This window comes from Heteronotia binoei, chromosome 1, assembly GCF_032191835.1.
Source record: "Heteronotia binoei isolate CCM8104 ecotype False Entrance Well chromosome 1, APGP_CSIRO_Hbin_v1, whole genome shotgun sequence".
Taxonomy (NCBI): Eukaryota; Metazoa; Chordata; class Lepidosauria; order Squamata; family Gekkonidae; genus Heteronotia; species Heteronotia binoei.
Window position 1 is genome coordinate 246,452,478 of NC_083223.1, and position 72,089 is coordinate 246,524,566.

Here is a 72,089-nt window from a genome sequence, read left to right on the forward strand (position 1 = left end):
GTTTCTCCAAGCTAAAGAGTCCCAAGCGTTTCAACCTTTCTTCATAGGGAAAGTGCTCCAGCCCTTTAATCATTCTAGTTGCCCTTCTCTGGACTTTCTCCAATGCTATAATATCCTTTTTGAGGTGCGGCAACCAGAACTGCACACAGTACTCCAAATGAGACCGCACCATCGATTTATACAGGGGCATTATGATACTGGCTGATTTGTTTTCAATTCCCTTCCTAATAATTCCCAGCATGGCGTTGGCCTTTTTTATTGCAAACGCACACTGTCTTGACATTTTCAGTGAGTTATCTACCACGACCCCAAGATCTCTCTCTTGGTCAGTCTCTGCCAGTTCACACCCCATCAACTTGTATTTGTAGCTGGGATTCTTGGCCCCAATGTGCATTACTTTGCACTTGGCCACATTGAACCTCATGTGCCACGTTGACGCCCACTCACCCAGCCTCAACAGATCCCTTTGGAGTTCCTCACAATCCTCTCTGGTTCTCACCACCCTGAACAATTTAGTGTCATCTGCAAACTTGGCCACTTCACTGCTCACTCCCAACTCTAAATCATTTATGAACAAGTTAAAGAGCATGGGACCCAGTACCGAGCCCTGCGGCACCCCACTGCTTACCGTCCTCCACTGCGAAGACTGCCCATTTATACTCACTCTCTGCTTCCTATTACTCAGCCAGTTTTTGATCCACAAGAGGACCTGTCCTTTTACTCCATGACTCTCAAGCTTTCTAAGGAGCCTTTGATGAGGAACTTTATCAAAAGCTTTCTGGAAGTCAAGGTAAACAACATCTATTGGGTCTCCTTTGTCCACATGTTTGTTCACCCCCTCAAAGAAATGTAACAGGTTAGTGAGGCAAGATCTTCCCTTGCAGAACCCATGCAGAGTCTTCCTCAATAACCCGTGTTCATCAATGTGCCTACTCATTCTGTCCTTGATAATGGTTTCTACCAACTTTCCCGGTATTGAAGTCAGACTCGCTGGCCTGTAATTTCCCGGGTCTTCTCTGGAACCTTTTTTAAAGATGGGGGTGACATTTGCTACCTTCCAGTCCTCAGGAACAGAGGCAGATTTCAATGAAAGATTACAGATTTTTGTTAGAAGATCCACAAGTTCAACTTTGAGTTCTTTCAGAACTCTCGGATGTATGCCATCCGGACCCGGTGACATTAGTTTTTAATTTGTCTATCAGTTGTAGGACCTCCTCTTTTTTTCACCTCAATCTGACTCAGGTCTTTCAATACCCCTTCCAAAATTAGTGGTTCTGGGGCGGGCAAAAAGTTCTCATCTTCCACAGTGAAGACGGAGGCAAAAAATTCATTTAGCGTCTCAGCCATTTCCCTATCTTCCTTCAGTAATCCTTTTACCCCATGGTCATCCAGGGGCCCCACTGCCTCCCTGGCTGGTTTCCTACTTCTAATATATTTGAAGAAAGTTTTATTGTTGGTCTTTATGTTTTTTGCAATATGCTTCTCATAGTCCCTTTTTGCCTGCCTGATCACAGTCTTGCATTTGATTCGCCACAGCCTGTGTTCCCTTTTACTAATCTCACTTGGACTGGTTTTCCACCGCTTAAAGGAGTCCTTCTTACCTTTTACAGCTTCCATTACTTTGTTTGTTAACCACGCAGGCCTTTTCTTATGCCTGTTTGTGCCTGTCCTAACTTGTGGTATGTATTTTATCTGAGCTTCTAGGATTATAGTTTTAAATAGCATCCAAGCTTCCCCAAGGGTTTTGACCGTATGTACCTTTCCTTTCAGTTTCCTCCTCAAATGCCTCCTCATCTCAGTGTATTTACCCCTTTTAAAGTTAAACGTGGTTGTGGCGGTCTTTTTGGACAACTCCCTATTTATACAAACGGTGAAATCAATAACATTATGGTCACTGCTCCCAAGTGGCGCAATCACTTTTACATCTCTCACCAAATCTTGGGCATTACTTAGGACCAAATCCAGGATCGCCCCACCCCTGGTAGGTTCTGAGACCATCTTCTCCATAGCACAGTCATTGAGAGCATCAAGAAACTCAATCTCTTTCTCTCGACCAGAACACAAATTGACCCAATCAATCTGCGGGTAGTTAAAATCACCTATTACGACACAGTTTTTACGTTTAGCTGCTATCTTTAAGCCTTCCATCATATTATAATCGTCCTCTCTCTTTTGATTTGGTGGGCGATAACAAACTCGCATAGTTAAATTTCCTTTTGGGCCCTCTATTTCAACCCAAAGCATTTCTAAAAGTGAATCTAATTCTCTGATCTCAGTCTTACTGGACTGTATATCCTCTCTGACATACAGAGCCACCCCACCTCCAAGCCTTCCCTCCCTATCCTTCCGATATAGCTTATATCCAGGAATCACCGTGTCCCACTGATTCTCTCATTCCACCAAGTTTCTGAAATTCCCACAATGTCTATGTTTTCTCCCAACACTAAACATTCCAATTCACCAATTTTACTTCGAACACTTCTAGCATTTGCATACAAACATCTATAATTTCCCAGGCGAGCTAGGCCCACCACCTTCCTCCTGCCGCCTCGAGACTCTGGCAGACAGTCCATATTGTTATCTTCACAGTGGACAACTCTGGTCCGTTACCCGGTAGAAGAATAGCAGCTAACCCTTCATCTCTTTGAGACAAGTCCTCCCGAACCAGAGACATTTCATCTCCTGTCAGCTTTCCCCCAAGATTTAGTTTAAAAACTGCTCTGCCACCTTTTTGATTTTAAGCGCCAGCAGCCTGGTTCCATCCGGGGACAAGTGGAGACCGTCTCTTTTGTACACCTTCCGCTTGTTCCAGAAAGCATCCCAGTGCCTAACAAACTTAAACCCTTCCTCCTTACACCATCGTCTCATCCACACATTGAGACTTCTAATTTGTGCCTGTCTCTCCTGCCCTGCACGTGGAAGAGGTAGCACTTCTGAGAAGGCTACCTTGGAGGTCCTGGCCTTAAGTCTCCCGCCTAGCAGCCTAAATTTTTCCCCCAGGACCTCACGACTGCATTTCCCCACATCGTTGGTGCCAACATGCACCACAACCACCGGCTGCTCCCCAGCACTGTCTATCAGTCTATCTACTACACGCGTAATGACAGCTACCTTCGCACAAGGCAGGCAAGTCACCATACGGTCAGTACGCGGTTTCGCCACCCAGCTGTCTACTTGCCTAAGGATAGAATCACCAACTACCAAAACCAAAACCCCCCCTCTCCCCCTGCTCAGGGATGGTTCCTTGGCGCGAAAGGATACCCGCTCACCAACCGAAGAAAAGGTCCCTTCTAAGAGCGCATTCCCCTTGTGCTCAGCCTGGTGCCCTGTTCCCTCTCGACCCTCACGCTCTCTGGCAGCAACGGGGCTGCTACGTTCAGAGCGGGGCTCATCTAATACGCCCCCGAGAGTCTTCCCCAAGTGCCTAACTGACCGTCTCTGCTTCTCCAGGGCAGTCACCTCGGCCTCAAGGGTAATCAGCCAAAGATTATTTACAGAATGATAAACCCACAAATTTCTGCCTAGGATGGCACTGTCATTTTAAAACAAAAAGAGCTGAAGCCTCTTGTTTCCTCAGCCAAAGAGCTGAACTAGATATGACATTGGGCACAAGTTGGGTTCAGGGATCCCACACCCTCACTTGTATGAAGTCACAGCTAAAAGTTACTGCTTTTAAAGAAAGACTGAAAGTGTGCCGGGGACCAATTCAAATTGGGGCTATGGCCCTGCAGAAAAAAAGGGGCTGTTACCTCATTAGCTGTAACTCTATATGAGTTGATTCAGAAGACATCCAGACCCAACCAACCTAATCTATATGTTATTATTGATCTGATATAGGCCTGACTATGATAGACAAAACAATTTTACATGGCAGCGGCATAACTATGTGATCTCAGGAGCTTAGATATGTGCCAAGGCCACATGAAGATGATAATTCAACTGTTTGCCTTGCTTATGCTTATTTGTGGTGATGAAGATGTGATGAACAATAATGAAGTTCCTTGATTACAACATGATGGATAAGAGAGTTTTAGTAGAAGAAACACATCAGGTGGATCACCCAACATAAAATATTTGAGTAATAAATTATAATTGGATAGCCAAGAAAAATGTGTAACTTTGCTTAAGAACAGGAGAAGCTACTATTGATCAATGGAAAAAAGTATGAAAAACTAGAGTAGAACACATCTTCCAGTTGTCAAATTTAATCCCATCTTCAACACACTCTTTCCTTTGTTTCTTGCATTATTTTGCTTCTTTCTGGTTGTTGCATATTCCTTTTCTCAGTATGGGGTATTTTTGTAGTATTCCATCTGGGAACTAAGAAATGGTAGAATAGAAGAAAAGTAAGTTTTTATATCCCACTTTTCTCTACCTTAAGGAATCTCAAAGTGGCTTTCGATTGCCTTCCCTTCCTCTCCTCACAAAGGCACCTTGTGAGCTAGGTGGGGCTGAGAGAGTTCTGAAAAAACCATGACTTGGCCCAGGGTCATCCAGCAGGCTTCAGGTGGTGGAGAAGAGGAGAATCAAACCTGGTTCTCCAGATTAATTCGCTGTTCTTAACTGCTATACCACAGTGGCTATGCAAACTGCTTTGTAGAAACACGAGGAGGGAGAGGGGTGAGTCGAGCGAGTGGGGTAGCCGTGGAGGGTGACGGAGCTGAGAGGGTGTGAGCGAGCGGAGGAGTGGACTGCCCCCCGGGACGTAGGTCTCGGTGGACACCCCGGTGGACACCCCGGTCTCTGTCTTCGCCCCCCCTTTCTTCCTCTTGCTCTTCCTCCCTGCGCCCCTCTTGCCCCTCCCCGCTCCCGTATTCTTCTGCCCCCACCCCCCTCACCCGAGGCAGGGCCATCAGCCAAGAAGCTCTCCCACCCATGCTTCAAAAGATCATACTAAGAACAGCACCCAAAAACTGTCTCTATACCAGAAAACAGCACCTGCACTTTAAAGCCGCTACGAAGCGCCGAAGACGCCTAAAACCTGGACATTCGTTTTTAAAAGATTTCACACCAACTAACAGCACTTTAAGAACTACACCCTACCTCACCTCCTTAATTTATCTTTGCTGTCTAATGAACTACTGATCACTTATTAGAATTATTAGCAATGAACTAATTTAATTTGATTAGAAATTGGATTAGAAATTTTAAATTGATTAGAAATTGGATTATTACTGTGTATTTTATGTATTTAAATGCATATTGGATTAATTAATTTAACTGATTATTTATTCATGTTAGCACTTTAAATTTTAGGAATTAGGTTTTAGTACTGTGCTAAGTAAGAATTATTTATTTACTAATCAATTAGGAAAGATTTTAGTGATCTGGATAATTAGGAACCAAGGACGGGGGTGGGCTGGGGATCTGTGCTGTTTATGTAAATTAGTCAGTTGAACTTAACAATAACCATCAAAGAATAGGCTTGGGATGACCGGTCAGGGGATTTCAGTGCTCCTGGGGAGGGGAAGATATGACGGTGGGAATGGACGGAAATATGAGAGAAGGAGACAGAGACAAAATAGTGCTCGGCCCCCTTCTAGTCTACTTCCCATCCCAACGGTGACAAGTAGGGGGACCAAGAGAATTTGCCCGCGTCTGACACTGGTGCTATGCAACGCCAGGTCTATAAATAATAAGACCGAGACCATCAAGGACTTCCTGCTTCGGCAGGATGCAGACCTGGCTTGCGTGACCGAGACCTGGGTTCAAGAGGGAGAGACAACGGCACTCTCCCAGATGACTCCCCCGGGTTACTCGGTCTTCCACCAGTCGCGGATTAGCGGGCGGGGGGGCGGTATTCATGCAGGAGGCTTACTCCTTCCGGGCCCTCCCAGCCCCAAAGATCGATGGTGTTGAATGTGTCGGCCTTGTGTTGGATGTCGGGGAGAGGTTGGCGATCTGGCTGGTGTACCGTCCGCCTAACGCACCGGCCAGCGCCTTACCATCCCTGATGGAGGCGGTGTCCGGCTGGGCGTTGGAGTACCCAGGGCTTCTGGTCCTGGGTGACTTCAATGTCCACGCCGATGACGCGGCGTCCACTCAGGCGATGGACCTAGTGTCTTCCATGGCGACACTGGGACTCTCCCAATTTGTTACGACTCCCACACATCAGGCTGGGCACACATTAGATCTGATCTTTGCGGCCGGGATTAAAGTGAACGAAATCGCGACGGAGGCGATACCATGGTCGGATCACTTAGCCCTCAAGGCTCGTATGGAGACGCTACCACAACCCTGTAAGGGCGGAGAGCCTATTTTGGCTCGCCCGCGGAGCCTGATGGACCCGGAACGGTTCCAAACAGCTCTTCGGGATCCTTGGCCCCCTTGCGATTCCCTTGATGCCCTGGTTGATGCCTGGCAAGACCGGCTATCTGGGGCAATCAACGAGATCGCACCCTGACGTCCTCTGCGCCCTCGTTCAAGGCTGGCTCCCTGGTATACCCTGGAGCTACGCCAGTTGAAACAAGGACTCCGACGACTAGAGATGCAGTGGCGGCGCATTCGTGGCGAAGCGGCGAGAACATCCTACAGAACGTTTATGAGGTCGTATGAGATGGCAGTCAAGACCGCGAAGAAGAAGTACTTCGCGGCCAAGATTGCGTCTGCAAATTCGCGCCCGGCACAATTGTTTAAAATAATTGGACATTTAACTACACTGCCCCAGGGCAGACCAAACGTCAGAGAATTAGAAATAGGCTGTGAGGCTTTTGCGACATTTTTTGCAGACAAAATCACGTCGCTCCGCCAGGACCTGCCCATCACCTTAGATACAGCACATGAGCCCGAGGCCCCTTGCCTGTCTTCTGATTTAACTCTGGATCATTTCGACCCGCTCAGCCTGGAGGAAGTTGACGGAATTCTCTCCTCTGCGCGCCCCACAACTTGTGATTTGGACCCATGCCCCTCCTGGCTAATTAAATCCTGCCTGAGGGAGCTTGAATGTCCTCTACGGGACATCATAAATAGATCCCTCTCGGAGGGGCGCTTTCCATCATCCCTGAAAGAGGCTTTGGTCCGACCCCTCTTGAAAAAAAGTACAGCAGACCCGGCCGAATTGGCAAACTACCGACCGGTCTCTAATTTACCGTTTTTAGGTAAAATGATAGAGAGGGCAGTGGCGTCGCAGTTGCAGAGTTTTCTGGATGACGCTTCCATCCTAGACCCTTGCCAGTCCGGCTTTCGCCCGGGTCATGGGACGGAGACAGTACTGGTCGCCCTGGTAGATGATCTCCAACGGCATCTGGATCGGGGCGGTGTGGCGGTGCTGATGCTGTTGGATCTGTCGGCCGTGTTCGACACGGTCGACCATCGGCTACTGACCCGCCGCCTCGCCGATATAGGGGTGAGGGGGTCTGCCTTACAATGGCTCTCCTCCTTCCTCGAGGATCGGGGACAAAGGGTGGCAATTGGTGGCGAGCGGTCCCGGAGGCGCACACTGGATTGTGGAGTGCCTCAAGGGGCAGTTCTCTCACCAATATTATTCAATATCTATATGCGCCCTCTTGCCCAGATTGCCAGGAGATATGGACTTGGGTGCCACCAATATGCAGATGACACCCAACTCTATCTGCTGATGGACGGCCGGCCTGGCTGCGTCCCTGAAAATTTAGACCGGGCCTTGCAGGATATGGCAATGTGGTTGAGGGGGAGCGGGCTGAAATTGAATCCAGCGAAGACAGAAGTCCTTTGTCTGGGTCGGGGCGCCCGGGAAGGGGAAATACCTCTCCCGGTCTTCGACGGGGCGCCGCTGAAAGCGACGCACCGGGTTAGGAGTCTGGGAGTTTTACTGGAGCCTTCTTTATCAATGGAGGCCCAGATTGCAGCCACTTCCAAGTCAGCCTTTTTTCACCTGAGGCGGGCAAGGCAGTTGGCTCCCTTCCTAGAGCGCCAAGACCTGGCAACGGTACTTCACGCAACGGTCACCTCGAGACTGGATTACTGTAATGCCCTCTACATGGGGCTGCCTCTGTACCGAACCCGGAAGCTGCAGCTGGTGCAGAACGCAGCGGCCAGACTGTTGTTGGGGCTCCCTAAATGGGAGCACATACAGCCTGGGCTGCGCGAGCTGCACTGGCTGCCAGTTACATACCGGATTCGTTACAAAGTGCTGGTCATTACCTTTAAAGCCCTATATGGTCGAGGACCTGTCTACCTTAGGGACCGTCTCTCCCCATACGAACCCCAGAGAGCACTGAGGTCAGCTGGAAAAAACTTGTTGACCACCCCCGGACCGAAAGAGGTGAAGCTGCAATGCACCCGTAACCGGGCCTTCTCCTCTGCAGCGCCGAACCTATGGAACCAACTTCCAGAGGAAATGCGGGCCCTGCGGGACCTTGAACAATTCCGCAGGGCCTGCAAGACCTTCCTCTTCCGACTGGCTTTCGCTGACGAAGAAAGAAATTGCTAATGATTACCGCCATTATAAAAGCACAATTAGCATTAGCACTTTTATCAATTTAATTAAGTGATTTTAAACTTATCAGAATTTTTTAATGTTTAATGTTAATGTAACCTTGTCTTTTGTATAAGGGAAATTGAATGATGTTGTTAGCCGCCCTGAGCCTGCTCCGGCGGGGAGGGCGGGATATAAATAAAATAAATAAAAAAAAAATACAATGGCTTAGAAGGCTGAGCTTAGCTTTTAACTAAATGGGCTGGAGATGATTGGGAGATTACTCTTGTATATCTTATTATTATGTAATTGTTTATTTCATTTTATTAACTGATCTGTATCTTTTAGAAGTTTTTCCTGAAATGCCTTATAAATTCATTTTTAAACAGCCATGTTTAGGCAGGTTTTTCAGTATCCTGTATTATCTTTGATTGAAGAGTTTATAGCTTTTGTGTTATTTGTTGGTTTGAACATTGTGATTAATAAACCAAGGTGTTGGTCGTTAGTTTTAAGGCCCGTTACGGCCAGGGGCCTGCATATCTTTGGGACCACCTCTCCCCATTTGCACCCCCTAGGGTTCTGAGGTTTGCTACTCAACATCTTCTCATAGTCCCTGATCCTAAGGATGCTCAGCTGGCTTCAACGAGGGCCAGGGGCTTTTTGATCTGGGCCCCTACCTGGTGGAATGAGCTCCCACTGGAGATCCAGGCCTTATTGAGGTTTCGCAGGGCCTGTAAGACAGAGCTCTTCCACCAGGCTTTTAATTAATCCAGCGGGCGTCCGTTGAAAGTCATCACTTCCTCCAGCATTTCACCATTATGGTGTTTATGTCTGACTTTTAGTTATCAACCACATGCTGTTGGGTAGTTTTGCCACCTATGTCTGTAAGATTGTTTATTGTGCTGCTCCTGATTTTGAACTGCTTGTTTTTATGTTATTTTGTTTGATTTTACTGTTGTAAGCCACCCTGAGCCTGCTTGCGGGATATAAATCCAAAAATTAAATTGAATTAAACCATTATTTTAATCCAACTACTGAGGCTGTGTGCATTCCTCAGTGGTCAGTGTTCTCTTACTATTAGTGGGAAATTGGTACCCAGATTTTCACATGGCGGTAGAGGAAAGTGCTGTCACATCACAGCTGACTTATGGCAACCTTGTAGGGTTCTCAAAGCAAAAGATGTTCAGAAGTGGAGTGTTCAGAAGGAAAGGAATGGTTTACCATTGTCTTCCTCCATGTCACAGCCTTGGTATTGCTTGGGATCAGAGGGCATCTCGTTACCTAGAATTTCATTTATCACCCTGAAGATATCTGCCCAGAATTTCTCTACTTGTAGGCATGACTACCAAATGTGTTATATAGTAATATATAATGTCCAGAGGAGGGCAACGAAGATGGTGAGGTGTCTGAAAACCAGGTTCTATGAGGAGAGGTTGAAGAAGCTAAGTATTTTTAGCCTGGAGAGGTAATGACTGAGGTGATATGATCACATAAGAGAAGCCATATTGGATCAGGCCAATGACCCTTCCAGTCCAACACTCTGTGTCACGCAGTGGCCAAAAAAAAACCCAAACAGGTGCCATCAGGAGGTCCATCAGTGGGGCCACGACACTAGAAATCTTCCCACTGTTGCCTCTCCCAAGCACCAAGAATACAGAGCATCACTGTCCCAGACAGAGAGTTCCAAAAATATGCTGTGGCTAATAGCCACTGATGGACCTCTGCTCCATATGTTTATCCAATCCCCTCTTGAAGCTGTCTATGCTTGCAGCCACCACCACCTCCTGTGGCATTGAATTCCACGTGTTAATCACCCTTTGGGTGAAGAAGTACTTCCTTTTATCTGATCTAACCCGACCTCAGAAATTTCATTGAGTGCCCACAAGTTCTTGTATTGTGAGAAAGGGAGAAAAAGACTTCTTTCTCTACTTTCTCCATCCCATGCATAATCTTGTAAACCTCTATCATGTCACCCCTGAGTCAACGTTTCTCCAAGGTAAAGAGTCCCAAGTGTTTCAACCTTTCTTCAGAGGGAAAGTATTCCCAGGGCCAGTGCTAGGCTTTCTGGCGCCCTAAGCAAATCGCCCACTAGTGCCCCCTCCCATTATTAAAAAAGATAGGGAAATTGAAGAGTGCCAAGAAACTTTTCACATTTTTAATTTACTGATGTTTAATTTTATTTTATTTTTCAAAAAAAATATGTTATAAAAAAAATTGTGAGAATAAGTGCTTGCCGGCCATGTCAGGAAAGAGGGTGGCAGGATAGGATGTGGTGGGAAGCCAAGTCACACATCGGGGAGAGGAGGGTAGCTTGGCTTTGTTGAGGGCTGCTTGTTGATGGAGAGGACAAGGTGACAGCGGTCAGGAGCCAGAGTCATGTGTCAGGAAGGGGGCGCCCAGTGGTGCCCCCTAGGCCAGGGGGCGCCCTAGGTGACTGCCTACTTTGCCTTCTCCCACGCACCCTTTAATCATTTTAGTTGCCCTTTTCTGGACTTTTCCCAATCCTATAATATCTTTTTTGAGGTGCAGTGACCAGAATTGTACACAGTTCTCCAAATGAGGCTGCACCATCGATTTATACAGGGACATTATACTGGCTGATATGTTTTCAATTCCCTTTCTAATAATTCCAAGCATAGCATTGGCCTTTTTTATTGAAGTTGCATACAGTCTCAACATTTTCAATTAGTTATCTACCCGACCCCAAGATCTCTCTCTTGGTCAGTCTCCTCAACTTCACCATCAACTTGTATTTATAGTTAGGATTTTTGGCCCCAATGTGCATTACCTTACACTTGGCCATGTTGAACCTCATTTGGATTGCCTCACAATCCTCTCTGGTTCTCACCACCCTGAACAATTTTGTGTAATCCACAAATTTAGCCACTGCTTACTCCCAACTCCAAATCCTTAATGAACAAGCTAAAAAGCATCAGACCCAGTACTGAGCCCTACGGCACCCCACTGCTTACCACCCTCCACTGAGAAAATTGCCCATTCATACTCACTCTGTTTCCTTTTAATTAGCCAGTTTTTGATCCAGAAGAGGGCTAGTCCTTTTATTCCATGACTCTTGAGCTTACTTAGGAGCCTTTGATGAGGATTAGACTAACCTAATCGCTTTTTTTGAGAAAGTGACTACCTTGCTGGATCAGGGGAATACTGTAGACATCGTTTATCTTTATTTCAATAAGGCTTTTGATAAGGTTCCACATACTATCCTTGTAGACAAGTGGGTAAAATGTGGTTTGGATCCTGTTACCATTAGGTGGATCTGTAACTGGTTGACAGGTCACACCCAAAGAGTGCTTGTGAATGGTTCCTTATCCTCTCAGAGAGAAGTAACAAGTGGAATGCCTCAAGGATCTGTCCTGGGGCCTGTTTTGTTCATCATCTTTATAAATTATTTGGATGAAGGAATAGAGGGAATGCTTATTAAATTTGCCGATGATACCAAATTGGGAGGGGTTGCAAACTCAGAAGAAGACAGAAACAGGATACAGGATGACCTTGACAGGCTGGAAAACTGGCCTAAAACAAATAAAATGAATTTTAACAGGGATAAACGTAAAGTTAGGCATTTAGGTAGGAAAAATTCAATGCATGGTTATAGGATGGGGGAGACTTGTCTTAGCAGTAGTATGTGCGAAAAGGATCTAGAGGTCTTAGTGGATCATACGCTGAACATGAGTCAACAGTGTGATGCAGTGGCTAAAAAGGCAAATGCAATTTTGAGTTGTATCAACAGAAGTATAGTGTCCAGATCATGTGGTGATAGTATCGCTTTACTCTGCTCTGGTAAGACCTTATCTGGAGTATTGTGTTCAGTTTTGGGCACCACATTTTAAGAAGGATATAGACAAGCTGGAACGAGTCCAGAGGAGAGCGACGAAGATGGTGAGGGGTCTGGAGACCAAGTCCTATGAAGAAACGTTGAAGGAGCTGGGGATGTTTAGCCTGGAGAGGAGGCGGCTGAGAGGTGATATGATCACCATCTTCAAGTACTTGAAGGGCTGTCATATAGAGCAGGCATGTCCAACTTCGAACAGGTCATGATCTATTTTTTCCGGACAAAAGTGCTGGTGATCTACCACCATGAAAATTATGTTTCAAATTAGTTTCGAATTAGATTTTAACCCACCAAAGTTGGGTTTCACTGGCCCCCGCATTTACAATTCACCTTCTGTCATTTACTGGTAAGCAAAATAAGCAAAAACAAAACAGAGAGACGAAGATCTAGAAAGAACTGCAAACAGTTTTTCTTACATTTTTATTGTTACAACTTTCTTTAACTGTCTTAATAACTTTCTTTAACTTTTATTGAGTAATTTGTGTTAAATGTAGGTCAAGTATTGATGCAGGCTAATCTTGTGGAATCTTTAAACTTCGCTCTTGCTAATTAGTGAGATGTCTGAGCCTGCATTTCATCCACCAGCTTTTTGAAGTTGGGTGAATATTGCATGAGGGCCAGTCTCAGGGAATCCTGGAGATGTTCATCTGTCATGTTGGAACGCTGTGTACTCTTTGTCATTTTCAGATGGGAAAACACAGATTCACACCAATAAGTTGAACCGAAACAGGCGTGTGCAGCTTCACTGCATCTTCTCAAGTTGGGAAATTTGTCTCTAGGCACTAGCTTCCAAAATGATTCTTGCTCAGCATGGGTCCTGAGAAAAATGTCATTTTTAAGGGTTACTATTTTGTTTTCAAGAGATGCCTTGTTCAATGAGTAATTTTTACTGATAGCAGCTGCAGTTTCCTTAATGTCCATATCTGCTTTGAATGGGTATGACAAGTACTCAACTTTTTCAATTCTTTGGAAGTCACAGAATCTTTTTTCGAATTCCTGGATAACAGAGCAGATTTCTGTCACATACTTCTCATTCTGAAAAACAAAATTTGGATATTGTCCCAGATGGTCCTGTGTATTAGGAAAATTATCAAAATTGTTGTTTGCAAGGTCAGTCATCATGAGCTCAAATTTGCTCTTGTAGGATGAAACTGTACTCATCATCTCACCAGTGCATTTGTTTTTACCTTGTAGTTCAATGTTCATATCACTTAGTTCGCCTGTAAAGTCAGCGAGAAATGCCAGATCACATAACCACTCCTCATCTTCCAACTCTGCTTTGTCATCTCCCCTCTCCTCCAAAAACCTTTTTATTTCATTCAGCAAAGCACAAAATCTTTGCAGAAATTTGTGCAAAATGATTTCCGCTGCCCCTTCATCAAGAGTAAGATTGAAAAGCCGTCTTTGAAGTGATCTTCCACGAACTGAATTTACAATTTTGAAAGTGATATCCATGACAGTCTTTGTATTGAGTCTCTTGCTTGCCAAAAATTGCTGGTGAGTGATGCAGTGGTAAGAAAGGAAATCTGGAAAGTCGTCATGCTGTCTACAGAGGCCTATGAAACCGATAACCTCACCTGTCATTGCTCTTGCTCCATCAGTAGTGATGGAAACAAGTTTATGCAATGGAAGATTACACTTTGTCACAAAAGAATGGAAAGAGCTGAATATTTCCTGACCGGTAGTTCTCCCTTTTAAAGAAATCATTCCAAGTAGTTCTTCTTTAACAATGAAGTCTTCAAAAACCATCCGGATAAAGACTAGTAACTGGGCTATGTCTCTTATGTCTGTAGATTCATCCAGTTGGAGTGAGAAAGCAACACAAACTGAAACATCCTCCAACAATTGTTCAGTTGTGTCTCCACACATCTTTTCTATTCGCCGCACAACGGTGTTTTTTGACAATTGTACATTTTGAACAGCAGCTATGGTCTCTTTCTTATTCTTAAATCCCTCAAAAAGATTGTTCACTGCTTCAAGAAAAAAATATTTTACAAATTCTCCTTCATTGAAAGGTTTGCATTTCTTTGCGATCAGGTTGCTGACTTTGAAGGATGCCATGTTTGCATTGACCGAATGTGACCTTTGCTTCACCAATTGTGCAGCCAATTTAGATTTAAATTCTTTGAGCTTCAGTTTACAAATTTCACTTTTGGGTGGAAAATCAGCATCAAACTTATTGCTATGCAGAGCCTTATAATGACGCTCCAAATTACCCTTTTTGGGCAAGGATACAGCGGCGTTACAAAGTAGACAACACTTGTCTTTCACCATGATGAAGAAGTAGTCCATTTCCCACTCATCATGAAAGTGGTAGGTTTTGCTCTTCTTTGGAACACTCATCTTTATTATACTGGGGTTGCTGGGGTACTAAGTTAACACTTACCCAAAGTATTAAAGATCAACAGGAACTGAAGACCTCTGGATGATGCCAAAACCACACATGCAGTTCTAAAAGTAAAAATAAGAATTCATCATATTGTTAAGCAAATTGCCTTAAAAATAGGATTTTGGGGGATTTTTAGAGTGGAGGGCAATCTGCCTTTTAGCGAGATCAAAAACCTATGTATATAGAAGGTGTCTGCTTTGGAAGTTACCCAATAATGAGACAATACAATATAACAATAAAAGGTTTATTATGAAATAAAGGCAAACATACAAGGATATAAAATCACACAACACACATATAGTCCTAATAAAAATAAGATAGAAATAGACAGGGGTAAACACAAGGATTGACAAACAGGGTAATAATTACCTATCGTAGTCTTCGAGGAAGGCTCCAATAATGACGAAAAAGGAGATGGGGATGGACCCTCAACTGATCAGGTATTGGGGGCGTATCTAACAGTGGGGTATGTGGTTCTGTTAGATGCACCTGTGTGGGGAGTTGGGTCAGAGGTTATAAGGACTACCTTGAACCCTTAGGGGGTAGGAGGTGCAGGGGCGGATGACAGGTGGTCAGCTGGTACATGACCTCAGAAAAAGGGGAGGCTCCGAAGTGACCATAATGACTTGACTTGTGTGGTGTGCAGTGGCCAGTCTATTCAGGGCAGCTGATTGGATGCCCAAATCCGGCCAATGAGCGGACCTGGCTCGGGATATCTGATTGGGTTTCCAGGTAACAATGGGCAAGGGGGAGGCTCCAGGGTCACAATTAGGGCAAGGCATGGGTGGAGGTATTGGGGTGGAAGTGATTAACAAGCTATCCAAACTTATCTAAAGGTGACAATAGAGGGCCAAATCGTTACCTAAGGTGACACACAATCTATATAAAGAACTCTGACTCTAGGTGAAGATGTTCTTCCTCTTCTACTTCTTTACTGGCACCATCTTTTGTCTTGGGTTCCATTGGACAAAAGCTTAGGCAGTCTGGCAGGACCCACGCTTAAGATAAGCTTAATAGACTTATGCAAAAGTAACAGCTATTGAGTACGTGGGCCTCTTGCTTCGCTATCATGGAGTCTGGCACTGCAGGAAGATGGTCCCTGATGGTGTTAGCTTACCAACATGGCTTTCATGGTCGAGGCTGAAAACCGCTTCCCCAGACAGTTCCTGGCGACACAACTTCTTCCACTGCAACGGTCGAGATGGTGCACGTGCGGAGCGGCTGGAAACCCATCTGTACTTCTGGCCAGCACTCTTCTGGAGATATAGAGTGCTGTTGTAATGCTGAGACTGTTAGTACTCACATAAGTCTCTCATAAACTGGTAGATAAAACCCACATTTCACAGCAGACATTGAAGACAAGAAGACATTGGATTTATATTCCGCCCTCCACTCAAGAGTCTCAGAGCGGCTCACAATCTCCTTTATCTCCCTCCCCCACAACAGACACCCTGTGAGGTGGGTGGGGCTGAGAGGACTCTCACAGCAGCTGCCCTTTCAAGGACAACCTCTGCCAGAGCTATGGCTGACCCAAGGCCATGCCAGCAGGTGCAAGTGAAGAAGTGGGGAATCAAACCTGGTTCTCCCAGATAAGAGTCTGCACACTTAACCACTACACCAAACTGGCTCTCCAGATGTGTGTAAGTTAAATCTCCAGGCACCCTGGCAACCAAACAGGTGATTACAATGTCTGTATATAACTGAAATTAGGGGTCTCTCGCTCACAATACTGGCACCAATAATCAAATACCACCACACCAAACAATCATCAAAAAAACCCAAACACCTGTCCAGCAAACCATGAGACCAAGTGGGGCTGGTGAACTACCTCTGACCCCTCCGCGATCTACTGGTAGATCACGATCTACCAGTTGGACATACCTGATATAGAGGATGGTGTGGAATTGTTTTCTATGGCCCCAGAAGGTAGGACCAGAACCAATGGGTTGAAATTAAATCAAAAGAGTTTCTGGCTCAACATTAGGAAGAACTTCCTGACAGAGCGATTCCTCAGTGGAACAGGCTTCCTCAGGAGGTGGTGAACTCTCCTTCCTTGGAGGTTTTTAAACAGAGGCTAGATGGCCATCTGATAGTGATGAAGATCCTGTGAATTTAGGGGGAGGTATTTGTGACTTTCCTGCATTGTGCAGGGGGTTGGACTAGATGGCCCTGGAGGTCCCTTCCAACTCTATGATTCTATGACTGTTTGAGGAACTTTATCAAAAGCTTTCTGGAAGTCAAGCTTCTCGGTAGCTTTGAGGGTTTTAAACTTTGGTTTGCTAGTTACTCCCCATTACCACTGAATGCTGGCTGGGTTCCTGTCTAAACAACATTCTCAGAGACTCCAGCTGGAACAGAACAATGCAGCTCAGTTATTACTGGGAGCTAGGCAGAATGTGGCATTCTGCAGTCATTCCATTTGCTGCCTGTCAGCCGTCAGATGCGATTCAAAGTAGTGACTGTTATTATTGTGGACCCTGAAACGATGGCAACTGTTTATTTCCACAAGAGAAAGAGATTCCAGAAAAACAAGAATTTGGTTTCAGCTGTAAAAACCCATCCAGCCTACATGTCAAACAGATTAATGATGTCAAAAAAACCTGATTACGGTTAGGGAGATGAGAGCTACATGACAGATTACCTGATTGGGAGATAGGGTTGCCAGCTCTGGATTGGGAAATACCTGGTAATTTTGGGGGTGGAGTCTAAGGAGGGTTGAGCTTGGGGAGAGGAAGGATGTAAATGGGGTATAAATGCCATAGAGTCCAACTTCCAATGTGGCCATTTTCTCTTGCGGAGTTAGCCATATTAGTCTGTTGCTGTAAAGTAGTAAAGTTTCATGAAACACAGGTCTGTGTGCATCTGATGAAGAGAGCTGTGTTTCTTGAAAGCTTATGCTACAATAAAATTTGTTAGTCTTCAAGGTGTTACTGGACTCTACATTTTTTGCAGGTGATCTCTGGATTGCAGGGACAGTGCATATTGCTCAGGCTGACTCCATCTTTGCTAATGCTGCTAGTGCTTAGTTGCCCTGAATCCTGAGAGAGGACAGCATGCTAATTAGCAGATACTTATCTTCAAGGCCTGGGTTGGTGAAGCTCTGCTGCGTGTGTCACTATTTGCTCAGTAACAGACTAACCAGGGTTTCTCAAGGCACTGGTTACATGACTGGCTGGGGTGGTGGCACAGAAAAGGAACACACTTTTACATGCTGGCAAATACACAACATGTACATGAGAAAACATACACCCAGAGTGGGACTGTGACAGTGACTATGTCATACGAAGCCCTGCATAGCCTTGGTCCTTCATATCTACATGACTGCTTCTCCTCCTATGTTCTCCCACGACAGTTTTCAGGGTTTTCTGCAGGTCCCACTCTGCAAACAGACTAGATCAATAATCATCCATGTGTGTTTTTTTTTCTGTTGTGGACCCGTCTCTGTAACATGCCTGCTAGAGGAGGTCAGGAGGGCACCCATGTTTCTGCCATTCTGCAAACTGTAAAATGAAGTCCTTTGGGAGGGTTTTTCTATTAGATAATAGGACTCAAAGAGGTCTCTGGAGTCCTAGCTCTACTCCATTGTGCATTAGATGTTTCTTCATATTGACTGTATCATCATCAACGCTGTTAATCCACTTTTGAGTCTCAGTGAGAAAGACCATCTACACATGTTGTAAATAATAACAAATGTTCCCCTCTTGTAGTATAATTAGAAGCACATTTTTTCAGAAGTAAACCACTGAATTCAGTCCCTGGTGTGTTTAGGATGCATCTTCTGTTTAACATTTATTCCCCCCTCCACCAACTTCCCACCTGTGGGGCTTTTTTGCTCTACTTCCTTCTTGTCTTCTGCTGATATCTGGATTGCTGCTGTTCTGAAAAAAACTTCATCTAAGATCTCCACAACTCAGATTTTCGAGCACCACTAAGGCCTGATTTATAAAAGATGCTGGCAAAGCAAAAGCTGGCACCCGTGCCACTTTGTACTCACATAGCCTTACAATGAAACTGACTTACTGCCCTTTGAGAAGCAAGTACAAACACACAGGTACAAGCAAGTACAAACTACTCAGCTGTGGACCTCTGATGAGCTAACTAAACAATATTGTCTACCATGGTTCTCAAGCTGCCACCTGCTGGCTGTTCCCCCATGTAAAGTAGCTTGCCTGAGTCAGTCTTGTTACTCTTTCTGTTATAGCTCCTGCTCTGCAGAGTGGGCAGCCTGAGGAAGTGAGGTGGATGGCATCTCTAAAAAACTTCACATGGCATTGCGAAATAATAATAGTAATAATAATAATTAGTTTTTCAAACTGCACATATTTTATAGGAGGCAAGGAGGTTATTTGAGGGTTTATTTTGTATGCTTTAAATTGTAATCTGTAAACCACATGGCATAGCAGGATACAAATACTGTAATAAAACATTTTGCATAGGCAGAGCAAGATCTGAGTCCAGTATCACCTTAGAGATCCACAACATTTCCAGAGTAGAAGCTTTTGAGGCCAATGCTCTCTTTGTCAAGCATGCTGACTCTCAAAAGTGTATACCCTGGAAACCTTGTGAGTCTTTAAGGTGATACTAGACTCAGATCTTTTTCTACTGCAGACCAACACAGCCACCCACCTGAAACTTTGTACAGGTAGCAGTTATGTTTAAACAGGAAATGATGCTATGTAAATGTAGACAAGTGTTTTGCCTATGATACCTCATGTTCTAATCAGGCCTACAGCATACTGCTATGATTACCAACAAATCTGGAAAAGAGTCTTAGACCCCTTTAATAGAGGCTTAATGTGATGCTATGCATGCAACTGTCCCAGTTCCTTATTCAATGCTATTTATCCCTATGCTATCAACAGCTTCAGCTGCCCATTTCCACACATTAAACTTCTTTGCAATACAGGGGTTTGGGTGGCACTCCAAATAGAAGCATGTGGTGCCAGAACCAGTGTTTGAACTGGGCACCTCTCTGTGTCTTCCTCCAGGAGACAGTGTCTAGAGCAGAGGCATCAAACTCATTTGTTATGAGGGCTGGATCTGACATAAATGTCACTTTGTCAGGCCGGACCATGCATGCCATAAAATGTAGAACGGGGTACCAGAAATGTAAACTTTATAAAAATTATTTCGGATGCTAAATGGCAATAGCAGGTGAATGACAACAGCAAGTTTGATTGTATTAGGTGTGATATGCAGAGGGGTAGTAGGTGTGGAAATACCAGCACTGGTGATGAGACAGGAAACCGAGGTCTCAATGCCGTCCAGGATGATGCAAAGAATAAATGGATATAAGTCTGACATTAAAAACTACAACATTCAGTTGCTGACCCAAGAGTAGCAGTGCTCTTACAAAAGAATTTCAAAGTGAGATTAGAAAGAGAGACTGCTGAATTGCAATTAATAATGAAGCTCAAGACAATGTGTTTTCTAGGACTGTAGTGTAACCTCGTTTTCCTGTCCCATTACCAATGTGTGCTATTATCATTTGACATCTGAAATCACTCCACCCTTCAAGTTACAAGGACCAATCCAAGGGTTCTAATTCTTAATGGGGTCTTTTTGAAAGAAATCTAAATCCAGATAGGAACAGAGAAATCAAATCTTTTTTTTTTTTATAAAAAACCCCCTTTTTAAAAAAACTTGGATATAAGTCTGACATTAAAAACCACAGACAAACTGCAGTTGCACTGTAGCTTGCTTTTCCTCCAGCTCCCTCAGTGGCTCTTTGCTTCCTGTTTCCTGCTTCTAGCTTCCCTTTTCCCTCACCCCACAGAGCACTCTGTGGCTCCTTCCTGCCTTGTGTAGGAGAGCTCTCTCTCTGGGGCAGACAAATCCCCAACATTTCCTACCTGGGATACCAGGTATCAACCCTGTGCCTTGTACAGGCAACGCCTGCATTCTGTTATGCCATAGTAGGCCAACTAATATTGCTGGTTCTTGAAGAAATTTTAAAAAACTTTTTTAAAAAGCCAAAATAATTTCATTAATGTAAACTGTGTAAACATCAATGTAAAGAATCCATCCTCCCTCCCTCCCTCTGTAGAAGTGTGCTTGCCCCAAAAGCTTACACCTGGAATAAAACGTTGGTCTTAAAGTGGCAATGGTGAAAGGGGAAGCACTGTTGTTTAACTCTAGTTCTGTAAATACATGGGGTTACTATGGAAACTAAGAAAATGTAACTGTAACAATGCCTGGAAGGAGAAGAGGGGAGGGGGGAAGATCAGGAGTGTTATACTTTTAAAAATCTGCGCACGTTGGTGCTAGGCAAAGATTGTGAGGGAATCCACCAATCGGTGGGTTCCACAGGGGTTTGGCTTAGGTATATAAGGGCTGTGCTGTGACACAGAAGGCGGAGTCGACGGGTGGAAGCTAATCTATCCGGGCTCCCCGTGCTTTGCAAACCACGTTCTATTAAACAATCCTTGTTGGACCCTCCCGTGTATGAGTCATTGTTTAACATACAACATCTAGACAGGCTCTACACGTGACAATGGGACTCCAACTTATTTTCTTCCTCTCTTTTTCCTCCCCCTTCCTCCCTGTTGTGTCCTAGGCTCAAATGGGAGAACTGTTACTTTTGGAGGGAACTGTTACTTTTGGAGGGAAGCCGAACAAGCCAGAGCTTGAACTCCACACCAGGGTTCCATAGAAGGCCTAAGCATGCCCAATGAGGGGAAGGATTGAAACATAAGCAGCCAATCAACATCCAGGCTCATACTGTACCCTGATAGGCCCTTAGGCCCTGTAAATAGCCAATCTGTGTAGATAGTTAAGGACCAATCAGAAGGGGGCAAGAATTGTATAAAGGAGCGGGAAGTTTGAACAGAGATCAGTGTGTGTGTGTGTGTTCCTGAAGTAAAGCTTGCTGAAATCACTCTCTGACTCTGGTCTCTTACTGCGCTGACCCCAGTACTTTACACTCCCCAAAAGAGGAGTAGTAGCCCCAGAGAGAGAGAGCTCTTCTACACAAGGCAGGAAGGAGCCCCAGAGTGCTCTGTGGGGTGAGGGAAATTAGAAGCAGGAAACAGGAAGCAAAGAGCCACGGAGGGAGTTGGGGGAAAAGCAAGCTACAGTGCAACTGCAGTAGCAGCCCTGGAAAAGTAAGCAGGAGAAAGAAGTTGCTCAGGGGCCAGATCTGAGCTCTGAAGGGGATGGATCCTATGCTTGACACTCCTGGTCTAGAGTATGGACATGTGTGATTTGGAGTGGTCCAAAGATCGTTTCCAGGTACAGCATGGCCCCAGTTTCTGCCTGTGTGATTGTCCTGGGGGCACCCCATTTTGGAGCAGCTGGCACCAAAAACTGGGCTTTAGACAGAGAAGCAGCCATGTGTCCTTGTCTCATACCAAGTGAGAATATTAAAACCATGTGGCGCAGTATTGTCTCCTCTGCCTGACAGGTTGCCATCTCCAGGTTAGGGAACTCCTGGAGATTTGGGGATGGAGCTTGGAGAGGACAGGGACCTCAATGGGGTACAATGCCATAGAGTCCACCCTCCTAAGCATCCATTTTCTCCAGGGGAGAAAAGCTGCAGATAAGCTGCAATTCTGGGAGATCTCCAGGCCCCAACAGGAGGTTACTTAAACAGCAACAAAACCCTGTGGAAAATAACGAATAAATAATGAAAATTACTTCAAAATTGTAATTGCTTATTAAACACTACAACATCACATATTATTGCATATTATCAAAAATACAAAGTATAAAGTACAGAGAATAAATTTTCTAAAGTGTACTTTATACTTTGTATTTTTGATAATATGCAATAATATGTGATGTTGTAGTGTTTAATAATCAATTACAATTTTGAAGTAATTTTCATTATTTATTCATTATTTCCCACAGTTTTTTGTTGCTGAAAAAGTCACTTTTTCCTGTGGTACTCTAGGCTTTCCCAACAGGAGGTTTGCAACCCCCACTTAACAGCTACTGATCCCCCCCACCCCCCAGTCACCAGCAGGAGATAGGGGGTAGAGTTTTCAGATCCAGGTTGGGAAACTTCTGGAGATTTGGGGTTGGAGCATGGGAAGGTCCCAGATTGCAGTGGGATTCAATAGCATAGAGTCTGACCTCCAAAACCTGTTTTCTCCAGGGGAACCAATCTCTGTAGTCTGGAGACGAGCTATAATTCCAGGGGATCCCTAGGTCCCACCTGGAGCCTGGCATCCTTAAATAACAGCCCAGCTCTGGGATCTCAGGCAGACAAATCCCCAACATTTCCTACCTGAGATACCAGGTATCAACCCTGTGCCTTGTGCAGGGAAAGCCTGCATTCTGCTAAGCCATAGTAGGCCACCCCAACTAATATTGCTGGTTCTAGAAGAAATTTATCTAGAACAGAAGGGCTAGAGGAAATGGAAGAATAACCTCTTTGAATGGGAAAGCCTGGTCTTCCCTCTCCCCCAAGCCATGATTTTTGCAGGACTTGGCTCAGACCTTCTGCCAGGGTTTTCTCTTCTGTGAGATTCAGCAAAGTTCTTTCAGTTTCATGCTTCTTTTCTGTAAGTACTGGGCCATTCTTGTAAAAGTTGTTTACATAAGGATGCATGCATAGGTTACAGATAAGGACTGCAAAATGAACTGGGAACTGACCAGCTTCCTCTTTAAGGTTATATAAACGACATTTACAAGAAAGGCTCTATACTTACAGGAAGCAAGCGTGAAACCGAAAGAACCTCATTTGGGAGCAGCTAGCACAAGGACTGGGCATTGGACCAGGAAACAGCATATGTCCTCTACAAGAGTGTCAAACTCATTTGTTATGAGGGTTGGAGCTGACATAAATGAGACCTTGTTGGGCCAGGCCTTGTCAGGTTTGGCCAGAGCATGTCGGGCTGGGCCATGTCGGGCCAAGTCAAGCGTGTATCTATTTAAGATTAGGTAGCAGCAGGGCCTTTTTTGTAGAAAAAGCCCAGCAGGAACTCATTTTCATATTAGGCCACACCACCATTGTTTAGCATAGGGCTTTCTGTAGAAAAAGCCCAGCAGAAACTCATTTATATATTAGGCCACACCCCCTGATGCCAAGCCAGCTGGAGCTGCGTTCCTGCCCAAAAAAAGCCCTGGGTAGCAGAGATATAAACTTTATAAAAGACAAAGACAATTAAACACATTTTTAAAAAAACTTAAAACATGCTTAAAACATTAGCACTCATTGGTCTTAAAGGTGATTTCTTTGTGTCTCTCCCATGGGATCCAGGGAACTGGGCAAAGGAAGCTCTGACTTTTTCCTTCCTTCCTTCTCTAGGGGACCAGGAGGGGGAGGAGCCTCAGACAATAGAAGGAAGAGTCGCTTGGCTCAGTGGCTCTGATATGCGATTGAGAGAGCTGGCAAAGCAAGCTCTGCCTCCCCCACTTCCTCCCCATGGAAGGAGCCTCAGCCTATGAAGAAAATAGAGGTTTTGCTCTGTAGCTCCTGTGCAATTGAGCAAGCCTTCCAAAGCAAGCTGTTATGCAGAAGGAAGCAAGAGAGAGGGAGAAGGAAGCAGATGACAGCCAGTTGCTCAGGGGCCTGATAGGTGCCCTCTGAGGGTCTGATTTGGCCCCGGGCCACATGTTTGACACCCCTGTACAGCTTTTCCCTTCCCCAAGACTGAAAATTCCAAAATTACATGGTCACTATCAGGGCTTTTTGTTGTTGTTGTTAAAAGAAACCCAACAGGAACTCATTTGCATATTAAGCCACACACCCCTTATGCCAAGCCAGCCGGAACTGCATTTCCATGTACTCCTGCTTTAAAAAAACCCAAACAAACAAACAAAAAACCCCTGGTCACTACTGTCCATTGTGCCCGCTACTTTCATCTTGTCAACCAGTTCTTCCCTGTTGGTGAGAATCAAGTCCAAGATAGCAGATACCTTTGTATCTGCTCTCTACTGGAAAATGAAGTTTATGGATTTATTTGACCTTTCCTTTTTAGCAGAGTTGGACGTCCAACAGATATATGGGTAATTGAAATCTCCCATGACCATTGTATCTCTGTCGACCACCAGGGATCAGGCCTTTTCAGTGGCAGCCCCCTCCTGGCGGAATCATTTGCCGGAAGAGGTTAGGGCCTTGCGAGACCTCACTCAGTTCCGCAGGGCCTGTAAGACCGCTCTCTTATGGCAAGCCCTCAATTGACTGTAGGAGAATTCTGGAACAACTGTCGTCCTGAGTATGAGTAACATCTAATTTGTTAGCACCAACTGTAGATTGTTTTAACTTGTACTTTAATAGTTTTATTGATTTTATGATTGCAGTCATAGTATACTACGATTTGATGTAAGCCACCTTGAGCACACCTTGGTGGGGAGGGCGGGGTATAAATCGAATTAAACATAAACATCTCATGTCTTTGAGACCTCTGTAATCTGTTCTAGCAGTGTCTGATCTAGTCCTCAGCCTTGCTTGGTGGTTTATAGCAGACCTCTACCATAATATCACTATTATTTCTTATCCCCCTTTTTTACCCTGAGACTCTCAACTAACATTCCATGCTCAGATTCATGTATTTCCTTACAAGCATATACCTCTTTTACATATAATCCAACTTCTCCACCCTTCCTTATTTGTCTGTCCCTTTTAAACAAGTTGTACCTCTCAATCCTAATATTCCAATTGTGAGTGTCAGCCCACCAAGTTTCAGTAATGCCTACTGCGTCATAATCCCTGTCTGTCTCAAATTCTGAAGAGTTCTGCAAGACCTGATATAGGGCTTGCTAATTTCAAAGTCAACATGGACTCAAAAGTGGAAAGGCAGGATACAAACTTGAAATGAATAAATGTGGTGGCAGGCAACCTCCTTGGTGCAAATTCTAAATACAATAAAATTGTGTAATCTACTTGTGAAGACATCAGTGTGCTCAGAGATAAGACAGGGGAGCTAAAGATGGGTATTTGGCCACAGGCACGCAGGGAGCTGAAGTCCCTTGGAAGGTTGTTATGGCTGATGCAATATTGCGATCCATCCATGCTGCAGTTGAGTCAAATTCTAGGATTTGACCTGTCATTATTTATTTAAAATATTTATTAGCCGTACTTCTTTGTAATGGAGCTTTAAGTGACTTACAATTACAAGCTCACAGTGGCTTATATTAGAGAATCCACTATTGCTCTATGATTCTATATATTCTATATATTAGGATCTGAGCTGTGACTGCTGTCATATGGGGAAATGCCAATTGGCTACTTTGCCAGCTCCTCCATCATTCAGAGCATTCCACACCTACCCACTTGGATCTCTATTCATTGGGAGTAAAGTGTTAGGAAAGGGTTAACTAACTGGAGAATAACAGCAGGCATATCTCACCCTTCAAAGTACTTTCAGTTTTGATTACCAGTAAACTGCTAAGGTGTCCTGCTTGGAGGCTGCCTGCAGGTTGTCCAGAAGAAACAGGATTCCTGTTAAAATAATAGTCACGGTGAGTACTTGTGTTTTAGGAATGAACCCTGCATGTTCCCAGGAGCAACTTGTTCTGACTGGTTGTTCACTCGTTTGAATGCATCTTGTTTTCATCCTTGCTCTTTGATGCCATGTCATATATTTAGATCCTGGACAAATGAGTCCTCTGCCCTTTCTGTGCAGTAATTAATTTCCCCTTCCCCTATGCTCCTCTGGTGACTTTGTGTGTGAAAGTGTGTGTGTTTATGTGTCTCTCTCTCTTCCTCTCTACTCCCCACTCTAGGAATAGACATTTTTTTGCAAGTGACAAAGTGGCTCGTAATGAATTACATTGTACCATAATAACTTTGTTGAGATGGTCCCAGAGTTCAACCATTTTGCATTGCTTAGTCAGCCCTTTTCTGCACTCATGTCCGCTTGTACCCTTTGGTTGCAGGTCTTGGGAAAGCTCTTTTTCTTCTGTGTCTCAGATACTGAAAATCTGCTGCCAGTTAGATTGCACAGTTCTAAGCTAAATAAGCCAAAGGTTTACATGACGACATGGAAAGCATCTTCAACTGTGTACTGTTTCACCATAGTGGAACTTTTGTATGCAGAAAATTCAGTCCCTGGCATATCAGCAGATACCTTTCTCTGCCTGACAGTGGCGGACTAGCCAAGGTGTCAGCTTGCTTGATGGCAAGTGGGCCCTGTGGACCCCTGATGAAGTGGGGCCCTCTTAAACATTAGACAATATGTTAAAAATGTTAATGGCCTTGAAAATATAATAGAAGTTCCAATATTATTACTGCAATGCAACTAAAATTTATTTTGCATTACTATTTTAATGAATTTTTTAAAAAATAAAATCATTTTTTGAGGATACGTCTGTATTTCTCTTCTGCACTTTCCATTTCCTCCATAGTTTCCCTTCTGCTTTCAAGTTTCCTTGCCCCCAGAGGTAGGTTGGCCATTATAGCTACTGGGGAACTTCCAGGTGGGCCAATGGCCTGTCCCCCCCCCCGCCCCCACAGAGGCATGAAACAAAAAATTCTGCCAGGAGGGGATCAGCTAGGCTAGCAAACCTTTTATTTTTCTTTCCCCATGTTGTGACCACTGCATTTGTAAACGCAGGGCACCTTGCTACCCTTGGGACCGAGCATCTTCAGCACAGCTACCAATCACAAGATGGAGCCTAGAGTTCTTGTGCTGATCCAGCCCAGAGAAGGAGGGCTGGGGAAGGAGGCAAGCAGTACATGGCCCAAGCAAGCAGCATGTAGCTAGGTGCCCAGCCCAGAGAAGGCAGCACCTTAGCTCAGACAAGTTGCAGAAAGATGTGCCTAGCCTAGTGGAGCCTGGTTTAGCATACTGATGAACATATATAAGCTTGGCAGAGCAGTGGGAAGTGCCCAGTCAAGCCATGCAAACTGTGAGGCTGGCTGGCTTTTTCTTCTCTCTTTTCCCCTCTTTTGTGGGGGTGTGGTCAGGCTGGGATGTGGGGCAGCCCCTTGTCCAGGGCACCTTTTCCCTCTTCGTCTGTGTCTGTTTTCCCCTTCCTGATAAGTACAGGAGAAATGACCCATGAAATAGACCCATGGGGCTTCTCATCATGCTCATCTCAGCAGGATAACTTTCCATACTCTTCCTCTGGCTGAACTCTCCACACCACAAGTGATCTGGGTGGATCTGGGCGGGTTGGCTCAAGCTGAGTGGGCTGAAGCTGAATCCAGCGAAGACAGAGGTCCTTTGCGTAGGTCGCGGCGGGCCAGGAGGGGAGATCTCCCTACCAACCTTTGACGGTGCGTCACTGATACCAGTGCGCAGGGTCAAGAGCTTGGGAGTGCTACTGGAGCCTTCCTTGACAATGGAGGCCCAGATAGCTGCCACTGCTAAATCCGCCTTTTTCCACCTTAGGAGGGCGAGGCAGTTGGCCCCCTTCCTGGAATGTAGCGACCTGGCAACCATGATCCATGCAACGGTCACCTCGAGGTTGGACTACTGTAATGCCCTCTACATGGGGCGGCCCTTATACCGAACGCGGAAACTGCAGTTAGTGCAGAATGCAGCAGCCAGGCTGTTAGTGGGACTACCTCGGTGGGAACATGTACAGCCTAGGCTGCGGGAACTGCACTGGCTTCCAATTGTGTACCGAGTTCGTTACAAGGTGCTGGTTATTACCTTTAAAGCCCTATATGGCCGAGGACCTGCCTACCTTAGGGACTGCCTCTCTCCATATGTTCCTCAGAGAGCACTGAGATCTAGTTCTCAAAATCTTTTAAAAATCCCCGGACCAAGGGAGGCCAGACTGAAAACAACGAGGGAGCAGGCCTTCTCAACAATGGCTCCCCAATGGTGGAATCAGCTACCAGAGGAGGTGCGAGCCCTGCAAGACCTTAATCAGTTTCGCAGGGCTTGTAAAACCGTCCTCTTTCAACTTGCTTTTAAGATGGAACCCAGGTAATGACATCTAGCCATCCTTATACATGTATCGAACTGTAGCACCTTAATCTATAATGGTTTTAACTGATTTACTTAATTTATGAATGTAATTTAATAATATTTTAACTGTCTTTTATTGTAGTAACTGTATTTTATTGTAATCATGGTTATACCATGTCCTGTGAGCTGCCCTGAGCCTACCTTGGCGGGGGAGGGCGGGATATAAAATAATAATAATAATAATAATAATAATAATTATCATCATCATCATCATCTTCTAGAGGACTTTCTGTTGTTTATTCTGGAGCCTTGTATGTCAGTAGCACTTTTAGTGAATTTTGTATATAAACAGGCCCTTGAGTTGAGGCAGGGTTGGATTAACAATTAGGCCAAGTAGGCACTGGCCTATGGGCCCCCATGTCTTTAGGGGCCCCAGGCCAACCCCCCCCCCCCCAAGTTTTCCCTTTCTTGCAGCCCTCCGAGCCTGCACGTGCAGCCAGGTCACTCTTTGCTCTACTTGCCTGGTGCAGCTGCTGCTGGCGTTGTCGCCATGTTTGCCTCTCTGCCTCTCCCCTGCAGCTTAGAAAAAGGGGCTTTTAAGAAGGTGCCTGCAGGCTGCAGAAGGAGTCATAGGTGGCGGGGCGGTGTCAAGCACCGATATTTCTCAATAAGCAGTCTTTTGTTTTAAATCAAAGCTGTTTTATTGTTAGAAATTCAGAAGCTGTACCAAGGACAGTAATGACGTATACACAGCAACATAGTTGCTATATAGGATATCTTCAAAGGTTACCATACAGATGCATGCTTGAGTCACAGGTTCAAAGGTTACTACACAGTATCTATTTTATTGCTAAGGAATTTAGGCTATTAAAAACATCTCCTGGGGGGGCGGAGCGTCGCGGGAACTGGGGGGGCGGAGCGTCGCGGGAACATGGCAGACGCATATTAAGAGAGCTCCGCTAGCCTCTTTCCCCAACTGAAGCCTACTCTAAATCACAAACTCCAATGTCAGCTAGAACTAAAGGGAAAACGGCTCGCCAAAAGAAGAAGCAGTTGCCTAAAAAAACAACTCCCGTTTCAGCTTACTTTTCTCCAGACAACGCAACGAAGGTCAGTGATTTGAACTTGTGCGCTCCGCTTGATTTCAACATGGCCGCCAGCCCTGATAATCCTCAGTCTAAAACGCCAGTTACTCCTTCTCAAGAGGAGGACCGGCCGATTAGTAGGAAAGACTTGGATCTTTTGAGGATGGACATACATAAATATTTTAATGACTCTATTGCAGAACATATTAGACCCTTAAAGGTGCAGGTCGTAGAAATATCTGAAGACCTTGCTACTACTGCAAAAATAGCAGAGCAATCAGCAGAGCTGGGTCTAGCCCTTAAAGGAGAAATTACCGAAGTTAAAGGAAAAACAATTAAAATGCAAGACAGACTGTTGATACTGGAAAACAAATGGAGAGCTTTGAATTTGAAGCTTCGCGGATTTGATGAAGGAGCGGAGGAAAAAAATGACTTATTGTTGTTTATAGCGGGCTGGCTCCAAGAGAAATTGCAGGTGGCAGAAAACATGGCGGCGAACATAGGGAAAGTGCAACGGTTGGGCCCTACAAATTTGGCGCGTCGAAACTTCGCAAGAGACATTCTTGTTCAGTTTTCAAACCCAAGAATTAAAGACTTGGTTCTCCACAAGGCAAGGCAAGGGGATGGCTTGACATTTAAAGGAAAAAGAATTTTATTCCTTTTAGACCTGTCTCCAGAGACTCTCGAGAAGAGGAAAAATTTAAAACTAATCACAAGCAAGCTCCACGCAAATAACGTCCGTTTTAGATGGTCCCCAGCCTCTGACGTTTTGCTGTTTAAAAATGGAGCCCTGTTCAAAGCCCATGATGCAAAATCGGGACTCGCCTTACTGGACGCCTTGGCCTTAAAGCTTGCACCGGAAGAAGAGGAAGAATTGAAGAAGCTCTTTCCACCGTTAGAATGCCAAATGCCTACAGAAGTAGAAGCTTCATAGACACTTAACTGCTTAAACATCACTGAACTATATGTAAAATGCTAATAGCTGTTGGAACACTTAGAATCTTTTATATAAAAAATCATTGGGAGAGGGAAGTCTTGTTGTTATACTATGGGCAAAGTAATGATTTAAGCAAAGCGTGCTTTCAATATATAACAGTATTTGATACCTGAACACTTTATACGTTAAAATCTAAGACCCAACATGTTTATTTTGATGGAGTATATCTTGGCAGTTAGCTGGAAGTGATAATTAGTTTCGACAAGTAATGTTTACTGGTTCTCAAGCAAGAACTGAAGGAAACCATAGGAATCATTTTTTAACTAACAAACTAACTATATAAGAGTGCGAAAAGAAACGTTTTTGTTCTTATTGCTGTTATTTTTATCTAAAAAGCAATGGTTTCCCCACTTAGTTTGTAATACATAATAGTAATTTCATTTTTGCCATAAGTCATCATTTATAAATCATCTATAATATTTGCTTGGTCTGAATGACCACGGGTTGGGAGCTTAAAGTTCAAAATTTTTTGGATGATGAAGGCAGCATAATGCCTATATTTTGAGGTGAATATTAACTCTATGGTTGGTTTATGTGACAGTTCCTTACTTATTACTGTTGTTAAGAAATCTTTATAGTACAAAAGTGTAAGCATTAATAGTTATCATTATTGTTATAAACGTTTGAGGAAGTTTGTTATTTAATACTAATATTTGGGGAAGGAGGGAGAGTTAGGATTTTGATTAACTGTTTGGAGGTTATTTGCCCCCTCTTGGGTGGAGTGTAGGAGTTTCAAGATAGGGAAATTAAAGACTATTTTCCCTAGCCTCTTTTTTTGGAAAGAGGTTTTGAAACGTTACCCGAATTAGGGTTATAAGTTAGTTTAGTAATTGTTTACCTTTCTATAAGCTAACCGGAAAGGTGAATTTTGTCCTGTCTTGTCTTTTTTCTTTTCCCTTGTGGTGTTTGTAGTTGTGGTTTCCCCTCCCCCCCTCCCCCTCTTTATTCACATCCTTTTTATTTTGACTTAAGTTTTTGCAACTTAACTGGTGTAAATTTTTTTTTGAGTGTCATTTCAGTGAGTCGCCATCAGGTACCACAGTCAGATCTAAGGTAGATAGTACATCTTGATCCTTTTTCAGCCATACCATGTCTAAGGACATTAAAGTTCTAACTTGGAACTGTAGAGGTTTTAAAAATCCTATCAAAAGGGCTCGCATTTCGAATTTTTTGGCCAAAGAGCGACCTCAAATAGTTTGCCTTCAAGAGACCCATGCAAAAAAACAATCTTCTTCTTTATTACGTTCCAGGTGGTTTAATCAGTTTTTCCAAGCATCAGGTACTTCAAAAGCAAGGGGAGTGGCAATTCTGATTTCTAAATCTGTTTCCTTCAGTGTACAAGATACAAAAGCTGATCCCAATGGCAGATTTGTATTTGTCAAAGGTATCCTGAACGGAAAACCATTAACTATTGCATCTATTTATTCACCAAACAGTGGCCAACTGGAGTTCTTGGAGGAAACCTTTTCTGAGCTTATGGGTTTCAGGCAAGGAGAGCTTATCATCGGAGGTGACCTGAATTGCATCGTTGACCCAGTTCTGGACAAGTCTGATCGTAAGGGGTCTAAACGCACTTTGCACAAGAAGCCAGGTTTACACGATCTTTTACTCTCTTTTAACTTGGTAGATATCTGGAGGACGCTAAATCAAGGGGCAAGAGACTATACCTTTTTTTCCCAGGTTCATAATTCCTATTCGAGAATTGATTATATTTTAGTTTCCCCGAATCTTTTAAAATTTGTTAACAATGTAAATATAGGATCTAGAACGATCTCTGACCATTCTTGGGTGTCTGGGGTGTTAACTTTTGTAGACTCTGACAACAAAGGCCCAACTTGGTCCTTAAACAAACTCCTCCTGTCTAAGGATAGTGTTTGTGAGAGAGTTAGAAAGTCAATTCAAGAATACTTTTTATTCAATGGAAACTGTGGAGTTTCGCAACATCTGATTTGGGATGCATTTAAAGCGGTGCTCAGAGGGGACTTAATTTCCATTGCAGCGACATGCCAGAAGAACAGGCGTAAAACTATTTTAGAGCAACAACTTAAAATCGCCGAATTGGAAAAGAAACACATGAAATTTGGGGGGAAAAAATACTTAAAAAAACTTTCGCTTGAAAGAAACAAATTAGAACTGATAGAAACTTCAGACATACAAAAAAAACTGTTGTATTTAAAACAGAAATTTGTTACTAAAACTTCAAAATCCCTCAGGTTTTTGAAGTTTAGGTTGCAGCAACAGAGTGAAACCAGAACAATTCATTCTATACGCTCATCTAAAGGGGAGGTTTATGTCACTCCTAAAGAAATCACTGGGGTGTTTCAGGAATACTATTCCTCCTTGTACACATCCTCTGTTGATAGCAACTTAGACTTTAAAAAGTTTTTAAAAGATGCTAACTTCGACAGAAAACTAACCCAAGAGGATGCTGACTTTATGGATAGACCAATTTCGGAATCTGAAATCTTGGAGGCACTATCCTCTATAAAGAACAATAAGGCAACGGGAAAGGACGGATTCCCAGTGGAGTTTTATAAAAAGTTCAGCTCTGACGTGTTACATCCTCTTTTAAAAACTTGCAACCTTGCTATGTCTACTGGTGTCCTCCCGGACTCGTGGAAGGATTCCAAGATGATAGTGATACACAAAGAAGGCAAGGACAAGCAAAACCCCAAATCCTACAGACCAATTTCGATCCTAAACCATGATTTCAAAATTTTTTCAACTATTTTGGCCCGTAGATTAAATAAAATTATTTGTGCTTATGTACATACAGACCAGGCAGGATTTATTCCTGGACGCTCTATTTCAGACAATATTAGGAGAACCCTCAATCTAATCCATTTTGGCAAGACATCTAAAGTGCCTTCTTTAATTTTCTCTTTGGACGCAGAAAAAGCTTTTGATATGTTGGAAATTAATTATTTAAAAGCAGTCCTAAACTACATGGGATTTGGCCCAAATTTTTTAAATTCCATTTCGGCCATCTACAAAGATCCTAAAACGCAATTAACTATTAATAATCACAGATCAGATGAAATTCATTTATCAAGAGGTACACGTCAAGGCTGCCCGCTTTCTCCAATTTTGTTTGCCATCTCGTTGGAGCCGTTAGCCCACTTAGTACGGTCGGATCCTGATATTGCAGGCATTATGGTGAGAGGTGTCTCTCATAAAGTTAGCCTTTTTGCTGACGACACTGTTTTTTATTTGAGCAACCCATTGCATTCGTTAACCAAATTAATGAGAACCTTAACATCATTTAAAGAGTTCTCAGGCTTTACCATTAACATGTCTAAATCGGAAATTTATCCGATCTACCTTCCTCCAGATGTCTACCAACAATTAGAAACTACTTTTCCATTTAAATGGGTTACTAAATCTTGGCGTCATCTAGGCATCCATATACCTTTGGACCAATCTAAATTATTTGAAGTAAATTATAAACAACTCTTTATAACCATTAAATCTAATTTGGCTAAATGGACTAAGCTACAATTCAATCTGTTAGAAAAAATAGACCTGTTAAAGACTTTCGTTCTACCTAAGTTTCTTTTTTTATTTCAAAATCTCCCTATTACTATACCAGACAGTGACATGAAGTCCTGGCAAAAATGCTTCTCCCTTTTCATATGGAATCACAAGAAGGCAAGGATTTCGTATCATGTCCTGTCCAAACCTACGGTCAAGGGCGGCCTGTCTGCACCAATTTTAAATAGCTACTATGTCGCAGCCCAACTTCGTAATGTTTTGTTTTATGCCAGAAAAGAATGTCAGACACCTTGGCTTCAAATTGAATCTGCTAGCTTATACCCTGTCCGTCTTAATGAGTTCCTTTGGAATACTAGAACTGAAAGGAGAAAAACTTTGTTGAATAATCCTTTTTTGCGCTGTACTTTAGAGTTATGGGACAAATATAGAAATCTTGTTGTTCAACCCTCCACTCCTGTTATGGCCTTTTTGGGTCAGGGCTGGTTTCCTCCGGGAAGTTCAAAGGAGAGCTTTGGAATTTGGCGACAACACAATATCCTTAGGATTTCAGATGTAAGTTCTAAGGGTCAGCTGCTTACCCGCAACCAGTTGGAATCTAAATATAGCGCCAAAATTCCTTGGTATGAGTATTACCAACTTTATGATACATTGAATAAAGTAATTCCCTTTATGGTAGCTGAAAATCAATTGAATGCTGTTGAAAAATTAATTATTAAAGAAAACACAACATTGAGAGGAGCGATTTCTAAACTATATAATTTATTAAACCAAAAAAACTGGGCATCGGTTACAACACAACAGAATGCTTGGAGTAAAGATTGCTCTATTGATTTATCAGAAGATCAATGGTCCAAGATCTGGATGTCTCCAATTTGTAAATCCCGTTGCACGAACTTTAAATTGCAACAATTTAAATTATGTTCAAGATGGTATTTGACTCCTCTTTCCCTTAGCCACTCGAGTAGAAATTACACTCCCCTTTGCTGGAAAGGCTGTGGTGAAATTGGGTCCTTCTACCATTGCTGGTGGTCCTGCCAGAAAGTTCAAATCTTTTGGAATTCCTTGATAAATAAAATTGAGACTATTGTCAATGACACCATCCCAAGGACCCCAGAATCCATTTTACTCAACTACTGGCCGGCTAGTAAATACTCCAAACAAAAGAAGGAACTCATCTCTCTTCTGCTATTGGCAGGGAAAATACTATTGGCAAAATTTTGGAATGTGGCAAGAGTCCCTTCAATGACTCAATGGTTCCAAAAGGTATGGGATTTGATTATACAGGACAAAATTGCATCTCAACTTATCCTTAGTGACAATCCTAAGGCAGGTGTTTTTTTTTATTGAAAAATGGTTTAGGTTTTTTGATCACGTCAATGCCAATGCGTCAAGTAAGAACAAAATACCAAAGAAATACCTAAACTTTGTTTTATATTGAGATACGTCTCCTACCGCTAGCGTACAGCCTAAGAAAATTGACTGTGAGACTTGAGGGGGCAAAATTATAATTTGTTCCCTTCTCCCCATCCCCCCCTTCCCCCCCCCCCTGTTTGTTTGTTTGTCTATTGGTGTTTTCAGTGTTTGGGATAGTTTGAGTGTATTCTGGATTAATACTATTTTCTGATGTCTAAAAAATTGCATTTTTGTATTTTTCTATGGAAACCCTTCTTCTTTTTTGTTAATATAAAAAATAAAAAATTTTGAGTTTTAAAAAAAAACATCTCCTATTCTCACACTTCTCTAGACGCAGATAAGAGTTGTCTGTGTGAACCTGTGGGAGAGGCGACTTGAAAGGGGTACCAGCCAGGCTGTAGCATAAACATCCTTGGGCCAGATGGATTTATTATTTGCCCAATGGTTGTAAATAAGGGAGGAGCAGTTGAGAGCCGGTGACCTGCTCTCTGTCTAAGAACCATAATGTTAGAGAAATAAGCACACTTGACATACTGCCCCCGCTAAGCCCCTCTCCGGGGTTTTGAAGGATATTTAGCATAGAATTGTTTAATCAGCGCTGGCGCTTTCACATTTGAGCTAACCACTCATTCATTATGTGCTGTTGAGAAATGTTTCCATCTAATAAGAAAATACAATACACTCCGCTTCAGCTTAGCATCTAAGATTTCTTTTACTTCATGGTGATTTTGATCCCCCACTGGAATAGGCTCTATAGCTTGGGGTCGGGGGTGCCACGGCGCGGCTCCAGGATCCCTCTGAAATAAACAGCAATGAAAGATGGGATGTATCTTACTGAACAGTTTAGGTAATTCGAGTTCTACAGTCACTTTATTGATTACACGTTTAATACGGAACAGTCCCAAAAATTTGTATGCCAGTTTTTTAGAAGTTTGTGGTAGAGGCAAGTTCTTGGTATATAGAAACACAGTATCTCCCACTTTAAAATCCCAAGTGGGTGAATGATGCTTATCGTAATGTTTTTTGTAGGTCTCTAGCCAATTCCAAATTTTCTTGGATGTTGTTCCAAGTTTTCCCCAACTGTCCCCACCACTGCTCAAACGCTGATGGCATGTCAGGCATTCCCCCCTCCCCCGTAGTTGTGGAAAGGATTTCCCTTCATACCCATTCACTACCAGGAAGGGGGATGACTTGGTGGAGCTATGTATGCTGTTATTATATCCATATTCTGCAAATGGGAGTAATTCTGCCCAGTTTGACTGCTGATAGTTCACAAAGCATCTTAAGTATTGTTCCAGCAGTGTGTTTACCCTTTCCATCTGTCCATCGGTCTGGGGATGGTATGCAGAACTCAATCCCTGCTCAATCCCAATTAATTTGCAAAACTCCTGCCAGAAGTTGGCAACGAACTGTACGCCTCTGTCGCTAATTAACTTATCCAGAAAAGAGTGTAGTTTCACCATGTGCTGGAAGAATAACTGGGCTAGTTTTTTAGCCATGGGTATTTGAGAGGATGGAATGAAGTGGGCTTGCTTAGAGAATGTGTCCACTACTACAAGGATTACGGTCTTTCCCTGAGAGGGGGGAAGTTCTACAATAAAATCCAATGAGACTACCGACCATGGTCTGGTTGCTGTTTCCAATGGTTGTAACAACCCTGGGGGTTTTCCCCCTCTTCTCTTAGCCACTAAGCATATTGGGCACGAAGTGACATAATTAGATATGTCTTTTTTCATAAACGGCCACCAAAATTGTCTATTCACTAGATGCAGGGTTTTGACATATCCAAAGTGCCCAGAGAGCTTGCTGTCGTGACAGAATTGAAGCACTTCTCTCCGGAGGCTCTCTGGTACATAAAGTTTACTGTCCTTGTACCAGGAGCCTCCTTCCCCCTTCTTTACCCCCTCAGGTATTGCTTCTCCTTCCTTTTCCACCTCGGAAATCAGTCTTTCTGCCCCCCACTTATCTTCTAATTTTTCGCGTTTTGTTTGTGAACGGGTTGTTACCGCTCCCCCCCAATTGGTGGGGGGAGATGAGTGAATCGATCACCTCTTCTCTTTGCCTATTGTGCTGGGGAAGCCGAGATAATGCATCAGCCAGAAAATTCTTAGATTCCCAGATGTGCTTCAGTTTGAAATCGAATCTAGCAAAGAATCCCGCCCACTGGATCTGTTTCTCAGTCAGTTTTCTGCGACCAGTCAGGGCTTCTAGGTTCTTATGGTCGGTCCATATTTCAAATGGGACCCTCGCCCCTTCTAACCAAGATCTCCATGTCTTTAGTGTGAACATTACAGCAAAAGCTTCCTTGTCCCAAACCGACCAATTCCTCTGATCTTGAGAGAATTTTTTAGAGATGTAAGCGCACAGTTTTAAGGGAAATCCCCCCCCCCCAATCTGGTTGCTTGAGAATTGCCCCCACAGTGACATCACTGGTGTCGCATTGTACCACAAAGGTTTTTAACTCATTGGGGTGAATCAGGATGGGTTCACTGGTGAATAACCTTTCCAATTTGTTGAATGCTTCTTGGCAATTTTCTGTCCAATTTAACTTTGCTCCTGGCTGCTTGGCCTCTGAACCCCTCCCTTTCGTTTTGAGGAAGTCCATTAAGGGGAGCATGGTGTGTGTGAACCCTTGTATAAAATTACGATAAAAATTTGCACATCCGATGAAGGATTGGAGCTGTCTACGTGTCCTCAGGGGTTCCCAATCTAGCACAGCTTGTATTTTGGCAGGGTCCATTGCCAAACCCCTCTCTGACATTCTGTAACCTATGTAATCCAATTCCGTCTTATGGAATTCACACTTGGATAATTTTGCATACAGCTGATTTTCATAGAGGGTTGCTAAGACTTCCCTCACTAATTTCACGTGGGAGGGGAGGTCATTTGAATAAATAATTATATTGTCCAGGTACACCACTACCCCCCTGTACAGATGTTTTCGCAGGACTTCATCTATAAAGTTCATGAAAACTCCCAGAGCCCACTGTAGTCCGAAATGCATGACTAAGTATTTTCATTGTCCCATTGGCGTGTTAAACGCCGTCTTCCATTCATCCCCCTCTTTTATGCGTACCCAGAAGTAAGCATCTCTCAGATCCAGCTTGGTGAAAATCTTCCCCTCCGACACGGTGTTCAATAAGTCCTTTATTAGGGGTATGGAGTATGCATTTGAGGTCAAAATCACATTGATCCCCCTAAAATCCATACACAGCCTAAGCCTCCCGTCCTCCTTCTTCCTAAACAACACGGGGGTGGCATGGGGGGCCGTGGCTGGTCTGATGAATCCCCGCTTTAGGTTCTTGTCTAGAAACTTTGAAGTTCTGCTTTTTCAGCCCACCCCACGAAGTATAGTTTAGCTCGAGGGAGGCTCTGCCCCGGAATCAATTCTATAGCACAGTCAGTATCTCGATGGTGGTGGTGGGAGGAGCTCATTAGATTCTTCTTCACTGAACCCTTGTTTTAAGTCTCTGTACTCATGGGGAATTGATCTCACCTCCTCTATAGTGAGGCATAGTTTTTCATTCAAAGGGGGTGGCTCCGGGCCCCACGTTCCATTGATGGGGCTCGCTAGGGTGGCCAGACCGTCCCGGTCACCCGGGAAAGTCCCGCTTCTGGGCCCAAATTCCCGCCTCCCGGCCTGCCTATACCGGGACCATTAGAAGTCCCGGTTTAGCCAGCGAGAGGAGCCGGGCATGCGTGGGGCCAGGAAGCGGGGGGAGGCTGCGCTGCTGCTGCCTCTTCTCCGTAGCTGCTCCTCCGAGATGGGCTCAGCCTGAGCCCATCTCGGAGGAGCAGCTGCGGAGAAGCGTGGCAAGCCCCGAATCTGGGTCCTTCTAGGACCCTGAGCAGCAACGCTGGAGGAGCAGGAGCAGGCCGGACTTGCGCCCCGCCCCTCCACTCCCTGCAGGGGCAAAGGCGGCCTGCGTGGGCCTGCTTTACTTCTCCGCCCGGCCCCTCTGCTGTGCGGGCGGCAAGGGGCATGCTGGGCCGGCCTCGGAGGAGAAGGAGGCGGCCGTGGCCGGAGGAGGAGGCGGCATGGCTGCGGCGGAGGCGCGCTGGCCTTCCGAGCCAAGGACTTGGTAAGTCCGGGGGTGATGCAGAAGGCGGGAGGGGAGCTGCGCTGCGCTGGTAGCCGGAGGGAGAGGCCTCCTCGCCTTCCCTGCTGGCCCTAGGCTTCCCAACCCCCCCCCCCCCCCGCTTCATCCCCCGGTTGGTCTCCAGAAATCAGGAAGCGGGGGGTGGGGGTGGGGGGTGGAGGGGGGGAGAACATACCTGTAGGTGTAGCAGTTTGTAAAAACTGTTGGTGTAGCAGTTTGTAAAATGCCTGCCCCTTTAAGGCTGGGCAGGAAGGAGGAAACAGGAAGGGCTTCGGAGAACGGCCCCTCCCTTTCTTTGCTTTCGTTTTCACAGCAGGCAGAGGGAAGAAGACCAAGTAAGTATTTGTGTGTGTGAGAGAGGGAGGGGGGATTCCCTGGTATGGAGGCTCTTCCCCCCTTTTAGAAAGCGTGTGTGTGTGGGGGGGGAGGGAAATGTCTACTAGGCACTCTATTATTCCCTATGGAGAACAATTCCCATAGGGAATAATAGGGAATTGATCCGTGGGTATTGGGGGCTCTGGGGGGGCTATTTTTTGAGGTAGAGGCACCAAATTTTTAGTATAGCATCTAGTGCCTCTCCCCAAAATACCCCCCAAGTTTCAAAACGATTGGACCAGAGGGTCCAATTCTATGAGCCCCAAAAATGGTGCCCCTATCCTTAATTATTTCCTATGGAAGAAAGGCATTTAAAAAGGTGAGCTGTCCCTTTAAATGTGATGGCCAGAACTCCCTTGGAGTTCAATTATGCTTGTCACATCCTTGTTCCTGGCTCCACCCCCAATGTCTCCTGGTTCCACCCCCAAAGTCTCCTGGTTCCGCCCCCAAAGTCCCCAGATTGGATTTGGCAACCCTAGCTGCCTGGCCCGGCCTCCACAGGGTTTAAACTGGCACTGATATGAACTTTGGAACTGTACTCAGATCAGCTCTGATGCCTAGAAACTACCTCTGTGTGCTTGCTGTGTAATAGCACTCAGGATAGTCCTCTTCAAGCTTCAACATCCAAATTTCCAGGAATTTCCAACCCAGAGTTGGTAACCCTAGCTCTATCACAGATTTAGGAGGTCTTTGATTGCTGATTTAGGAGGTCTTTGATTGCTGGGGAGGGGGTCAGCAGTAGGAAGTACCCATACAGGGAGCACATACATTGAAGGTGGAGGTATTGTGACTCAATCACACCCTACATTTTTTATAAACATGGCACTTAGGTATGCATTTTGCAGGGACAAATGTAGTCATATTCTAATATGTTAAATGTGCCTATTTGCAGTGTTTGGTTTAGCATTCCTTGTTAACTGAACTTTCCAGCACTTATGGTAGATGCATTTCTCTGATGCATAAAATATATGTATGTTAGACAATAATTTACATGGAATTTCCATCTCATTATAAAATATTGTGTGTAATTTTGCATAACTAAAGGTAATGGATTGGGCATGCAATAAAAATCCCAGTTTTATTTGATCATTACTTAAGTCCTTTCTTTCATATTTGCATAGTGGCATGATAAGAGTTATAATTTGCTTTGTTTTAATTTAGTGTCAATAAAATTGATTCAGACATCTGTTTCCAAAACAGAAAAAAGTGTTGTTTTTCCAACATGAATTTTTAAAGTAAAAGATTGCCTGCTTCTTTTAAATTTTGCCCCAGAGGTTTTACTTTAAGAGCATATTCCTACAGCTGCAAACCTGGTAGAAATTTGCAAAGTCCCATCCACTCCAATTATCTAATTAACATTGACCAGAGTTTTAATATTGCTGCTTGGTAATTCCATTGGCCATTCCATCTAAGAATTGTACACAAATTTTAAGTCAGCAGCCAATATGGTATTCCTGCAGCACAGATTAGTAAAGCTGCAGTACTACAGTCCAAGCCCTCTGTTCACGACCTGAGTTTGATCCTGGCGGAAGCTGGGTTCAAGTAGCCAGCTCAAGGTTGGCTCAGCCTTCCATCCTTCCGAGGTCGGTAAAATGAGTACTTTCTGGGGGGAAAGTGTAGATGACTGGGGAAGGCAGTGGCAAACCACCCTGTAAAAAGTCTGCCATGAAAAACATTGTGATGTGATGTCACCACAGAGTCAGAAATTACTGTTTTGGAGAATTTGTACCAGTATACCATTAACGTACTACAGTAGCAATTTCTGAAGGTGTGTAAAGCGGAACTAAATTTATTGTGCTTGGAGCATGAGTAGATGGAAAAAATCAGTTGAAAAAAGGAGGCAAATAACAAGGAACATGTTCAGATACTTGATAGCTCACTATAGGAGCAAGGGAAGACATGTACTGAAAGTATATATAATACTGAAATCTGTTGGTTATCTTACAGAATGCAACTAATGGACATGTAGTTTTACTACTTGTGATTGTGGCTTTGGAATTACTGTCTAGAAAGCTCCATTAAGTTCTGTATGGTCAGTAACAATAATAAAGTTAAGCACTTTAAAATTAAGCATTGATGCATGCCATTTAAGACCATGCTTAACTATTTAATTGAAGTTAATAGGACTGAAGTGTTTAGCTCTGGCTAGATTGCGCAAATATATCAGTGTCTTTGCAAATGTTAAAATGCTTCCCAGCTATGGATCTCTTGATTAAGGGTATGCAAACCCCCTCCCCCCATATTTCTTGGTTCAGGTCTGTAGGATTAAAAAAAATCCAGTATTTCTGAAAAATCCCAGATCCCAGTATCAGTATGGTATTTGGATCCTGGATTCTTCAGAAATCCCAATTTTTTCTGGGTCCAATAGACCCAAGAAGAAAAATATCTGTAGTTTTAAAAAAACCCGCCCTGACTCTGGGGCTTCTCCTTGCAGCATGGTTTAAATTGTGCTTAAAGAAAAACTGGCCCCAGGATCTGCTTGTGGCAAGGAAGGAGATCACTCCTTGCTGCACACTGACTTGGCTGGGAGTGCTTCTCCTGGAGAAGCTATCCCCAGGATCCATCCATCCATCCTTCCTTCCTTCCTTCCTTCCTTCCTTCCTTCCTTCCTTCCTTCCTTCCTTCCTTCCTTCCTTCCTTCCTTCCTTCCTTCCTTCCTTCCTTCCTTCCTTCCGTGGCTCTCAAATATCCGATGTTCATGTCTTGCGGCTCTCAAACATCTGACCTTTATTCTGTGTTGCTCTTTTGTTAAGCAACTCTGGCCACCCCTGGAGTAGACAATACTGACTTTGGTGGACCCAAGCACTGATTCAGTGTAAGGGAGCTTTGTGTTTGTCTTCTGGTGCTTTCAGACATACCACCCAAATCCTTTCAGCAAAGGCCAGATAGGAGTTATGGGCAGTGTTTACCTGCAGTGCAATTTTGTTCTCAAATCCTGTATTTACTTCATCAGTATATGGGATAAGGCACTTTCTCAACTGTGCTGCATAATGCAGCCTATTTATTTTGTCCTGTTTGCTCTGTTGGCTCTATCTGCGCCACCTTCATCACTTTCGGGGTGTGGATCCCCCAGTGGGGTGGTCTCCCGACTCCCTCCGCCGGCTGTTTCTGATAGCCCTGCGCCCCCTCTTTCATTTGATATGTGTCCCGTGCGGGTGCCACCCTCCCGCCGGGAGATGCCGCAAAATGAGCCCCCTTGAGGCTTATGGCGGCAGGGCTCGGGGGAAGCGAGCTAGACTGCTGTTCTTTTGAGGGGTTATAGAGTGTTTCGAGCCCATCCCTGTGGCATCGGTCCCATCATTGTGGGGCCCAGGGGGCCGGCGCAGCGGCACGCCGAAGCAGCCTGTCGGTCACTTCCGGGTTCCTGTCCTGCATCTCGACCTGTGTTATTAGTGACAGGCTGCTTCGGCGTGCCGCTGCGCCGGCCCCCTGGGGACGTCACAGGAAGTGCTGTGAAGTCACTTCCTGTTTCCGGCAGTGGCATTTGGGGGAAATGATGTCATTTGGGGGAAGTGATGTCACAGGAAGTGATGTCATTTCCTGCTTCCGGCAGGTGGCACGGGGGAAATGATGTCACAGGAAGTGATGTCACTTCCTGGTTCCGGCAGGTGGCGCGGAGGAAATGATGTCACAGGAAGTGATGTCACTTCCTGTTTCCGGCAGGTGGCGCGGGGGGGGGGGGTGATGTCACTTCCTGTTTCCGGCGGTGGCATGACGTCACCGGAAGAGACGTCACTTCCTGTTTCCGGCGGCGCGCGCGCGCACCCCTACTCCCCCCCCCCCAAGGTGTCCCTGGCTGGCCTTCAGACATTATGGCCACCCTAGGGCTCGCACCCTCCACTTCTAAAGTCTATGATTTGGTCTCCCCATTTTATGTTGGGTTCATGTTTGGCTAGCCATCCCATTCCCATATTAAAAGATGAGGAAGGGGCCACAACAAAAATCTCTGTATCCCAGTGGTTTTCTATCCCCACTAGCACCCCTTGGGTTTGCGCCGTACAAGGTTCCCCCTTCATTACTGTCCCATCCATTTGCTCAAATTGTATGGAATGCTGTAGTGGACTCGTAGGGAGTCCAGTCACTTCTACCAGTGTGTGATTATGTCTCTGGTGCACCCCGAATCTAGTAGTGCTCTGACATGTATAAAACGCTTAAATCTAGGGTTCAGTAAAGTCAGTGGGATGAAAAACAAAGTCCCAGTAATTCTCACCCTCAGTGGCGCCGTTAGTTCCACGACCTGCTGCTCAGCACCTCTCAGTGCAGGTCGCCCTCGTTTCCCGCCGGCTCATCTTCCCAGATGTCTTCTCCCAATTCATCAACAATGATGAGCTGCTTTCTGTCTAAGAACCATAATGTTTCAGAAATAAGCGCGCTTGACAGGTGGGCATTCTGAGATAATTTGCAAGGGGGCCCCCAAGATTTTGGCTGCCTAGGAGGCTCCACAGGTTTAATCCAGCATTGCGTTGAGGCAACTGACATGTCTTAAGAGGATTCCCCTCCCCAGACCTTGTGCAAGTGGGGACATCTCCATCTTGTCTTACTTGAATGTTAACTGGGAGCCTGAATCACAGCCTATGATTTATTTTGCAAAAGTTTTAATTGTACCTTATGTGTTTTTTGAAAATTGTATTTATTTCTTATAAAAAATAAATGATAGCCTTATAGTTGTGGGTGGGTCCCCCTTGTCTCCAGGCAACCAATATTTTTAGATCCAGTCCACCACTGCTGCCTGATATCTGGGAGAGTAGCAGGTAGCAAACATGACTCAGACACAGATCCGGCCCGAGGGCACATGGCGCCCCAGGCAGCCTCAATGCCCCCCCGCCATGCTGCCCCCTCCGTGGCACCTTCCTCTCCCTCCCTCAGCTCTTTCAAGGCACTCCCCCTCCCCCGCCAATCGGCTGATCAGCGAGAAAAGCCACGGAGAGGCCAGCACTCTCTGGGACGTTCAGCGCTGGGGTGGGAAACACTAGCAACCCACTTCCCTTTCACGTGACTCACCCCCCCCCCCGCCCATCCCTTCCCTTTGCCTCCCCATGTTTCCCTGCCCCATGCCCCCAGCAGTGGCCACCTTCTTCCTCCTGACCACTGGGGCTATTGCTATTTTTAAAAAAAAAGTATTAGTGATCATACTTTGTGTTTTAAAAATCCCAAAGTGTGGTCTGCTCCTATACTATGGGTTGAATCTAGCCAGTTGTTCCTCTGGTGATTAAAGGAGAATGGGGTTCTCTTTGGGGTCCTCTTTGGGCATTAAAAAAAGCTGACTGAAAAAAGCTATGGGCAACAGAGTCTGTAATAAGCAGAAGAATTAATAGAGACTGAACAAACAAAAAAACCCTGTCTGGATCAACCCTAAAAATTGGGTTCCACAAACACTGCATAGGATTAGGCTATAGAATCATAGAGTTGGAAGGGATCCCCAGGGTCATCTTGTCTAACCCACTTCACAATGCAGGAAACTCACAAATACCTCCCCCTAAATTCACAGGAGAGTTCTGCAAAACCTTATACAGGGTTTGTTAATTCCAGAGTCTCACCTTGGGCTCAAAAGTGGAAAGGCAGGATACAAATTTGAAATAAATAAATGTGCTCTATTGTGGTGGCAGGCAACCTCCTTGGTGCAAATTCTAAATACAATAAAATCGTATCATCTGCTTTTGACAATGCGGGTGTGTTCACCAATAAAAGAGGAAAGCTGAAGGTGAGTATTTGGCCAGGCACACTGGGAGCAACCTGAGCCCTGATATTGCTCCAAACACCTCTGGGGTTTGCCCTGAATTAGGCTGACAATTGCACAGGCGAGAGCAGAAATGGGGGCATAAACTGTAAGTGGGAGGGAACTGCAAATATCATCACTTGATTTTAAAGTAATGCATCATATATCATGATTTTTATTTTATTGTTTTTATGGAACTGTACATCGCCTAGAGCACCAAAGCTGTGGGGATTAGCTGATTCATAAATATAATATAATATAACATAATTACCTGTTACCAGGGCTTTTTTTGTAGCAGGAAAATCTTTGCATTATTAGGCCACGCACCCCTGATGTAGCCAATTCTCCAAGAGCTTACAGTAGACCCTGTAAGAAGAGCCCTGTAAGCTCTTGGAGGATTGGCTACATCAGGGGGATGCAACCTAACATGCAAAGGAGCTCCTGCTACAAAAAAAAAGTCCTGCCTGTTACCTTCTCTTGCACTGCCAGCTGCAGCACTAATGCCAGTCCCTTGGGGATACATCTTAACTTTGTCGGCAGAAAACCAGCCTACTATACCAAGTGAAATGGTTGGGAACAGGGGTCATTTTGTTAAATCAAAACAAAACAAAAAAGCCCACCCCCGACTTTGCTGAGGCCTCAGGAGACCCTGACAAAGCCTGGAAGGGTGGCAGGCTCCGCCCCCCCTCCTCAAGAGGAACCCTCCATGCAAATTGCTGAGCCACCTCTTTCCTCTGCCAGAGTCTCAGGTGGGGGAAAGAGCTAGCGCAGTAGGATTCCCAATCCCCAGTTCCCAGCGGGGGATCCCCCGTTTTTAAAGGGCTTCTCCCCGCCCCCAGCCAGCTGGCCAGCAGGGGAAGCCCCACCCCCACAGTCATTATGTAGTTGTAGAGCTCCTGCAGGTTTAGAAACCTGCAAACTGATCCGTTTGTAAAATGTGTGCCTTTAAGGCTGAGCAGGAAACAGGAAGGGCTTCATGGGAAAGGGTCAGTAACAGTTTCGATGGAGAATGGCCCCTCCCTTTCTTTTGCTTTCATTTTCATAGCAAGTAAAGTTCTGCAGGAACAAGATCTAATAAGTATTTGTGTGCGTGAGAGAGGGATTGGGCAGGGGATTCCCTGGTTTGGAAAGCGGGGGGTGGGGGGGAGGGAAATGTCTACTGGGAACTCTATTATTCCCTATGGAGAACGATTCCCATAGGGAATAATGGGGAATTGATCCGTGGATATTGGGGGCTCGGGGGGGGGCTATTTTTTGAGGTAGAGGCACCAAAGTTTTAGTATAGCATCTAGTGCCTCTCCCCAAAATGCCCCCCAAGTTTCAAAATGATTGGATTAGGGGGGTCCAATTCTATGAGCCCCAAAAGATGGTGCCCCTATCCTTCATTATTTCCTATGGAAGGAAGACATTTAAAAAGGTGTGCTGTCCCTTTAAATGTGATGGGCAGAACTCCCTTGGAGTTCAGTTATGCTTGTCACACCCTTGTTCCTGGCTCCACCCCCAAAGTCTCCTGGCTCCACCCCCAAAGTCCCCAGATATTTCTTGAATTGGACTTGGCAACCCTATAGCGCAGGGCCTCCTCTTCGCTCTCGGGCAGCCTTTCCTGAAGGGGAGGCAGCCTGAGAGTGAAGCCTAGCCGCCTCTTTCCTCCTCCCACCTGAGTCTTGGGCAGGGGAAAGAGCTGGTGCAGGGGCTCGTCCTTGCTCTTGGGCTGCCTTTCCTGCAGAGGAATGGAAAAGACAATGGCAGCACAATATACAAAATACAAATATGGCAAAAATATTGTGCAAATCACACTCTTAAATAGTTTGTACAAATTAAATATATTATGAAGAACATACAAAAGTTATCATAAATTCAGAACATTTTAGCCAAACAAAAGTCTCAAGATACTGAAATGGGCGTTTGAGAGAGACCTTGGCTGGAAATTTCAGTTGGCTTATGAGGAAGCTGCCGGAGCAACGGAACACAATTAAAAACTGGTGGTTGCGTGAAGGCAAGAATTTTTCCTTCGGAAGCCAACAAGCGACGGAGAGACTCCTTTGGAACTTTGTTGTTGAGTCTTAGTACTCTCTTTGTGAAATTAAGAGACTTTGAGGGGTCCTCCCTGAAATATCACATTTGAGACTTTTGTTTGGCTAAAATGTTCTGAATTTATGATAACTTTTGTATGTTCTTCATAATATATTTAATTTGTACAAACTATTTAAGAGTGTGATTTGCACAATATTTTTGCCATATTTGTATTTCCTGCAGAGGAGGCAGCACGGGAATGAGGCTGAGCTGCCTCTTTCCTCTGTCCGAATCCTGGTTGGAGGAAAGAGCCGGAGCAGGGACTCCTCTTCGCTCTCGGGCTGCTTTTCCTGCAACGTAGGCAGCCCAAGAGTGAAGCCGAGCCGCCTCTTTCCTCCACCTGAATCTTGGGTGGGGGAAAGAGGCGGCACAGGGGCTCGTCCTCTCTCGGGCTGCCTTCCTGCAGGGGATGTAAAAAACTAGAGATCGAGTAGCACAAACATACAACATATATTCAAATACTCATTGTATTCAATTGCTTATTCCATAAGCACAATATACACACAAACATATTCTTAAAGTAACCAGCTGTGGAATTTGTGTGAGGCGATGCCTGTTAATATAGTAGGATTGGGTCCCAATTAGCGAATGATTGTTCCAAAAACTGGAGGTGTATGCAGTGATTTGCATTGTGAGTGACGATTGAGAAAGGCGTGGCCGAAACCTGTCTCCATTTTTTCTTCTCCATTACTTCATACAAGAAATACAAGGAATTGAAGATTGCATCTCAAGTAGACTTTGGAATACAGTGGACTTTTGTGGACTGGGACTTTAAGAATATGTTTGTGTGTATACTGTGTTTATGGAATAAGCAATTGAATACAATGAGCATTTGAATATACATTGTATGTTTGTGCTACCCGATCTCTAGTTTTTGACATTTCTATATCGGGTATCCTCTACTCTTACCAAATATTTTCCTGCAGGGGAGGCAGCCCACAAGCGAGGTTGAACTGCCTCTTTCCTCTGCCCAAGTTTCGGGTGGGGGAAAGAGACAGAGCTGTGCTGGCTGGCGTGTGGGGAGTGGGCGCCTTGCGGCACCCTGTAGGCCATGCAGCGCCCTCGGCAGCTGCCTACATGATCTATTCCCACGTGCCGGGCCTGCCAGAACCTCCATTTGTTTTACAGTCCCTTAAGAAGCCATTTGCACACTAAAATCCTAACCTCTGGTTTCCCAAATGATAGCTTTGCATGCTATAAATAAACTTGGGGGGGGGGGGGGGCGGAGGACCACAGTCCAGCCTAGGGGTGCAGGCACTCCTAGCCCCGGGCCTGGGTTCTGGACTCCTTCCCTTCCTTTCCCTTTCAACAGGCATGTTGTTCTGCAGACTCACCCCATTCAGCGCAGCTCAAGATTTAAAGGCATGCACATCTTTATAAAAACTGATTTCACGGCGTCTTCTTAAGCCTTCCCAGGTTTGAAGGCACATGGGGGCTGTTGGGGTGGGGCTTTCCCCTGCCAGCCAGCTGACTGGGGGTGGGAAACAACCTGCCATAACAGGAGATCCCCTGCTGGGACCTGGGGATTGAAAGCCTAGAGACACTAAAGGAGCAGTAAGTGACAGGAGAATGTGGTCTGGCAAGAGTGGGGGAAATTCCAAGCCCTTCTGAGAAGATGCAGTAGCCAGAAGTAAGACACCTCGTTTTAATTATTGGGACCATTCTTGGATGAATATTCTTTCAATAAAAAGGTTGGGTTCAGGATGTGTGTATGGTAAGTGTTGTCAGTCACTTCAGACTTATGGTGACCCTATGAATTAATGACCTCCAAAATGACCTATCATTAATAGCCATGCTCAGGGCTTACAAACTGAGGGTTCACAATAAGCATGTTTAATGCAGTAAAGGAATTTACAGGAAAGTGATAATAAAGGCACAGCTGCCAAAGATCTCTGTTCCTCAGTTTTCTCCTTAATATAAATGTTCTTTTCTTACCTTCCAGTTTCATGGCAATGAGTGACAGAACATGCTGGTTTCAGGCATAAGAAAGAGATTACAGAGTTTTTCTGTATTTTTACAAGGCTGAAAGGAAAGTCACAGCAAAAGTCAAGAGATTGTCAGGTATTATTCACAAGGAAAATTGGGGCTGGCAAGGGTGGGGAGAAGGGGGCATGGACATTTACAAACTGAGTCTCTTTGCAGGTGATGCAGTGTTTTATCTCTGTAACCCTCTTGACTCCCTGGGCGTTTTTGCACAGGGCTTACCCCGGAGCGACGTCCCTCTTCACCGCGCAGCGTCTGCGTGGATTTCGCACCAACTGCTCCGCAGAACCCGGAAGAGCCGCGAAGTGCCGAGGCTTTTGCGTTGCAAATGGTTTTCGCCAAAACCAACTTTACATTTGCGACGCAAAAGCCTCGGCACTTTGCGGCTCTTCTGGGTTCTGCGGAGCAGTTGGTGCGAAATCCGCGCAGACGCTGCGTGGTGATGAGGGACGTCGCTCCGGGGTAAGCCCTGTGCGAAAACGCCCCCTATGTAAATTAAAGGTCAAAATTGATCATTTTAGAAAATTTTAGCAGATTTTCAGGATTTACAATTAATTATTCCAAATCCAAAATTTACTCTATCCACATTCCAACTGAGGTAAAGCAAGCCATTAAAGACACTCTCCCATTTAAATGGGTGGGAAAATCCTGGAAACATCTGGGTATTCGTAACTCTTTAAATTTGTGCGTAATAGGCCTTTGTCAACACTCTCTACCCATGCATAATTTCTTGGGGGAGCTAGAGTCAGTTTGGAGTCTGACACCTGACAGGATGTCCTCTCCCCCAGACAGGATGTCCTCGCCCCCAAACCTGGGGTCCCTCGCCCCCAGACAGAAGCCTCAGTCATATCTGTAAAAGATGGAGAAAAATGGGGAAAGTTTGAAAGGTTTTTAAAGGGGGAAAAAAAGTGTTAAGGCTATGGACCTCTCCTCTCCATGAATCTCATTTTTAGCACTACCACACAATGGCTTTTATAATGGGGTCAAGCCTGTGTCTGGTAGGATTCAACCCAAATCTTATACTACCATAGCTCTAGTCATCATTCCTGTTAAGTTTCAGAAAGATAGTTGAGTGCTTTGTTTCAGAATGTTTTTAATCTAGTTCAAACAAATTGCTGCAGTTGTTTGTTCCAGGCTGCAATCATAAAAAATCTTTCCTGGGCATAAACCCCATAAAATAGACTTGAGTAGGATTCTGAGTAGACCTGCTAAGGATGGCTGTCTTAATCACCAATTTCCAAGAACACTGCTAGCTTGTACTGGTTTAAATGTTTGTTCTGCTTGATTTTAAAATTGGGTTTTTTTGTTTGCAGTTTATTCATGCTGTGTCTTTGTGTTTACAAAAGCTGGCTTGAAGAACTCTACCATATATCCAAAAATTGGTGGTTGGGGATTAAAGTATTTCTGTTACTAAAAATCAGAGTGTGGAAAGTTGAGTTCTGCAGAGGCCATTAAAAAGCTCTGTATTTCCCTCCTTCCTCAAAAAAATCTGGAAAGTATAGCTTTGTTTGGTGTAGTGCCAGTTTGGTGTAGTGGTCAAGTGTGCGGACTCTTATCTGGGAGAACCAGGTTTGATTCCCCGCCCCTCTACTTACAGCTGCTGGAATGGCCTTGGATTAGCCATAGCTCTGGCAGGAGTTGTCCTTGAAAGGGCAGCTGCTGTGAGAGCCCTCTCAGCCCCACCCACCTCACAGGGTGTCTTGTGGAGGGAGAAGATATAGGAGATTGTAAGCCACTCTGAGTTTCTGATTCAGAGAGAAAGGCGAGGTATAAATCTGCAGTCTTCTTTATATTAATATATCTGGTTTTTTTAATCTCCAGTTTATAACCACATCTGTAATTAAGATCAGGAAACACCTGAAAGGAAAGAATGAGAGAACTGGGTTAAACAACACAATTTGACATCACCTGCTGACATCTGAGGTAATTGTGGCTTAGAAAGAAGATGATTGAAAATGTTATTACAATATTATTCAAATTTTCCCCATCAAATTAGAAGTAGTGGTTGATTTGTTCTTTTTTTCTCATTCTGTTGATACAGCGTAGATACAGGAAGACTATTTGTGTACCATACAGAGTATACCTGAGAGAAGCAAACACCACAACAGTTGCTGACGATGGCCAGCAAGGAGCCAGTGAACCCACCCCAGAAGCTTCCAGAATCATCCCCTAAAGACAGTTCAAAATCAAAAGACTCCAAAGAATTACTTGAAGCAGCCCTGAAGGACATAGAAGAACAGTTACAGAAAGAAAAAATCCAACATGAAGAAGCTATGAAGGAATGGCAAACTACTGTGATCATTTCTCCTGAGAGCTTAAAAGAGTCCAAAGAGACTTTGAGAGAAGTGACAGAGAAGAAGCTCCCACAAGAGGCACATTCAGAAAAGCCAGTGACCAGAAGTGAAAATCTCTCTGACCGTGAAATTTTAACATGGGCATCAGGAGGTTTAGCTCTGCAGGGCATTTACCAAACCTCAGACATCACAGACCTGCTGGGTAAGCGAGAACAGGTCATTCAGATTCCGAAAGGATTCAAGTTCTGTGGTCCGAGTCAAGGGTCTCTTCTTGATAAAACTGAATTTTCATCTTCAAAAGAAGAATCTATGTTTAGGAAGACTGCAGAGCATTTAGGTCTCAGTTTTAGCCTTGCCTGTAAGCCTGAGTTAAAGGGAATCAGTGCAAAGACCTCTTCTAGTTATAGGAGAGCTTCAGAATCTGCTGAAACCTCCAGGTCTTCTTGTGAACATTCTTATATTTGCACAGCCCAATACAACTACATCCCACTTGCCTTGTGCCAGTTTTCAAGGGACCAGCTCAAGCTTTCCAGTTCAGCTTTGAAAGAGTTAAGAAAGATTGAATGTCTTTCAAGTCATGTTTCTGATGATGATAAGACTAACATTTTGAAGAGCGGATGTGAGAGCTTTTTCAAGAGATTTGGTTCTCATGTTAACTGTCACATTCACTTTGGTGGGATATTTTGGTGGAGAGCATCTTCAGAGGGTTTTAAGACACATCAACTAGAAGAAATGAAGAAACAAACCCAAAATGCTCTCTCTGTCCACATGACAGGTTGCTATTCTGGTCAAATTGGTGGCATTGACTTTGGTGGATCCAAAACAGATGCATCATCTGAAGGGACTGATAAAAAGTCATCACACACAGAAATTCAGCTCTTTGTACATAAAACAGGTGGTCCCCCCGAAGTGGATTCACTCATACCATGGAAATCTGGTCTATTGGCTAGTAATAAAACCTGGAGCATTATTGATCGGGGTGATGAGTTCATACCTGTATGGGACATTGTCTTGTCCAATCACAAGGAAGATTTTGAAGATGTTATTGACATTTCTAACACTCTCAGGGAATCCTATGAAGCTCTAAGTGGCATAAAGGTAAATAGGATGCATGGGGAGGAACTCTTTGGTTTGGAGAAGGAGATCACGGTATTTTTGGAAGACCTCAAAGAATGGAAGATTACCACTGATCCAGATAAGTTAATGGAATTGGTTAATTTAAAAAGGAAGCTAAATAATAAAACCAAGTCAGATCAAATGTGGATGACTATATGCCTGTCAAATCCAGCACTTCAGAATTTCCTGGAACAAATGGTTTTATTATTGAAAAAGAATCCAGTAGCCTCAGACATCAGCTATATGAAACTTCTTCTCCGCAGCCTTCTGGATCCTCACATTTATGCAGTTCGGCATTTTTCCAGTTCATCAACCATCATGCAGTGGATCTTTCAGGTTGAAAATGAGCAGCCACAAGCTCCCTCCATTACAGAATTGGCTGACTTTATTAGCATCCTTCAGCAAATGAAGACCAGCATCAAGGATACAGTGTTCAAGCCTGCAGTTTCTGCTGCTGCAGTAGAAGAGGGCAAAGTGAAAATTTGCTCAGATCTGAGCCTGGCTTTTAGCTCCTTACTGAAGGCCCTGAGAGAGAGTTCTCAAGAAAACCTAGCGTTGTTGCTGCTATCAATTGCACAGAGTGCAGGATACAGTGTCGAAAATAATATGTTCCAATGCCACCTAGGCATTCCAGAAATTGACTTCATGTTAAGAGAAATGCAAGAAGCACATGAGAAATATCTGGCTCTTTGTGAGAAGGATACTTATAGAGCTCAGGCTTACTTAATCCTGACGGGTCTGAGAATATCCGTTGATCATAAAGATGTGCCTCCAGATGAGAAGAACAAACGCTTAGCTTTTATGACTGACCACATGAAAAACCTTTTGACAAATGAAACTGCTTCTGTCCTCACAAAACATAATACCTGCAATAACTGGAACTTGTTGGAAAGAGATTTGGCTCACCTCATTGGTGGGAATTATGAAGCTACAAATGATGATCAACAAAAAGAGAACATCTTAAGAGAATTAACAAGAATATTCCTGGAAAGCAACCAGTCAGGGAATTTAGAGTGCAAAGATGTGAGTTCCAACCAGGACAAAACTTGGAGAAAAAACCTAAATAATGAGTTTTTAAATTTGATAAAGAGACTTCAGCTGGAACAGTATTATCCAAATAAAATGAAAATGTCAGACTTCCATCTCATTCAGAAAACATCTTTATTTGACAACCACCCTAGTACTGACCAAGAACTGCCTTGTTATTTCTTGGAAAAGATATTAATGCTGGACTACCAGGCAAGATATGTGGCTTACAAAGATGAAACTAGTCTTCAGCAAGGTGAAGCCAACATATCAGATGCAAGTGAACACTTAGATGATTTAGATTACATTTTTGAGGATGCTGGCGAGGGATGTCATGAAGTTATTCTAAGCATTCAGAAGCCCATCCACCCAATGGATGTCCAGATGGCCATTTTCTACTGTGCAGATGATTTTATGAGACAGTACATTGCAATGAAGCTCTCATTCTGCCAGTTTGCCCTCCCCCTTTTGGTGCCCATTCCTTGTACTTCACAAATAGAGTTACCTCTTTGGTCTTTCTGCCAGGTCCATAAGCAATGGCAAGAGAAGGGAAGCAAATGTGCAGATAAATTGATTTATCAGGTAGCTACACCAGTAGTGTCTTTCATCAGGTTTAGCACATCTTCATCTTCTAAATCCCAGATTTTGAACAATCTGTTGAGTAAACATAAGCATAATATCTTTTTCCATCGTCATTGTAAAGGGAGCGACAACAACTGTCTCTTGATGAAAGGAGTAGTGGAAATTGCTTGGTACTGTCCAGGGGGGAAGGAAAATGACATGTTTGGCACTTGCATTGCATTTACTAATCTTCATGGAGATGCAAAAGAACATAAACAGCAGGTTGATTTTTTGCAGGAGATAGCCTCTGTCACTGTGATTCTCTTGTCAGAACGAGATTTGAATGGAGATAGCCAAACTTTTTTGAAAGAACTCCTCAGGTCTCCCAAACCCTTCATTTTCCTTTGTGCTGACAAAGAACAAATTGGAACTAACAGGCATGCAAAGCGAGTAAAAATAGCTGTCAAAAATCGTAATGAGGCAGCGTTAGTTGAGGAACTGGCACAAGAAATTAAGTCTGCACTAAACATTTCAAATGCTTGTCATAGCCTTGAGACATGTGCAGTTGTTGCTCGAAGGCATGGCTTTTTTATAGACGAGGACAAAGAGACATGTAAAACAGGCAAAGCCATGGCAGAAAATATAGTAAATATTCTGAAAGATGAACAAAAGAGGAAAAAAAGCACTCTGCTGCCTCTGCAGGGATCATTATGGCACATGTGGTGTAAGAAAGACAGAGAACAAAACCATTTGCAGTACCATGAGAATATCGGGCTTGAGCAGCAAATAAGCCAAATAAATTATGTAAAGCAAAGCATAAAGCAAGATCAGTTAAATCAGGCTTTTCCCTTGAATGATCTAATGAAATCATTCCTTACACATCTGTACTCTTCTTCAGATAATACCAAAATATACTTTCTAGAGTGGCTGAAAATCTTCATGGCTAGCCAGTCCTGCGATCACCTAGCAGTGCTTCAAGGAAAGTACCATGGTTTATGGACACAGACACTATTAGAAGAAAACAGTGACTTGCATTGTAAACTAGAAGAACTATCAAAGGAAATAAGTGAGTCCACCTTTGGTTTAGAGCATCTTCTGAGAGAGGTTGCTCAGCTTTATGAAGTTTTGGATGTGTTGCCACATGAGAATCAGGTTGTTCAGTTCCTGCCACAGATAGCGGCTGATTTGATTGTTTCAGGATATCCCATGGAGCTGATGGATGGTGATGCATCACATGTGCCAATAAAATGGATTAGTGCAATTTTTGACACATTAGTTGAGAAACTGGGGGACAAAGAAGTGTTTGTTCTTTGTGTCCTTGGAAGTCAGAGCACAGGGAAGTCAACCCTCCTGAATGCCATGTTTGGTCTTCAGTTCAGAGTCAGTCCAGGGAGATGCACTAAAGGTGCTTTTATGCAACTATTGAAAGTGGCTGATGAGCTCAGGCCAAAGCTGAAATTTGATTTTGTGCTTGTTGTTGATACAGAAGGACTTCAGCCTCCAGATCTAGAAAACAGAGCAATACGTAGTCATGATAATGAGCTAGCCACTTTTGTCATTGGCCTTGGCAACAAGACAATAATCAATACTTTTGGAGAGAACCCTTCAGAAATGCAAGATGTGCTTCAAATAGCTGTGCAGGCATTTATGAGGATGAAGAAAGTGAACCTCTCCCCAAGTTGTTTATTTGTGCACCAAAATGCTGGTGAAATAACCACAGAAGAAAAAAACAGGGAAAGCCGAAGACGACTCCAGCATAACCTTGATGAAATGACAATCACAGCTGCTAAGCAAGAATCCTGTGATGTCAGCTGCTTTAGTGAAGTGATACAATTTGATGTGAACTCTCATATTTACTATTTTCCTCATCTCTGGGAGGGAGAGCTCCCCATGGCCCCACCAAATCCCAGTTACAGCCAAAAGGTACAGGAACTAAAAAGCAAAATTTTCCTGGATGGAGAGTACAAACCACGGGACCTTCTAAAGCTCTCTGAATTAAAAACACACATTCAGAACTTGTGGCAGGCTTTGCTGAATGAAACTTTTGTTTTCAGCTTTAGAAATACCCTGGAGATTGCTGCCTACAGCAGGCTGGAGGACAAATACAGTAAATGGACCTGGGAATTGAGGAGTTTTATGCTTGATTATAGCCACAAGCTGACCATCCAGATCCAAAATGAAAAAGTCCATGGCATAGACAGATCATCCCTTGAAGAGAGCATTCAGAACACATATGAAGATGTTAAAAAGGATTTGGAAAAGTATTTTAGAGAAGACAAATACAGTGATCTAATTATTCAGTGGAAAGAGAATATTAAAATTAAGTTAGACTTTGTACTACAAGATCTCATAAATAAAACTTATCAAAATTGTGAAAAGCTTATTAATCTGAAGAAGCGTCTGAAGAATTTTGAACAAAGGAAACTCATGTACGAAGATGAGTTGTTGAAAAAAAGCAAAGAAGTAGCTCAACACTGCCGAGACCAAGAGCTGAATGAAAGTGGACTGAGAGAGTATTTTAATGGAATGTGGAAAGGATGGATTGCAGAATTATCTCTGCCTGTATCTCACATAAAGACATTAAATATTAGGGCTGATGTGGAACATTTCCTTTCTGAACACTTCAGAAGAGAACATGATATTACAAACAGGATTAAAAAATCCTCTAAATGGAAAAGTTTTCCTGGTGAGGCTTTATTTTTCATTTTATTGAAGGAGTTGAAGGCATTGATTTATTCTGAGATACCTCCCCACATCCTCTGTGTACTGACAAAACAACTAGAGACAGATATTGACAAATACATCAAGACGAAAGAAGAGGACATTATGAATTATAGTTCTAGCTATTTTCATGAAATAGTGAAAATAATTAATGATACAATACATAGTTTTGAAGCAGATTTACATCTGAAAGCAACATCTTCATACCGAGTAGATATATCACTCTATTTGTGCCAAGTGGCAGCACGGAAGTTTGCAGAACTATATGAAATCTTCCAGGAAAAAAATGATCCTATATTCTATTTGAACAGCAAGAAAGAAGACTTCTTTAAATCATTTGCCATATCCTTTCAAGGAGCAAAATCAGCCACAACATTTGCTGACTTTTTATGCAGCCGCCTTAAATTGGCAATCTGTAATGCAATCTATGAAAAAACAGCAATTGACATAGTCAAAGAGATGATGTCTGAAGACCCAGCTTTCAATGGAAATCGAAAAAACTTGGAAACATACTTGCTGATTCATCTTGCTGAAAACGGAAATTTTGATAAATACATGGACTACATTTATAATCCAAGTTACTCAATAGCAGAATTTATCCGACAAAGAGTTGATAACTACTGCTTGGATAAACAGAATCCAAAATTAAAGAAGTTCTTACATTCTCATCTTGATGTTTTCAAATACCTCATTCTTTGTGCTATCAGTGACTCAACCAGAGTTGTTGAAGATAAACGAGGCAATGTATCCTTGTGGCTGGATGAATTCTGCAGCAGGATAGGAGGCAATTTGTGTCTTCCAAGGCACACCTTGAGCAACATTGAACACCAAGAAGTCATAAGCATAAAGTTGATTAAAGAAGCTGTTAGTGAGTCACTGGTTCCTGTGCTAGATGATCTCAAAAGAACATTCTCTGAGACTGATTTGGACCCATTTTTTGCAAAGCCTCATGAGATTCTGTTTGATCAGCTACGTGGATGCATGAAGCAGTGCCCATTTTGCAAAGCCATCTGCACAAACACCATTCCAAACCATGATGGAGAACATAGCACTTCTTCCCATCGGCCTCAAGCTGTAACAGGTGTCCGGTGGGAAGGGACAAATCATTTTGTTACTGATATCTGCTTCAGTATTGTAGCAAGTGATTCTACTTTCACCTATAATGGGAAGAAAATTCCTGGCAAAAAGTATCAAAAAGCAGGATCTGATTATGCAGAGTGGAACATCAAGCCATCCTCATGTAAACAGGATTACTGGAAATGGTTTGTCTGCCACTTTAGAAATGAACTAGAAAATGTCTACCAAGGAGTTTTTGAAGGAAAGGGAACAATACCACATGACTGGGAAAACATATCCAAACGTGACATTGTTCATCAAATGAAAAAACAGCTCTGCAAAACACCCTACAGACTATAAATTGCAGAAAGTCTCAGAACAACCAGCAAATTCCACAGAACAATCAGCACAGTCAACAACCATGTTCCTTATCTTCACACCCCTTCCAACCCTCCCAGCAATCAACACAGAACAATGGTCACATTCCACAGCCAGTTTCCTTATCACTACCCTTCCAGAAAGCCCCACCAAACAATGGGCACATTCACAAACCAATTGCCCTTTCATCACACCCCCTCCAGCCTAGAAATAGCAGCTCTCCAGCAGCCCTGGCCCCACTCAATGCACAGCAGCCAAGAAGGTCAGAGCGCCTGCTCCGGCTGCAACGCCACTGAGGATGTTCTCCGCAGCTGAGAACGAAACGTCTGGAAGGAAAACTTTCTCCAGTAGAACATGGCACTTGATCCCGAAAGATTCTACAAACCCTAATGATGTTACCAGCCGTGAAAACCTGAAATCTTTGAAAAAATAAAAGTCATATTTGAACCTAGAAAATTTTGCTCAGATAATCAGCCAAAGATTATTTACAGAATGATAAACCCACAAATTTCTGCCTAGGATGGCACTGTCATTTTAAAACAAAAAGAGCTGAAGCCTCTTGTTTCCTCAGCCAAAGAGCTGAACTAGATATGACATTGGGCACAAGTTGGGTTCAGGGATCCCACACCCTCACTTGTATGAAGTCACAGCTAAAAGTTACTGCTTTTAAAGAAAGACTGAAAGTGTGCCGGGGACCAATTCAAATTGGGGCTATGGCCCTGCAGAAAAAAGGGGCTGTTACCTCATTAGCTGTAACTCTATATGAGTTGATTCAGAAGACATCCAGACCCAACCAACCTAATCTATATGTTATTATTGATCTGATATAGGCCTGACTATGATAGACAAAACAATTTTACATGGCAGCAGCATAACTATATGATCTCAGGAGCTTAGATATGTGCCAAGGCCACATAAAGATGATAATTCGACTGTTTGCCTTGCTTATGCTTATTTGTGGTGATGAAGATATGATGAACAATAATGAAGTTCCTTGATTACAACATGATGGATAAGAAAGAAAGTTTTACTAGAAGAAACACATCAGGTGGATCACCCAACATAACATATTTGAGTAATAAATTATAATTGGATAGCCAAGAAAAATGTGTAACTTTGCTTAAGAACAGGAGAAGCTACTATTGATCAATGAAAAAAAGTATGGAAAACTAGAGTAGAACACTCTTCCAGTTGTCAAACTTAATCCCATCTTCAACACACTCTTTCCTTTGTTTCTTGCATTATTTTGCTTTTTTCTGGTTGTTTTCCTTTTCTCAGTATGGGTTTTTTTTTGTAGTATTCCATCTGGGAACTAAGAAATGGTAGAATAGAAGAAAAGTTTTTATATCCCACTTTTCTCTACCTTAAGGAATCTCAAAGTGGCTTTCGATTGCCTTCCCTTCCTCTCCTCACAAAGGCACCTTGTGAGCTAGGTGAGGCTGAGAGAGTTCTGAAAAAAACGTGACTGGCCCAGGGTAGTCCAGCAGGCTTCAGGTGGTGGAGAAGAGGAGAATCAAACCTTGTTCTCCAGATTAGAATTTACTGTTCTTAACTGCTATACCACAGTGGCTATGCAAACTGCTTTGTAGAAACATACAATGGCTTAGAAGGCTGAGCTTAGCTTTTAACTAAATGGGCTGGAGGCGATTGGGAGATTACTCTTGCATATCTTATTATTATGTAATTGTTTATTTCATTTTATGAACTGATCTGTATCTTTTAGAAGTTTTTCCTGAAATGCCTTATAAATTCATTTTTAAACAGCCATGTTTAGGCAGGTTTTTCAGTATCCTGTATTATCTTTGATTGAAGAGTTTATAGCTTTTTGTGTTATTTGTTGGTTTGAGCATTGTGATTAATAAACCAAGGTGTTGGTCATTAGTTTTAAGGCCTTTTACGGCCAGGGGCCTGCATATCTTTGGGACCACCTCTCCCCATTTGAACCCCCCTGGGTTCTGAGGTTTGTTACTCAACATCTTTTCATAGTCCCTGGTCCTAAGGATGCCCAGCTGGCTTCAACGAGGGCCAGGGGCTTTTTGATCTGGGCCCCTACCTGGTGGAATGAGCTCCCACTGGAGATCCAGGCCTTATTGAGGTTTCGCAGGGCCTGTAAGACGGAGCTCTTCTGCCAGGCTTTTAATTAATCCAGCGGGCATCCATTGAAAGTCATCACTTCCTCCAGCATTTCACCATTATGGTGTTTATGTCTGAGTGTTAGTTATCAACCACATACTGTTGGGTAGTTTTGCCACCTATGTCTGTAAGATTGTTTATTGTGCTGCTCCTGATTTTGTACTGCTTGTTTTTATATTATTTTGTTTGATTTTACTGTTGTAAGCCACCCTGAGCCTGCTTGCGGGATATAAATCCAAAAATTAAATTGAATTAAACCATTATTTTAATCCAACTACTGAGGCTGTGTGCATTCCTCAGTGGTCAGTGTTCTCTTACTATTAGTGGGAAATTGGTACCCGGATTTTCACATGGCGGTAGAGGAAAGTGCTGTCACATCACAGCTGATTTATGGCAACCTTGTAGGGTTCTCAAAGCAAAAGATGTTCAGAAGTGGAGTGTTCAGAAGGAAAGGAATGGTTTACCATTGTCTTCCTCCATGTCACAGCCTTGGTATTGCTTGGGATCAGAGGGCATCTCGTTACCTAGAATTTCATTTATCACCCTGAAGATATCTGCCCAGAATTTCTCTACTTGTAGGCATGACTACCAAATGTGTTATATAGTAATATATAATGTCCAGAAGAGGGCAACGAAGATGGTGAGGTGTCTGAAGACCAGATTCTATGAGGAGAGGTTGAAGAAGCTAAGTATTTTTAGCCTGGAGAGGTGATGACTGAGGTGATATGATCACATAAGAACATAAGAGAAGCCATATTGGATCAGGCCAATGACCCTTCCAGTCCAACACTCTGTGTCACGCAGTGGCCAAAAAAAACCCCAGATGCCATCAGGAGGTCCATCAGTAAGGCCAGAACACTAGAAATCTTCCCACTGTTGCCCCTCCCAAGCACTGATAATACAGAGCATCACTGTCCCAGACAGAGAGTTCCAAAAATATGCTGTGGCTAATAGCCACTGATGGTCCTCTGCTCCATATGTTTGTCCAATCCCCTCTTGAAGCTGTCTATGCTTGCAGCCACCACTACCTCCTGTGGCATTGAATTCCACATGTTAATCACCCTTTGGATGAAGAAGTACTTCCTTTTATCTGATCTAACCCGACCTCAGAAATTTCATTGAGTGCCCACAAGTTCTTGTATTGTGAGAAAGGGAGAAAAGGACTTCTTTCTCTACCTTCTCCATCCCATGCATAATCTTGTAAACCTCTATCATGTCACCCCTGAGTCAACGTTTCTCCAAGGTAAAGAGTCCCAAGTGTTTCAACCTTTCTTCATAGGGAAAGTATTCCCAGGGCCAGTGCTAGGCTTTCTGGCGCCCTAAGCAAATTGCGCACTAGTGCCCCCTCCCATTATTAAAAAAGATAGGGAAATTGAAGAGTGCCAAGAAACTTTTCACATTTTTAATTTACTGATGTTTAATTTTAATTTTTTTGAAAAAAATGTGATGTTATTAAAAAAAAAATTGTGAGAATAAGTGCTTGCCGACCATGTCAGGAAAGAGGGTGGCAGGATAGGATGTGGTGGGAGGCCAAGTCACACATTGGGGAGAGGAGGGTAGCTTGGCTTTGTTGAGGGCAGCTTGGTGATGGGAGAGGACAAGGTGACAGCAGTCAGGAGCCAGAGTCATGTGTCAGGAAGGGGGCGCCCAGTGGTGCCCCCTAGGCCAGGGGGCGCCCTAGGCGACTGCCTACTTTGCCTTCTCCCACGCACCCTTTAATCATTTTAGTTGCCCTTTTCTAGACTTTTCCCAATCCTATAATATCTTTTTTGAGGTGCAGTGACCAGAATTGTACACAGTACTCCAAATGAGGCTGCACCATTGATTTATACAGGGGCATTATGATACTGGCTGATATGTTTTCAATTCCCTTTCTAATAATTCCAAGCATAGCATTGGCCTTTTTTATTGAAGTTGCACACAGTCTCAACATTTTCAATTAGTTATCTACCATGACCCCAAGAACTCTCTCTTGGTCAGTCTCCTCGAGTTCACACACCATCAACTTGTATTTATAGTTAGGATTTTTGGCCCCAATGTGCATTACCTTACACTTGGCCATGTTGAACCTCATTTGGATTGCCTCACAATCCTCTCTGGCTCTCACCACCCTGAACAATTTTGTGTAATCCACAAATTTAGCCACTGCTTACTCCCAACTCCAAATCATTAATGAACAAGTTAAAAAGCATCAGACCCAGTACTGAGCCCTACAGCTTACCACCCTCCACTGAGAAAATTGCCCATTCATACTCACTCTCTGTTTCCTTTTAATTAGCCAGTTTTTGATCCAGACGAGGACTTGTCCTTTTATCCCATGACTCTTGAGCTTACTTAGGAGCCTTTGATGAGGAACAAGTCATATCGGACTAACCTAATCTCATCTAATCACATCTCAGAGAGGCCTGAGAGGAGCAGAACAGAGCAGAGCAGCTCTGATAAGCTGAGACAGCTGGAGAAGTTGCTGAGAATATCTGAGTTTTGAAAGACTTAATTCTGAGGTTTTTGTGACTGCTTAAAAGTCTGAGTTGTGATAGCTGGGGAACTGCTGTATGTTTGGGTGAGTGGGCTAAAGATGAAAGTGATTGAGAGTGATTGTTGATGATTGCTTAGGAGTGGTCTGCTCCACCCTCTTTGCATTTTAAGCTGAGCCTTGCCAAAGGGTGAGAGCTAAAGGGCTCTTGGCCTGTGGCTCTTTGCCTAGGGGCTCTCTAAGGACCAGGAACCCAGATCTATGATTTCCTTGTTCTCCCAATAAGGTAAGTTGACCCTCCAGAAGGGGAGCCACTTAAACAAACAGCATTTAAAGAGGACTGTGTGTATATATATATATATATCTCATAAAGATAGAATGCCAGCAGGGGGGTGGGGGCTTTCCAGTGTTTTGCACTGAGTGTCACATGTATGACTATCTGCCCACAGGACAGAAGTCTTGGGTGTGTGATCGATGCAAGGAGCTCCTGCGAACTCAGGGAACGAGTTCGTACCCTTGAGGCCGAGGTGACTGCCCTGGAGAAGCAGAGACAGTCAGTTAGGCACTTGGGGAAGACTCTCGGGGGCGTATTAGATGAGCCCTGCTCTGAACGTAGCAGCCCCGTTGCTGCCAGAGAGCGTGAGGGTCGAGTGGGAACAGGGCACCTTGCTGAGGATAAGGGGAATGCGCCCTCAGAAGGGACCTCTTCTTCGGTTGGTGAGCGGGTATCCTTTCGCGCCAAGGAACCATCCCTGGGCAGGGGGAGAAAGGAGGTCTTGGTAGTTGGTGATTTGATCCTTAGGCAAGTAGATAGCTGGGTGGCAAAACCGCATACTGACTGTATGGTGACTTGCCTGCCTGGTGCAAAGGTAGCGGACATTATGCGTGTAGTAGATAGGCTGATAGACAGTGCTGGGGAGCAGCCGGTGGTTGTGGTGCATGTTGGCACCAACGATGTGGGGAAATGCAGTCGTGGGTCCTGGAGGAAAAATTTAGGCTGCTAGACGGGAGATTTAAGGCCAGGACCTCCAAGGTAGCCTTCTCAGAAGTGCTACCTGTTCCACGTGCAGGGCAGGAGAGACAGGCACAAATTAGAAGTCTCAATGTGTGGATGAGACGATGGTGTAAGGAGGAAGGGTTTAAGTTTGTTAGGCACTGGGATGCTTTCTGGAACAAGCGGGAGCTGTACAAAAGAGACGGTCTCCACTTGTCTCCAAATGGAACCAGGCTGCTGGAGCTTAAAATCAAAAAGGTGGCAGAGCAGTTTTTAAACTAAATCTTGGGAGAAAGCCAACAGTAGATGAAATGTCTCTGGTTCGGGAGGACTTGTCTCAAAGAGATGAAGGGTTGGCTGCTATTTTTCTACTGGGTAACGAATCAGAGTTGTCCACTGTGATGGTGACAAACAGTATGGACTGTCTGCCAGATTCTCAAGGCAGCAGGAGGGAGGTGGCGGGCCTAGCTTGCCTGGGAAATTATAGATGTTTGTATGCAAATGCTAGAAGTGTCCGAAGTAAAATTGGTGAATTGGAATGTTTAGTGTTGGGAGAAAACATAGACATTGTGGGAATTTCAGAAACTTGGTGGAATGAGGAGAATCAGTGGGACACGGTGATTCCTGGATATGTTATATCGGAAGGATAGGGAGGGAAGGGTTGGAGGTGGAGTGGCTCTGTATGTCAGAGAGGATATACGGTCCAGTAAGACTGAGGTCAGAGAATTAGATTCCCTTTTAGAAATGCTTTGGGTTGAAATAGAGGGCCCAAAAGGAAATTTAACTATGGGAGTTTGTTATCGCCCACCAAATCAAAAGAGAGAGGACGATTATAATATGATGGAAGGCTTAAAGATAGCGGCTAAACATAAAAACTGTGTCATAATAGGTGATTTTAACTACCCGCTGATTGATTGGGTCAATATGTGTTCTGGTCGAGAGAAAGAGATTGAGTTTCTTGATGCTCTCAGTGACTATGCTATGGAGCAGATGGTCTCAGAACCTACCAGGGGTGGGGCGATCCTAGATTTGGTCCTAAGTAATGCCCAAGACTTGGTGAGAGATGTAAAGGTGATTGCGCCGCTTGGGAGCAGTGACCATAATGTTATTGATGTCACCGTTTGTATAAATACGGAGTTGCCCAAAAAGACCGCCACAACCACATTTAACTTTAAAAGGGGTAAATTCTCTGAGATGAGGAGGTATGTGAGGAGGAAACTGAAAGGAAAGGTAAATACGGTCAAAACCCTTGGGGAAGCTTGGAGACTATTTAAAACTATGATCCTAGAAGCTCAGATAAAATACATACCACAAGTTAGGAAAGGCACAAACAGGTATAAGAAAAGGCCTGCATGGTTAACAAACAAAGTAATGGAAGCTGTAAAAGGTAAGAAGGACTCCTTTAAGCGGTGGAAAACCAGTCCAAGTGAGATTAATAAAAGGGAACACAGGCTGTGGCAAATCAAATGCAAGACTGTGATCAGGCAGGCAAAAAGGGACTATGAGGAGCATATTGCAAAAAACATAAAGACCAACAATAAACATTTCTTCAAATATATTAGAAGTAGGAAACCAGCCAGGGAGGCAGTGGGGCCCTTGGATGACCATGGGGTAAAAGGATTACTGAAGGAGGATAGGGAAATGGCTGAGAAGCTGAATTAATTTTTTGCCTCCATCTTCACTGTGGAAGATGAGAACTTTTTGCCCGCCCCAGAACCACTAATGTTGGAAGGGGTGTTGAAAGACCTGAGTCAGATTGAGGTGACAAAAGAGAAGGTCCTACAACTAATAGACGAATTAAAAACGAATAAGTCACCGGGTCCGGATGGCATACATTCGAGAGTTCTGAAAGAACTCAAAGTTGAACTTGTGGATCTTCTAACAAAAATCTGTAATCTTTCATTGAAATCTGCCTCCGTTCCCGAGGACTGGAAGGTAGCAAATGTCACCCCCATCTTTAAAAAGGGTTCCAGAGGAGATCCGGGAAATTACAGGCCAGTCAGTCTGACTTCAATACCGGGAAAGTTGGTAGAAACCATTATCAAGGACAGAATGAGAAGGCACATTGATGAACACGGGTTATTGAGGAAGACTCAGCATGGGTTCTGTAGGGTTCTTGCCTCACTAACCTGCTACATTTCTTTGAGGGGGTGAACAAACATGTGGACAAAGGAGACCCGATAGATGTTGTTTACCTTGACTTCCAGAAAGCTTTTGATAAAGTTCCTCATCAAAGGCTCCTTAGAAAGCTCGAGAGTCAGAGTAAAAGGACAGGTCCTCTTGTGGATCAAAAACTGACTGAGTAATAGGAAGCAGAGAGTGAGTATAAATGGGCAGTCTTCGCAGTGGAGGACGGTAAGCAGTGGGGTGCCAAATGGCAGCACAGAAGTTCGCAGAACTATATGAAATCTTTCAGAAAGAAAGTGATCCTCTTATTTATCTTAACAGCAAGAAAGAAGACTTCTTTAAATCATTTGCCATATCCCACCAAGGAGCAAAATCAGCAACAACATTTGCTGACTTTTTTATGCAGCAGCCTTAAATTGGCAATCTGTAATGCAATCTATGACAAAACAGCAATTGACATAGTCAAAGTGATGAAGTCTGAAGACCCAGCTTTCTGTGGTAAGCGAGAGAACTTGGAAACATACTTGCTGATTCATCTTGCTGAAAAGGAAAATTTTGATAAATACATGGACTACATTTATAATCCAAGTTACTCAATAGAATTTATCCGTCAAAGAGTTAATAACTATTGTTTAGATAAAAGAAATCTACAATTAAAGAAGTTCTTGCATTCTAATCTTAATGTTTTCAAAGATCTTATTCTTTGTGCTATCAGTGACTCAACCAGAATTGTTGAAGATGAAGGAGGCAGTGTATCATTGTGGCTGGATGAATTCTGCAGCAGGATTGGAGATTATTTGTATCTTCCAAGGCACACCTTGAGCAGCATTGAACACCAAGAAGTCATAGGCATAAAACTGATTAAAGAAGCTGTTACTGATTCACTGGTCTCTGTGCTAGATGATCTGGAAAGAACATTATCTGAGACTGATGTGGACTCCTTTTTTGCAAAACCTCATGAGATTCTATTTGAGCAGCTTTGTGGATGCATGAAGCAGTGCCCATTTTGCAAAGCCGTCTGCACAAACACCATTCCAGACCATGATGGAGAACATCGCACTTATTTCCATCGGCCACAGGTTGTAGCAGGTGTCCAGTGGGAAGGAACAAATCATTTTGTTATTGATATTTGCTCCAGTATTGTAGCAAGTGATTCCACTTTCATCTTTGATGGGATGAAAATTCCTTGTCAACAGTATCGAAAAGCAGGATCTGATTACGCAAAGTGGAACATTCAGCCAATCCTGTTTCCACTGCTTTACTGGAAATGGTTTGTCTGCCACTTTAGAAATGAACTAGAAACTGCCTACCAAGGAGTTTTTGAAGGAAAGGGGAAAATACCAGAAGACTGGGAAAACTTATCTACAAATGAAATTCTTGTTCAAATGCAGGAGGAGATGAAGCTTTTTTCAAAGCTAGATGATTTCACTCAGAAAATCCTGACAATGACAAGGCTACTGGTAAACCCAAAGATTTCTGCTTAGGATGGCACTGTTATTTTAAAACAAAAAGAGCCCAAATGTCTTGTTCTTTCAGACACAAAGGGCTGAACGAGATCTGACATTTGGCACAAGTTGCGTCCAGGGATCCCCCACCTCCACTTGTATGGAGTTACAGCCAAAAGTTACCACCTTTAAAGAAAGACTGGAAGTATGCCAGGGCCTGATTAATTAATTAGATTCAATTTTTATATTACCCTTCCCTATAAACAGGGCTCAGGCTGGTGTACAATGATAGATAAAACAACCATATTAATACTAATTTGAGGTTAAAACATTGAAATTACAATAAATTACAGTTATTGGCTTAATTAGTGCTCAGAACTTCTAGTTGTGCCACCACCTTGCAGAGGGGGGCAAGGAGTAAGGGACCAAGGCCCTGGAGGAAAAAACGGCTGTTACCTCACTAGCTGTAACTGGGTCGTTTTCGCACTTAGCGTTTGCTCCCCTTATTCCTCGGCGCAATTATGTCCGGATCATTTTCCTTGTTTTCGCACATTGCCTCTTTAGTGGAGTCGCTTTCCATGAAGCCCCGGCTCAAATCGTTTTCGCACTAGCATCGACTTGAGTCCGATGCCCTGTCAATCATTTTTTTTTTAAGCGCAAGTCTGGTTGCGTAACTACGTAACAACATAACAACAGCGTCACGTGGACTAACGCTATTTCGTTATAACGAAATGGTTGCGCCATAATGAAATGGTTATGGCGATACACTACACGTTGTTCAAACTGGAGAAAGCTTTTACATTTAAGCCTCCCAGCACTAATGTGTGTGTGTGTGGCAGGGTCTTCCCTTCCCAGCCTTACTCCCTTCCCTTCCCAGCCTCCGCGCTCTTCCCCCTCCCCGGCTGGCGCTTGCAGCTGCAACGGGGACCTAACGAACTAACGAAATGGTTGCGCCATAATGAAATGGTTACGTTATAACGAAATGGTTATGGCGATACACTACACGTTGTTCAAACTGGAGAAAGCTTTTACATTTAAGCCTCCCAGCATTAGTGTGTGTGTGTGTAGCAGGTTCTTCCCTTCCCAGCCTCGCTCCCTCCCGGGTGGCGAAGCTGGGATTTCCTCCGCGCTCTTCCCCCTCCCCGGCTGGCGCTTGCAGCTGCAACGGGGACCTAACGAACTAACGAAATAACGCAACAGCGGAAAAGCAATAATATCGCTATTACGCAAGAAATATGAAGTTTAAAAAAATAAAATGGCCGTGCAGGCACTTTTGGGAAGCGCCGCGAACGGCTGATGATTGGCCAAGGGGGTGGATGGGGTGGGAGGACGGAAAGGGAGAGGGTGACGCCCACAAAGCAGTCGATCCGGCGTGGATGGATTTCCCACAGCAAACTCTGCAGAGTGGATCCGGAGTGGATCCGGAGGTTTTCAAAAACTCTGGAAGTAGGTGGATCAAGATACTCCGGCGTGAAACCCCTGCAGCACCGGAGCAAACCACAGCGCCGGAGCAACAGGTGCGAAAACCAGGAAAAGATCCGGAGGTAAATGGGGTGCTACGCCGGAGTAAACGCTAGTGCGAAAACGGCCCATATGAGTTGATTCACAGGACATTCAGAGTCAGACCCAACTTGTAATGAATTATCACGTCTATATGAAGGTATTATGCAGGTATTCAGACCTAATCTATTTGAAGGTATTATTGGCCTGATATATGTCTGGCTGTGACAGATAAAACAATTTTACATGGCAGCAGCATAACTATGTGATCTCAGGAGCTTAGATATGTGCCAAGGCCATGTGAAGATTATAATTCAACAGTTTGCCTTGTTTATACCTATTCGTAGTGATGAAGATGGGATGAACAATTATGTAGTTCCTTGATGATGGATAAGGAACAGAGTTTTCCTAGAAGAGACACATCAGGTTGGTCACCCAACTGAAAATATTTGGGTGCTAAATTATGATAATTGGATAACCAGGAAAATGTATACCTTTACCTAAGAACAGGAGAGGCTACTATTGATCAATGAAAAAAGGTATTAAAAACTAGAGCAGAACACATCTTTCAGTTGTCAAACTTAATCCCATTTTCAACCCACTCCTTTTTCCTTTGTTTCTTCTTGCATTGTTTTGTTTCTTTCTAGTTGTTGTATTTTCCTTGGTATGGGGTATTTTTGGAGTATTCCATCTAGGAATTAAGAAATGGTAGAAGAGAAAAAAAGTAGGCTTTTATACCCCACTTTTTTCTACCTTAAGGAATCTCAAAATGGCTTTCAACTGCCTTCCCTTCCTCTCCCCACAACAGGCACCTTGTGAGGTAGGCAGGGCTAAGAGAGTTCTGAGAAAACTGTGACTGGCCCCAGGTCACTCAGCAGGCTTCAGGTGGTGGAGGAGAAGGGAATAAAACCTGGTTCTTCAGATTAGAGACTGCCGCTCTTAACCACTATACTATGCTGGCTATGCAAACTGTTTTGTAGAAACATAGGATGGCTCAGAGGCCTGAGCATAGCTTTTAACTAGATGGGCTGGAGGTGATTGGAAGATTAGGATATTGCATATCTTATTTATATGTAATCATTTATTTAATTTCTGTGACTTTTAGATGTTTTTTCTGACGTGCCTTATAAATTAATTTTTCAACAGCCATGTTTTAGGCAGGTTTTTCAGAATCCTGTATTGTCTTTGATTTAAGAGTGTATTGCTTTTGTGTTATTTTATTTGCTGGTTTGTACATTGTGATTAAGAAAACATTTCCAGTTATTTTAATGCAGGTACTGAGCCTGTGTGTCAGTGTTCTCCTACTAAGCCATTGAATATGTGGAGAAAAAAATCAGGCTCTTGGTTTCAGTAATGTTCAACATTGTTGGTGCTTGGAAGGCAACAATGGGAGAGCTTCTGAAGTTCTATCCCCATTGGTAGGTCTCTTTGGGTTTGGGCCACTGCGTGACAGTGTTGAACTGGATGGGCCACTGACCTGATCCAACATGGCTTATGGGTTGAAAAATCTTTTTGAGGCTGTTGTGGGGTCCTCACAGGTTATGAAAAAAAGGTTATGAAAAATCCAGCCATTGGAATCTATAAGGCATGGAACAATCTGCTCGCAATATGATATTTAGAAAAGACATGGAATCTGCCCTAAACACAATTGCAGTATGGGAGCAGCTCTTTTGCAAAAAGGATCCAAGGACAGTGTGTTTATATTTTTGATACACAGAGCCTAGTTAGAGGCCTTATATATGCAGAGTGCCGGACTTTATCATTTAGAGGACCCTCTCTTTGATTCCATTGTGCACTGGTGGCTGGAATGGGAGGAGAAGCAGTCATGCAGATACGAAGGACCAAGGCTATGCAGGGCTTCATATGTGATAGTCACTGTCACAGTCCTATTCTAAGTGTGCGTTTTCTCATGTGCATGCTATGTGTTCGCCTGCATGTAACAGTGTGTTCTGTGCCACCACACCAAGCCATTGGTATTATCATAAGATGTAATCTATGCAGCCATTGTTCATGTATGTGAGCTTAAATTATTGAAATGTTTTCTGCCTTGCAATGTATTAGTGCTATATGTAAGAAATCCCAAGAAGTTTTGTTAGAATGGTATTACCTGGAGGCCAAATCATGGGGCAATGAAGATCTTGCCCCCAGAGAGCATCCATACTGTCCTAGGGATAGACTGTATTGCCCTGGGTGACTCCATCTTTGCTAATTGTGGTGCTTAGTTGCTCTGAGTCCTAAGCTGCTCTCAGGGGAACATTCTCATTCTCATGCTAGCTGGATGGAGAGAACACATCCCCATACTCTCTGTTGCCCTTGTCTTATCTTGTAATGTTAAGTTTTTATTTCCTTAGATATGTATCTACTAGGCTTGGCAAGTGTTTTCCATGTATGTGCTATAGTTTAATCTTTAGTAATAAAGTTTCTTACCTTATTATGAAAGCAGACTGTGATTCAGATCCTACTCACATGGCATAGACTGGTCTTACATAGTGAGAACATGCAAGCAAAGAGGGACCTAAAGCAACTGGAAGCTGTGCCCTTTGTACTTGCTCAGTGGCAGTCTAACCAAGGTTTCCCAAGGAACTGGTTGCA

At 43.8% G+C, this 72,089-nt stretch overlaps 1 protein-coding gene across 1 annotated transcript; it reads left to right on the forward strand.

Annotated features, from left to right (window-relative positions):
- The first annotated feature begins 25,954 nt into the window (after positions 1 to 25,954).
- LOC132578895 (interferon-induced very large GTPase 1-like) lies at positions 25,955 to 59,413 on the forward strand. Its single transcript, XM_060249063.1, has 4 exons — positions 25,955 to 26,040; positions 51,495 to 51,596; positions 51,715 to 58,631; positions 59,397 to 59,413. Exons 3-4 carry the CDS (start codon positions 51,791 to 51,793, stop codon positions 59,411 to 59,413), a joined length of 6,858 nt encoding a protein of 2,285 aa, XP_060105046.1. The 5' UTR covers positions 25,955 to 26,040; positions 51,495 to 51,596; positions 51,715 to 51,790.
- Positions 59,414 to 72,089: the final 12,676 nt, after the last annotated feature.

What these genes read in the sequence shown, in the direction of transcription:
- LOC132578895 (XM_060249063.1), top strand. Translation starts at nt 51,791, where the DNA reads ATGGCCAGCAAGGAGCCAGTGAACCCACCCCAGAAGCTTCCAGAATCA.